We start from the raw sequence: 71,898 nt of genomic DNA, 5'->3' as shown, positions 1-71,898 counted from the left end.
TCAGGTATTCGTTTGAGTACCTCGTAGATCTGTTCGAAAGTGGAGAGTAGTGACTCCATTTATTTGTCTCTAGGCTCATATAGAGCTTTTCACGCAATTACACTTAGCATGTTCTTCCCAGATTTTCAAATCGGTGTCCCGAACTTGCACATTCATGGCTCGAAAGTCCTCTACTGAACATTTTCAGTCGACGAGAAAAACGCTCCTCGGGTTTCGAAAGCTAAACCCTATCAGTATTACAGTCAAAAGTTCTAGAATTAAACATACGTTCTCAAATAGAACACCACAAGGTATTATTCCCGCTCCGATTTAGAATCAAGGTTTAATCATAAGGAGTAGTCGGATATAGGAGTCTAGGCTGGAGGGCATTTTGGGCTGACTATTCCTTTTGAGCATTGTCATATAATTTTTTATTATGCTGTTGACAGAGAATTTACTCCATCAGGGTACAATTATTTTGATTACATGGATGCATGGTACTACTTTCTATATCTCCGACCTTTCCAACATTCATGGTTTGTATGGTTCAAAAAGGGAATTTTTTTGAGATTCTCACAATGGTTCAAATTATGGTTTCATCAGGTAGGACTAGATTTTAGCATCTTCCCTGAAGAAGTCCAACCTTTGTTCAAACACTTTGTTCATATATATATATGTGGTGGGTTTGTTATGTATGTATGGTATTATTATGCATAGCATGTTTTGGAAATCTCTTTTGAAAAAAAATTAAAAAGCCCGCATTTAGGAACTACTTATAAAAACCGCTGCATGTTTATTGTGAGTTCAACAATTGCTTTGAGGTGTGTTTGCGAGTTTCTATTTTAAAAACATAATGCACTCTCAATGTATGAAAATGTATTAAGAAGCAATGTAAGTTAGAATTAGGATTATTCTTATTTAGAATTTGGGTTTTAGCCCTGAAAATTTGATCATTGAGGGTTGTCATTGATCAAATACTGTTGTGAGATAGTGGAGAGAATATATATATATATATATATATATATATATATATATGATGAGAAAGTCTTCATTTACTTCAGGAGTAAGTTAAAAATCTTACTCCAAATTCTAACCCTTGATTTTATTATAAAGTAACGGCTGAGATTAATATTTAAAATTGGTCACGTGAGCTCTTTACCCTGTTTTTTCATCTTTTTGCAAGCTAGTTAAACATAAAACAAGAAACGGCGTAATACAGAGATGCCACCACCATGTCCTTCAAGAACGGCAGCAACGCCACCTCTTCAACTAAATCTTTTCCCCTTAAATTCAGACAAAATAGTTCAGTACTATCATCATTTTCATCTGTTCCATCCAAATGATGTATTTGATGATATAAACAAGAACAACTTGCTTAAAGGGAAAAATCAGAAAAACATAACTGGATCGGTGGATCCGGAATTGGAGACATGTCCTCTGAATTATGATCTCAAATAATTTTGTATCTTTTGATTTGTGCATTATTTGCTTGAATCTTGGGTTTACAAGGACATGGCTAAACAAAGGGGAAATTCAAACAAATTCAATACTTAACAGAATGCATCTGTACTGTTATCGGGCTTACAACTTTTGTATTATGTGGGCTTACCGAATTTGTACTATTGGGTCAGGCGACCCATGACCCGAACGGGTCAAAACACCATAATATATAAGGAGGACACCGCCCATGCGGTGGGGGGATCCAATACTTTTTACTCATTTTGTTACTTTGCCTTGTTCTACTTTTATTGCCTAATTGCTTAGCCCTAACCGGAGATTTAGACCGGAACATTGGCGCCCACCGTGGGGCCGAGGAATTCAATCCTAGGCTTCAAACTCACTAAAAATGGTGAATCGATCTGGAGCAAACGGAAGGGACAATCATGTTAACCATGAAAATGTTCCGCCCGACATTTTGCAACAGATCATGGCGGATCTAACTGATCTCCGTCAACACAATCAACAACTGCAAACTCAACTTGCTGAGATCAACCAAGATCGGGGCTTGCATGAGGGCGATCGTAGAATGGCAGAGATGGTGGTAGATTTCCAACCGTTCACAGAAGACATTGCAAACACAACCGTTCCAGATAACTTGAAGACTTTGGTTCTTGATTCTTATTACGGAGATTCTGACCCTAAGGATCATTTGGTGTATTTCAACACCAAAATGGTTATCGTGGGCGCTTCAGATGCTCTGAAGTGTAAAATGCTTCCTTCAACTCTTAAGAAGTCAGCAATGACTTGGTTTACAACGCTCCCACCGCGTTCAATTGCAGGGTTCATGGATTTATCGGCGAAATTCTTGTCCCAATTTTCAACTAGTCGCGCCCAGAAAGTGACTCCAGCAGCCTTGTTTAATTTGCAACAGAGGCATAATGAAAGCCTTCAATCCTTTATGGGGCGTTTCAATCAATTGTCAGTGCATTTGGAGGATAAAATGCCTGAAATTTGCATTGCGGCTTTTGAATTAGGTCTTCAATCAGGAAGTTTGAACAGCAGTTTGAGTCGTAAGCCCGTGGAGACAATGGCGGAGTTGCGAAGCAGGGTACAGGGTTTCATTCGGGAGGAGCAAAGTGATCGCATAAAGAGAAACCGTAAGAGTGCGGCGGTAACTGGCCAACAACAGCAGTCAGATTCGAAAAAGGCGGTGGTTAACGATCAGCGTTCGGGCGGAGCGGTTACAAAAGGAGAGAGAGGTTACAATAATTCAACTCGTTTTGATAACCGCTCTAATTTTCGAAATCGTGCTCAACCTTATGGAAATCGTGGTTATGGATCGATGACGTGGACCAGAAACCAACAAGACCAGTCGACCCCACTCGCGGTTAATTTAACTGAAGCATTGCACATGTGTTTGGAGGCGAACACAATTCGTTTTCCTAAACAACCAAAACGCCCACCAGGCAACGTGGACAGGAGTAAGTGGTGTGAGTACCACCGAATCGCGGGACACAATACAGATGATTGTTTTACCCTAAAGAAAGAGATTGAGGCATTAATAAAAGCAGGCTACATGCGTCAACTGGATGGGCGAAAGGAGTCAGAGGGAGCTGGAACCTCAACGAAGCGTGATGATACAGGGAAGGAAATTGAAGAGTCTGAACCAAAGAAGCAAGCTGGAGGTGAAACTAAAGGGCGCATTCATTCTATATTTGGAGGATTTCGAGGAGGAGGTATGACTAATTCTTCAAGGAAAAGGTATGTTCATTCCATTAATGCTGTCTATACAAACGATTGGGGAAGCTGGGGAATCAATCAGCCCGATATTACATTTACTGTTAGAGATTTTGAGGGAGTACAGCCTCATGAAGATGATCCCATTGTGGTGATGTTAAAAGTTGCTGATTACGAAATTGAGAGGGTACTGTTAGATCAAGGGAGTTCTGCAGATTTGATATATGGCGATGCATTTGAAAAGTTAGGGCTTACGGAAACTGATCTGTTACCGTATGATGGGGCGTTAGTCGGTTTTTCAGGTGAGAAGGTATTTGTTAGAGGATATGCGGAGCTAAATACTGTGTTTGGTGAAGGTAAAAATGAGAAAGCCTTTGCCATTAAGTTTCTCGTGGTACAGTGTACATCGCCGTATAATGTGCTTATTGGAAGACCATCGCTCAACAAGCTTGGGGCGATTATTTCAACAAGACATTTAACAGTTAAGTATCCATTGGATAAGGGCGGAGTTGGAACTTTGAAGGCTGATCAGGTGGTTGCTAGGAAGTGTTATTCTGACAGTTTCAAACAGTATGGTCACATGGGAAAAAGAGCAGTGAAGGAGGGACATAGAGTTTTTGGAGTTGATGTTGATCAAGATGAGGTTAGTTTGGACCCAAGAGAGGGCTTTTCAGATTTTAAGGTGACTCCAGAAGAGGAAACAAAGACAGTGAAGGTGGACGAAAGGAATTTGAAGGTTGGGGTAAACTTAACTCCAATCCAGGAAAGCAGACTGGTGCAATTGTTAGCTGAGAACATGGACTTGTTTGCTTGGAGCGCCCAAGATCTTCCAGGAATTGATCCAGAGTTCATTTGCCACAAATTGGCATTGAACCCTGGAGTGAAGCCGATCGCCCAGTTGAAGCGTAAAATGGGCGAAGAGAAAGCATTGGCGGTGAAAACAGAGACTAATAAGTTAATTGATGCAGGTTTTATAAGGGAAGTGAAGTATCCTACTTGATTGGCTAACGTTGTCATGGTCAAGAAGAGTAATGGAAAATGGCGAATGTGCACAGATTATACGGATTTAAACAAGCATTGTCCAAAGGATTCATATCCATTGCCGAACATAGATAAGTTGGTGGATCGGGCTTCGGGATTTGGAATGTTGAGTTTGATGGACGCGTACTCGGGCTATCATCAAATTCGAATGTATGCGCCAGATGAAGAGAAAACAGCATTTATGACGAACCAAGCGAATTATTGTTATCAAACCATGCCGTTTGGGCTTAAGAATGCAGGAGCAACTTATCAGCGATTGATGGACAGAGTCTTTGAAAAGCAAGTGGGGCGTAACATGGAAATTTATGTGGATGATATGGTGGTCAAGTCAGAGGAAATGGGCGGTCATTGTACGGATTTGGCTGAGGCTTTTGGAGAAGTCAGGAAGCATAACATGCGTTTGAATCCGGAAAAATGCTCTTTTGGAATTCAGAGTGGAAAATTTTTAGGCTTTATGATTACTCGGAGGGGAATTGAAGTTAATCCGGATAAATGCAAAGCAATTCTAGAAATGCAGAGCCCAACATCGGTGAAAGAAGTACAGAAGTTAACAGGAAGGATTGCGGCCTTATCACGATTTTTACCATGCTCAGGGAGTAAGGCGGCTCCATTCTTTCAGTGTTTGAGGAAGAACAAAGCTTTTCAATGGACAGATGAGTGCGAGCGGGCTTTCCAAACTCTAAAGGAGCATCTAGCTAAGCCTCCCATATTGTCAAAACCAATTCCAGGTATTCCGTTGTCAATTTTCATTTCCATATCAGATAATGCTGTGAGTTCTGTCTTATTGCAAGAATGTAAAGAGGAGTTGAGAATTATATATTTTGTGAGCCATGCTTTACAAGGGGCTGAGACAAGGTATCAAAAAATAGAAAAAGCTGCACTAGCTTTGATTATCACCGCCCGAAAGTTGAGGCCTTATTTTCAAGGTTTTCAAATCAAAGTCAAAACTGACTTTCCCTTACGCCAAGTACTTCAAAAGCCTGATTTAGCAGGGCGTATGGTTTCTTGGGCAGTCGAATTGTCAGAATTTGGTATAGTATTTGAGAAGAAGGGACAAATAAAGGCGCAGGGCTTGATAGATTTTGTGAATGAGATGTCTCCGGAAGAAAAAGTACCAGAAGAAGTGGAATGGTTCTTGTCTGTTGATGGGTCATCAAATCTGAAAGGAAGTGGAGCTGGTATAGTTTTGGAGGGACCAGGTGGAGTAATTATAGAGCAATCTCTTAAGTTTGACTTCAAGGCGAGCAACAATCAGGCAGAATATGAAGCAATAATAGCTGGGGTGAGGCTTGCTTTGGAGATGAATGTACGTTGTATTGTAATAAAAACTGATTCTCAGCTTGTGGCGAATCAGATAAAGGGAGATTATCAGGCGAAGGACGTTCAGTTGGCTAAGTATTTAATAAAGGTTCAAGAATTGTTGAAGCAGATGGACAAGTTTCAGGTAAATCATGTTCCGAGGGAGGAAAATACAAGGGCTGACATATTATCCAAACTTGCAAGCACGAAGAAACCAGGTAACAACAAGTCTGTAATTCAAGAGACTTTGAAGGGTCCAAGTGTGAAGGAGGATGATGTTATGGTGGTTACGGGCGGAGCAGCATTAGATTGGATGGATAGAATTCGAATGTGCCTGGAAGCGGATGGGTCAGATTTAGCTCTGTTTTCAAAGGATCAAATACGAGAGGCGAGTCGTTATACTATGATGGGCGGACAACTTTACAGGAGGGGCGTAGGAGTACCGTTGTTAAGGTGTGTTAGCAAAGAGGATGCAGAAAGGATTATGTTTGAGGTGCATGAGGGGGTCTGTGCCAGTCATGTAGGAGGAAGATCTTTGGCTTCGAAGGTGTTGAGGGCAGGATTTTATTGGCCAACTTTAAAGGGCGATTGTATGGAGTATGTTAAGAAATGTGAAAAGTGCCAAGTTTTTGCTGATCTTCACAGGGCACCTCCTGAAGTTTTAAGTTCAATGAGTTCTTCATGGCCATTTGCAATGTGGGGCGTAGATATTCTGGGTCCATTCACTCCAGCAGGGGCGCAAGTCAAGTTTGTTTTGGTGGCGGTGGATTATTTCACAAAGTGGATTGAAGCAGAGTCATTGGCGAAGATAACAGCTGAGAAGGTTAAAAAATTTTATTGGAGGAAGATAATCTGCAGGTTTGGAGTGCCAGCAACCATTGTTTCAGATAATGGAACACAGTTTACAAGCAAGAAGGTCAGAGATTTTTGTGCAGAGATGGGAATTGAAAACAGGTTCGCCTCAGTGGAACACCCACAATCTAATGGGCAGGTTGAAGCAGCAAACAAGGTGATTTTGAATGGCGTGAAGAAGAGATTGGGCGAAGCAAAAGGATTATGGGCTGATGAATTGATCACAGTGGTTTGGGCTTACAACACAACACCCCAATCCACTACTGGAGAAACACCTTTCAAGCTTGCTTACGGAGTTGATGCAATGATTCCAGTGGAAATACAAGACATGACTTTTCGAGTGGCTACATATGAAGAGAACCAGAATCGGGAAAATGTTTTAGTGGACTTGAACTTGGCAGATGAGGTAAAAGCAGAAGTTCGTTTAAGGGAGGTTGCAGTCAAACAAAGGTCAGAAAGGCGTTATAATACACGAGTGGTGCCTAGGAGCATGAAAGTGGGTGACTTGGTATTACGCAGAAAGGCAAAAAGTCCAACCGATTCAAAGCTGACACCTAACTGGGAAGGTCCATACAGAATTCTGCGAGATTTGGGGCAAGGGGCTTACCACTTGGAGGAGTTATCTGGGCGCAGGGTTCCAAGGGCATGGAATGCACAACACTTGCGCTATTACTACAGTTGAAGTTGTGTTCTGTTTGTTTCGTTTCAGTGTGTTGTTATTCTGTTCAAAGACTACGTCGTGTTCATTGTTTGTGGTTTCTGTATTTGCTTAAGTGTCAAGACTATGTGGTTTGTCTATTAAGACTTGGTAGCATGCACTCTTTTCTCTACCCATTAGGGAGAGTTTTTAACGAGGCATGATGTTAATTTTTAATAAAAAAACAGGTATGCACTCTTTTCTCTACCCCAAGCGGGAGAGTTTTTAACGAGGCATAACCTTTAAAAATTTCTTGAGTGCTTTGTTAGCATTTAAGTTACTTTTCAACTTAGGTCTATCAATTGGGCGATTCCAGACAATTGAGAAAGAGTAAGTCTCTTAAAACTAGAGCGTTTGACCACGAATTCATAAGCATAGCCTTAACTTGGATTAAGCTTGTCCAACTTAAGCACAAAGTCTCCAAGCGAGCAAATTTCTATATCAGAACAAATTGCGCTTCTGATCTTTTATTTTTTGATTCACTTCAAAATGCAAAGGCCTTGTGAATTCAAAGAATAGTTGTTAAAGAAAAATCAATTTTTTCTTGAAACAGAAAATTTTGAATAAGCCCAGGGCTTCAAGTTTTGTAAGAATCTGTCAAAGCCTTCTTTATAAGGTAGACAACTTGTTAAGATCAACGCCTTTGTGGATAAACGAGTCCAGAAGAGAGGTATTTTCGCAGTACATTATTTTCATATTATTATACTGTTAGAGCAGTACTTTAAGTTTAGAGAAAACAATAACTTTCGAGTTAGATTACTGAGTTATTACTTTTTAAGAAGGTATGGGAGATTTTAGAGGAAGATAAGTGATTTTAAAGCATAGTATAGGGGTGACACTTTGAACTTAAAACTTTGTTGCATTAAAATTAGAGGGGGGGGGGGCGTTACATTTAATTTAAAGCGGGGGCTGCAGGAAGTAAAAAGCAGGAAACTAAGTCAACCGTTTGGTATAAGACCAACGGGAAACAAAATACCATTTCAACTACTTTTCTCAAAAGGGGACTAATTGTTTTCTCCTTCGCCCTCTTTGTTGTTGTCGTTGTTGTCTTTGTCTTCTTCTTCTTCTTCCTCTTCTTGTTCTCCTTCTTCTTCCTCGTCAAAGTTGGGTGTGACTAATCTTCCCTCGATGATCCTAGCATAAGGATCAATACCTTCGGTCTTGATGGGAATGTCAGGGTTGAGGAGCAAAATTTGTTCTTTGGCTTTGTTAAAGCCAGCTTCAAGTTGGGAAAGGATGGAAGCCTTCAAGGAGGTGGTTTCGGCGGAAAGGGTAGCAACGGATTCCTTCAAATTCATGTTCTCAGAGACGAAAAGATCTGCCTTTTCTTTCATCTTTTTATTTTCTTCTTCTTTCGCCTTCATCAAGGCTTGATCATCTTGGAAGGCCTTCTGCAGTTTCTCAAGTTCCAAAGTCAGATCCGCGACTTTCTTCTCACTGGCTTGATTAGATTTTTCCATCAACTTCATAGCAGATTTCAGTTTGGCATTTTCCTTCTCTTGATCTTCAAGCTTTTTGGAAGCAGAAAGCCCATCAAACCCATGAGATTCAATCTCAATCATTTTGGAGATGGCTGCAATCTCTAAGCCTTTAGTCATCAAAGCTTGACACGCTTCTTGAAGGCCGATTTTCCTGATTCTCTCCCTGTCAGCCTCAAAAACCAGGTTAGTGTCCACCAAGGAGTTAAAGTTAACGCGAGAATCCCAGAGTGAAGTGACGTCATGGGAAGTCATATCCTCAAATTCTTTAAGGGTGTATTTCCACGAAGGGGGTGGGGCGCTGGAAGATCCATGTTGATTTCCTCCCTTTGTTGTGAATCCCTTCATGGACGTTTGGATGGGAGTTTTCTCAGTGGTCTTCTCAGAGGCTTGATTCTTTCTTTTCTTTTTTGGGGGCTGACTCCTGTTTGATTCTGAATGACTTCCTTCTGGCTCGGTCAGAGTTTTGGCAGGAGAAGGCTTGTTTTTCAACGCCTGTTGCTCACGACGGAAGCGAAGGATGTCATCTTCAGAAAGGCGTGCCATCTTAGCTGAAATGGATAAGAAAATATATTAAGTCAGAAGTCAGTGAAAAAGATGCAAGTTAGAAATACAAAAGGGGCGGTCCTTACCAACAAATTTTGCTAAGTTTCTTTTTTTGAATGCATCGTAAAAATCTGTGAGGTTTAGATTAATCGTTGACAAGAAGTCAACTTCCAGTTTTTCATCAATTGTCAGAGAAGTTTCGGGTACTTTGTAAATAAGTTCAGGCTTATCAGTCCAGTAAAAGGGGAATCGGGGGGTGCCATCATCAAAGTAGAAAATATCTCTAGTTTGTTCAGATTCTCTAAGTTTGAAAAATTTGGCTTTCCAATGTTTGTAATTGCTCCTAAAAAGGGTAAATAAGCCACTCCCCCTAGCGGAAGATAAAGAAATATATTCGCCTTTTACTTTCATTCCAGAGGTTTCAAAGAAGGAAAAGAACTTCTTGCAGGTAGGGACTATATTTAAGCAGACGCATAACAGTTCAAAAGCTCTAAGGTAAGCCCAACCATTAGCAGAGAGTTGAGTTGGGGCGATGTTCATTAGAGTTAGGCTAGAACAGGTGAAATCGGAAAGGGGAAGCTTGTACTCAAGATCTAGGAAGATGGTTTTGAAGAAATAGGTATGATTTCTACCGTTGGAGTCAGGTTTTCCAAAACAACAAGGTTCATCAGGGTCACAGGTAATGATGTCTAAATGGGCATCATTTCCATCAGCCCTAAAAGTGTATTGGGTTAACAAATCCAGTACTTTGGGAACGGTACGAAATTCACTAAACCTAGTTGCGATTTTGCGTGAGATCCATAATGAATCAGCGGCTGTGGATTCCTTACGGTTTTTAGGTGCTTTACGGGGATTTTTGGCAACCATTTTGGAGAACCTACCTGAAATTAAAGAAGAGGGGGGTTGTCAGGGTAGAAATGTGATGAATAAGTTGTTATAGGTATGTTAGGCAGCCAGGTTTCAAATTCTGGGTAAAATGATTTATGTGCAGAAAATTTTGGTATGATTTCTAAGTTTAGGAGAAGGAGCAGCAGTAGATGAAGTGTAAAAACTTAAGGTTGATAAATAAGTACTTGAAGGGAATGAGGATTTACCAGGAGAAAATTGTAGAACCTTGAGGGAGGTGAAAGCGTTTTGTGAGAATTCCTGAAAGTTCTCCAGGTACTTGAGACAAAGCAGCGAATATCTTTAGAAGTTATGGAGAAAATTACTAGAAAGTTGGGAAGGTAGAGGATGGTAAGAAAAAGATTTTGGGTCACGTTTTATAGTGTTAATGGGTTCCAGGCGCGTCGATTCATATGTAGGCAGAATCAATAAACTTTGAGACGTGTCTCTTAAGGGGCCTTTAATTTTTACCTTGGAAACGTTTCTGGAAAGTAAATGGGTTTGCGTGTGGATAGAGTTGAGAATAGGTAATTATTACTTTTGTGCCGTTTGATAGAGTTATGTCAGTGGAAATTAAATGCTGAGTGGAGGTGAATTTTGGGAAACGTCAGGCGTCGTTTTGCCATGGGGTTTCAAATTTCAAAATATTTGCATATCTTATCTGTGATTATGACAGGAATATGACAGTGAAGTGATGGGAAGAGATCTCGGTCATAATCTTAAAAAAGAGAGCAGGTGGAGTAACTTCAATGATCGACAAGGGCGAAGCTCCTTTCTAGGCATAGGTTCTTTTACTTGTTACAAGGGCGAAGTTGATGTTGTTTATTAAGGGCGAAGTTGATGTTGTTTATTAAGGGCGAAGTTGATGTTGTTTATTATGTATCATCTTTTGCTTGTAACAAGTTGTTTAGGCTTAGTGTTATTAACTTTATATGTTAAGGGGCTTTGAGTATTGTATTGTGGGCTTACTTAAAAGACACACTGCACCTTAAAATGGCTTTTAAGATTATGTGTCTTGTGGGCTTGTGTACTGTTATCGGGCTTACAACTTTTGTATTATGTGGGCTTACCGAATTTGTACTATTGGGCCAGGCGACCCATGACCCGAACGGGTCAAAACACCATAATATATAAGGAGGACACCGCCCATGCGGTGGGGGGATCCAATACTTTTTACTCATTTTGTTACTTTGCCTTGTTCTACTTTTATTGCCTAATTGCTTAGCCCTAACCGGAGATTTAGACCGGAACAGCATCCTAACACATAGAATTCCAATTGCAGATGATATGCTAGTGCCATCAAGTCTTTGATGTTATGTTTAGACCACCACTTTCTATCTCCCCCAATTACGTTTGTCCTTTTCACAAATAGAAGATCAGATATTTGATGAAATGTATGAGCGATTGGTAATTTTTGAGTAATCGATGAATATACACAGTAAGAGAATGAGATTAGATTAGGGATGTGCTTTTTAAAGGTCACGAGACCAACTTTAAATATTAATCTCAGCCGTTACTTTATAATAAAATCAAGGGTTAGGATTTGGAGTAGAATTTTTAACTTACTCCTAGAGTAAATGGAGCCCTCCTCATATATGATTGGTGAAATGTCAAACTCATACCATGTTCTTATTTGAAATAAATAAGTGCACTGCCCTGACTAAGTTGTAGATGTATGATCATGAAATTGACACAGTGAAAACAGAGTTAGTTAATGCTATTAAAGTACCAGAAAGAAAAAAACATTGGTCATGTTATTGTGTCTATATCTTAATCATATATGTATAGATGCAAAAATTCTAGTATGGAAATGTACCAAGCTTTACAACTATCAAATTTTTTAAATTTTCACCCCAGCAGCAAGCTTAGTGTTGATACATTTTGTGATCGCCAGTGGCAGTTAGAACTTCCAGGAATTTCTCTAGCATCTAAAGCCAGCGATTGGATGTAAACCACCACAAAAACTATTGTGGCATTTGCGAAGGTGGCGGGCATGTGCATGCGAGTGAAACCCTAAGTGGCGGTTTAAAGCCGTCAATAACTGGAAATAAAATTGCCACTACCCAATGGCGGAATTAGAAAAAATAATGAGGGGGCTAAAATAAATGTGGAGGGATATATTAATTTCAGGATTCAATTAAAAACCTCACTCCAAATCTTGACCCTCAATTTTATTAAAAACAAATGGTTGAGATTAATACCCTAAAACAATCACGTGACCCTTCCTTGCACAGTGGTTGGAACCTGCACGCCGCATCAGAGAAGATTATTCAATTCACAGTCACTCCTCTTCCTCTGCCCACGAAAATTGAAACCTAAACACAGCTTACCTTATGATTCTGCCTCCCATCCTAAGATTGGACCAAAACATTTGATCATTTTTTTGCGCCAGGAGATTAACTACTAATAATTGTTGGATCAAGTGCTACGAGATTCTTACTTCGTTTTCCATCTATTTGTATTTTATGAGCACCCTTTTGCATCCATAGCAAATATATGGTTAAATCGTTGTTTCATTGAGTGGTTGAGGCATCAATGTAACAACTTGTCAAAGGTTATAATTAAGTTAGAGAGAAGATTACAACAAACGTAATCAAGTCGGGGTAAGATCAAAATTCAAAACTACACCACAAACAGGGAAGAAGCAGAAAGAGGTCACGTGATTGTTTTAGGGTATTAATCTCAACCGTTTGTTTTTAATAAAATTGAGGGTCAAGATTTGGAGTGGGTTTTTTAATTGACTCCGAGAGTTAATATATTCCTCCTCAAAATAAAATATGAAACATAAATATAAAGTTTTTTTTTGGAATGAACTCAAATATACACAAAAATTAATGACTAAACAAAATAATGTTGGAAATTTTCTTTCTAAAGATAATGTTGGAAATTTGCTAGTTCATTTTTTACAAATGTTTCTCTTGAAAAAACATATAAATTTGTCAAAATGGAAGTATTATTAAAAGAAGAACCTTCTAAGAGAGTTTTGAACCACCAAGAAATATTTTAATTCTTGAACTGATTAATTGTATAAAAGTTAATTTTTTTTTTGTTACAAGAAAAATTAACAGAAAAGAGAAACTAGCTAATTGCGTCTAAATACAGTGACGCATAAACAAAGGAGGGGGGTCATTCCACTGCTGAAATGGCGTCCCGATCCTACATGCTTCCCGAGCTAGTGCATCCGCGAAATTATTCTTGTCCCGTGCAATGTTAACCAAATCAATCTCCTCAAAGGCTACCATCAGCTGACGAACAAGCTGGATCTCATCCCGGTTCCAGAAATTTTCTATGTCACTCCCAGCTTGCAGAAGGGTGACAAGCTCAGCAAAGTCTGACTAACAAACCAGCTTCCTTATTCCCCTCTCCGTTGCAAGCTTCAGGCCCAATTCTAGTGCCAAAACCTCTGCCAGGAAAGGACCTCCCTGATTAAAACTCTGAGAAATTCCCGTTACCCATCTGCCATGCCCATCTCGAACCACATCGGCACACCCCATCCTTCCGGCGTGAGGATTCCAACTACCATCGACGGAGACGCATGGTGCGGCCTCCGTTGCACTCGCTATCCCATGTTCAGAAGCTGTTGAGTTATTCGGCGGTAGCAGCCATGATTCCCGCCATAGAGTATCATCTCTGAGGATGCATCACAGAACCTGATTAAGACTGGGTTCCTGGGTCTCGAAAACTCTAGAGTTACGCCAATGCCACATCCACCACATAACTGCCACGCCAAGACTACTGTTGCGATGAGCCAGCAGGCTCGCGAACCATGAATTGAAGTATGTTTGTACCGCAAGAGAAGGAAGGACACAGCAGAATCTGCTCCAAAGGGATTGAGAGTCCGGGCACCAGTGGAAAAGGTGATCCAGATCCTCATGATCAGCGTCACAACGAGGGCACGCTGCACTAGTTGCGAGGTGAGAATGGAAGCGCTTTTCGTTAGTAGGGAGCGCACCATGAGCCACAAGCCACAAGAAGAACCTGATTTTCTCTGGAACTTTCATCCTCCAAACCTTCCTCCAAATCCCAAAATACTCCCCCACTGGTTCAGACAAAAACTGATAAGTTGTACTTGGCGAGTAGCGGCCATCCGGGCTATGCTGCCAGTGTAGAGAATCCCTATAAGGGCTACTATGAGGCACTGAAATAGCAGTAATTTCATCAATGATATCTGGTGGTAAAACAGTATAAAGACCCGCAAAGTTCCATGTCCCTCCATGCCATAAATTCGCCACTGTTAGTGTTGTGTCCTAAATGTGAACGAAGGGAAAACGATCACATGACTTACCTGTTCCCAGCCAGTCCTCATACCAAATTGAAGATAACCCATTACCTAGTTGAGGTTTGAAACCCGCAGCAATATGGTCTTTAGCACGGACAATGCTTTGCCATATATAAGAATTCCCTCGCTTATATTCTCCATGCAAAACTGTTTCTGAGTTCAAGTACTTCTGAGTTAGAGTTGTGACCCAGAGTTTCCCTCTATCGTGCAACAAGTTCTCTACCAAACTACCAAGCAACGCTACATTATTCAATCTTACACTACGTAGTCCCAATCCTCCATGTTCCTTTGGCTGTGTAACCTCTCTCCATGGCACCAAGCTCCATCCTCTTGTATTTGAACCCTTGGCCCAAAGACAACACCAGCTTTTCTTGTCAATAAAATCACAAACCATTTGAGGGAGCCAAAGTGACTGCATAGTGTACACAGGGATTGATGTCAAAACTGATTTAGCAAGGCACAGCTTCCCAGCTTTGTTTAACATGCGTGTCTTCCAAGATGCTAGCCGGCCGTTAACCTTCTCCATGATGGGGAGGAAAAGGTCCATGGTAACTCTACCTCTAAGCAGTGGAATGCCCAAATATTTCCCTAGATTTGATGCCCTGCGAATACCCAAAATAGTGGACAGCTCCTCTTGGACGGAGTGGGAAATCGTCTTGGAACAGCACATACGAGACTTATCCAAATTCACCCGCATACCTGAGGCTTCACATAAGTCCTTCAAAGTGTCAGCTACTACTCGCATCTGAGTCTTGTTAGCCTAACAAAAAAGTAAGACATCATCCGCAAAAAATAGGTGAGAAATATCAACACCCTCCTTAGCAATTCTGATTGGATGCCATGCTCCCTCATTCACCCTCTTTTGGATCAAAAGCGCCAGACGTTCCATACACAACACAAAGAGATAAGGAGAGAGAGGATCCCCTTGGCGGAGGCCTCTTTGCGGAGTGAAGGAGTCAAGTTTGGAGCCATTCCAAAGTATAGAAATGGAAGCCGATTGGACTCCCCACATGATCAAGTCAATAATCGAGGGAGGGAACCCAAAATCATACAAGGTAGCCCGTAGAAAATCCCAACTAACTCGATCATAAGCATTCTCCAAGTCAATTTTCAACGCCACCAACCCACCTTTCCGTTTGTAGGAATGTATAGTGTGCATGACTTCCTGTGCGAGGATTATATTATCCTTGGTACCTCTCCCCGAGATAAAACTCCCTTGAAGAGGACCAACTAGATCATGTAATAGAGGCCGAAATCTGTTCACTAGCACCTTAGTAATCACCTTATAAGCCACGTTGCACAAACTGATAGGGCGAAGATCCTTAAAGCGGAGTGGGTTATCCACTTTCGGGATCAGCACAATGAGAGTCTCCAAGAGAGATAGGTCTCCCTTCCCTACCGAAAAAACATCAGCCACCATAGCATGAAGATCATGTCCGAAGATATGCCAATATTGCTTATAGAAGAAAGCTTGGAAGTCGTCTGCTCCTGGCGCTTTGTATGATTGCATAGCCATAACTGCTCTATGAACTTCATCATAAGACACAGGTTGGATAATTAAAACGTGACCTTTGGGGGGGGCTACAGCCCTCCCCAGATCATAAAATTTTGTCTTAGCCAAATGAGGTTGTCATACATACTTTTGTAATAAAAACATTTTTCTTCAAATACATTTTTTAATTAATTTACATTTTTCTAATTTTATTTAATTTAAAAATACATCTACAATATCTAAAATAACTTTTTGATTTAATTTTCTTTGGAAAGATCACTTATGTGACTACATATGACACTCTTATTATATATTTTAACATTTTTAAACTTGATTAATGCTTCTCTTTATTTATTAAAAGGATAATTTCCATAAAACTATATCACCACCAACCTTGTTAGTTGATTAGTTTTACAGTATGAAAATAAACGTAAGAAATATCAATGATAAACTACATAAAAGATATTTTTGTCCTAAAATTACTTGTAATACATAAAACTGCCACTACCATTTTCTTGCTTTTCCAAGCCTATGTGCGAACCCCACTACCATAACAAGAGTTGCTGGACAGAATCATGGTTTCCTCTAAATGGCTTGAAAGCTGGCCGGGATGTGTCTAAGAGGTGCTTCACAAGAATATTTCCGACCATTGCCCTCTACTTCTCAGGAAGGCAATACATAATTGGGAACCTAAACCTTTTCGGGTACTTAACTGTTGGTTTGATGATCCGAGGTTTAATCGCTTTGTGGAGGATACTTGGAAAGGAATTCAAATAAGCAGAAGAGGTGCATTTGTACTAAAAGAAAAACTCAAAGTTTTGAAGGGGAAATTAAAGAGTTGGAATTATGATGTCTTTGGTGATTTACATAAAAAAAGAAAAGAGGCAGTAGAGAAACTAAATGAGATTGAGAAGGAGGCTGAAGAATCCCAACTTCAGGAGGAAGATTTACAGCTTAGAAGGGAATGTGAGGCAGAATTTTGGCGTTGTGCATCTAGGATTGAGACCTTAATGCACCAGAAATCCAGAATTAACTGGGTGAAAGTGGGCGATGAAAATTCAAAATAATTCCACGCGATGGTGAATTATAGGAGGAAAAAGAATGCTCTCTTAGGGGTTCATTTGAATGGGTAATGGGTGGAAGATTCGTTAACTGTGAAGGAAGAAGTGAAGCATTTTTTTGCCCAGAAATTCAGACATGAGCGCTGGTCTAGACCGAGGTTAGATGGGGTCCCTTTTAATTCACTCCTTGATGTTACTTCACAATCCTTGGAGGCTGAATTTTCTGTGGAAGAAATCAGGGAAGCAGTATGGAGTTGCGCGGGAGATAAAAGTCCAGGTCCGGACGGAATAAATTTCAGATTCATTAAATCTTTCTGGAGCTTGATGCAGGAGGACTTTATGAGAGTAGCTGCTGAGTTTCATGAGAACGTAGTCTGGCCTCGAGGTGCTAATGCTTCATTTATAGCACTAATTCCAAAAACAGATTCTCCACAAGGCTTACATGAATTCCGGCCAATATCTCTTGTCAATTGCATGTATAAGGTGATCTCAAAGGCTCTTGCTAACAGAAATAGAGGAGTGATTTCTGATGTTATTGATCCTTGTCAGTTTGCTTTTATGGGTGGTAGAAATATGCTTGATAGTGTTCTTGTGGCAAACGAGGTGGTGCATGAGGCTAACGGAAGAAAAAACCAACCTTCGTTCTAAAAGTCGATTATGAGAAAGCGTACGACTCTTTTGACTAGGAGTTTCTTTTTTATATGCTTAGAAGATTGAACTTTGGTGAAAAATGGGTAAACTGGATCAGAAGCTGTTTAGAGTCTTCTTTAGTGTCTGTATTGGTAAATGGTAGTCCTTCGGAGGAATTCAGAATGGAGAAAGGCCTTCGTCAAGGAGATTCGCTTGCTCCTTCCTTATTTATTATTATTTCAGAAGGTCTCAGTGGACTCATGAAGCAAGCTGTGAATTATGGGTATTTTTCTCCTTTCAAATTTGGTTTGGATGCTGGCCCTGGTCTTTCTTCTGCAGTTTGCAGATGATACTTTATTTATTGGAGAGGCGTCTATTCAGAACATTTTTGCTGTGAAAAGTGTGCTGCGTTGTTTTGAATAAGTTGCTGGCCTGAAGGTTAATTTTTTCAAAAGTAAGATTTCGGGAATCAGTTTGGAGGATAATTGGTTTAACAGCTCAGCGTCCATGCTTCATTGTCAGCAGATGCAAAAACCGTTCACTGACCTTGGTATTCCTGTGGGTGGTAACCCTAGGAGACTTTCCTTTTGGGATCCAGTGATCAGCAAACTTCGAGCAAGACTTTCTAGATGGAAGCAGAGGCATCTCTCATTTGGATGTAGAATTTGTCTAATCAAGTCTGCTTTATCTTCTCTCCCTTTATATTACATGTCTTTTTTCAAGATGCCCTCTGGGATCGTTACAAAATGTAACTATATCTTGAGAAGATTTCTATGGGGTGGAACAGATGGTGATTCCAAAATAACGTGGGTACACTGGGAGAAGGTTTGTAGGCCTGTTGAGGAAGGTGGCCTTGGTATTAGAGATTGGAAATACTTTAATTGGGCTCTGCTTGGTAAATGGAAGTGGCAGATGCTCAAAGAGAAAGACAGTCTTTGGTGCCAAATCCTAAATGCTAAATACAAAGGTATGGTTTCCCCCTCTGATTCATGTTGGTGGAAGGACTTGTTATCTGTCTGTTCGGGACCTGATCATGGTAGATGGTTTGTTGATTCAATCAGTAGGAGGATTGGGGATGGCAAAGAGATGTTATTCTCGTTAGAGGATTGGTGGGGTGAAGGTCTTCTTAAGGATAAATTCCCAAGACTTTTCCTACTCTCCTCTCAAAAAAATGCTTCAATTTTTGACATGGGAGAATGGAAGGAAGGTGTGTGGGTCTGGAATTTTTTGTGGACTAGAAGACTGCTTGATAGAGAGTCACAGAGGATGGAGGAACTTAGGAGGATGATCAGGAGTTTCTTTCCTAATACAAACCTGACTCCTGGGCTTGGATAAGGGATGATTCAGGTGTATATAGTGTAAATCTGTGTATGATCTGTTGCAGGGTGAGGTCCGTGAGGTGGAGGGAAATGTCTTCAGAAAAATCTGGAAAGTTAACGCTCCATCTACCCTCAAGGCACTTGCTTGGCGAGTCTTTCTCAATAAGGTGCAAACCAAAACTGAACTTGTCAAACGAAATGCTCTTCCTCCAAACTCAACAACAACTTGTGGACTTTATCAGTTGGGGGAAGAAACTGTAAATCATTTATTTGGCTCCTATGTTATAACATGGAAAGGTCTGTATGAGGTTGTGTAGGTGGCTTGGGGTTTGTTCTGCCCTGCAGCAAGATGCTAAGGCCTGTTTTCTTCAATTTGGAGGCATTCTTGGCGCTGGGAAATTTGAGGTTTGTGCAGCATCTCTAATATGGGTAGCTACAATTGGGGCTCTATGGTTCTTTCGTAACAAAGCCATTTTGAAAGGAGAAGAGGTCGATATTGAAAGTATTGTAGAATTAATCCAATTTAAAACTTGGTTGTGGTTGAAGGCCCTGGGAAGGAGGTTTTATGCTTCTAATTCATATTGGCTATTAAATCCTCTTTGCGGCTTAAGTGGAATACAATAGCTCTAATATTTTGTTTTTGGTTTAATGTGGGTGGGATGTTCTCTTGATATTGCTTTTTGGGTGGGAAACCTATGCTGGCTATTACTCTGTCTCTTTGCTAGGTGACTTTTGGAGGTGTTGTCTTGCTTATTTCTGGAGGCGTTTTGAGCTCAAGCTGCTGATTATTGGACGTTATCTGCATAAGGGTGATTACTAGCTTCTGTATTTGTCAAGGAAGGAAGGAGTTGATGTAGTGCTTCAATGTTATATCTGATAGAGATCTTTACTCTGCTATTTTCTACAGCAAGTGGGAGTCTAACTTCTATTGGGTTATTATTGGCTTTATAACTATTGGAATATCACCTGCTGGAGTACTAGCTACTGAAATGTTTGGCAATTGGTATTGGGGTGGTTCTTAGTTGGGTTCTTTTTTGGGTTTTTCTTGTAAACCTCCTTGGAAATTTCCTCTTGTCTTTATAAAATTGGTACTCTTTTTCGTTGCTAGGTTTTCCCAAGGGGGTTTTATCCTAGCAAGGTTTAATGAGGCCTTTTTGTAAAGTCTTTTTTCAAGGAGGTAGTGGGTGGGGTAGCCTTGGCTTTGGTAGGTTTTTTTGCTTTGAATTTGTTAATCTCTCTAGCTTTTCTCTATTTCCCTCTTATTGTATTGGGTTGAAGTACCCCTCGTACTTCTTTTCAATATATTTCTCTTTGCTATCAAAATAAAAAAAAATAGGTGGGGGCTTATGAGGAGGGAGGAAAGAGGAGATGGAGTAATGGAGTTTCCATAATCATATTCTATTGTCATAGTTTTTCAAATTTGTATATATTATAACAATGGTTTAGATAAGTAGTGGACAATATCCCATACTTTTAGTATCTTATGGTAGCTTTCACCAAAATTATATATTTCTCACATGATTTACAAAGTGTTTGGTTATTCGACTCATCTACAGTTGCCAATAGTAGAATCACTTATTGAGAGATAAAATTTATTATTCGGTGATTCTTAATCACATGATTCATTTGAGCTACTTGATTCTCTTCAACTTTCCAAACATGCACATATAGTCTCACTATTTTTTTCTTTAAGGATATTCAACGTAAAGGATAAATGGAAAAGTAAAACCAAGTATTTCATTACTTTAATGCATCCAAAGCTACATTTAAGTTAGGTAAATAACTAGTTACAATATCTTTAAGCTTGGATTTTGGTTCCACATTATTTTCCTTTATTCTGATTGACATAGCCTTGATTTCCATGTCTTCAATGTCCTCCCCGGTCTCCTTTTCCACCACCTCCTTTATGGCCATGGTGGCGATGATGGCCACTAGATACTTTGTGACTATCATTTCCCCCATAACCTCCCCCGCCACTTCCTCCTCCCCCTCCACCACTTCCACCACCTCCTCCTCCACTTCCACTGCTTCCACCACTTCCTCCTGCGCTTCCACCTCCGCTTCCACCACTTCCTCCACTTCCACCACCATAACTCCCTCCGCTACCGCTACCACTTCCACCACCGCTCCCACCACTACTTTCACCTCCACCACCACCGCTTCCTCCGCTTCCACCACCATAACCCCCTCCACCACTTCCTCCGCCTTCACTACCACCTCCACCACTTCCACTACTTCCTCCACTTTCACTACCACCTCCTCCGCTTCCACTGCCACTTCCTCCACTCCCGCTGCCATAACCACCTCCACCACCTTCGCTGCCACCTCCTCCACTTCCACCACTACAACTACTGTTAAGTTCAAACGTGTTACAACGTGTTTCAATCTTATTTTGATCCTAACAATTTTTATAAATACTTTTCTCTACTAAAATCTAATTCCAGATGTTAATGACATTTTTCAGGAAATATATATTATAAGGTCGCATGCTTCAACGAATATGTCTAAGCCTTATAAGGAAAAAGAAGTTTACACAAGATATGACCGCATCGTCCAGTAAACAAGGAAGACACTTGTTCTGTATCGTTTCATGCCACGTCATACCTCAGAATTTCAGAAGATGCCTTTGAGCGGGAAAGTCAAAATTGTATCTCAACTATTTGCCCCATGCTTTAGTCAGAAGGAAACTAATCTGGTCACGTGCAAACTGATTTACTTTTGAAGAGAGAAGTCTCAATGACCAATGAAGAGGAAAAAGGACAACACGTCAACATCACTTTTCCAAAATGTCTCTCTTCTGCAAAGTAGCCCAAAGCCATCACCACCTACTAGCTGACAAAGTACACCTTTTTGGCTAAAGGATAGCTTTGAACAGCAGCATGCATTTAATGAAGCTACCAACCGGAGATTTGAATCAATGGTTAGATGACACTCACAACGGCTACAAACAACGGCCAGATTTTGTGTCTCAACGGCTACACAACTAGCAAGATCATATATAAAGGACATATCTGAAGATTGAAGATGAAGAAGAGAAAAATTTATTGCAAGAAAAGAAAGAACTCAGAGCAGTTAATCAAAACATTCTTCAAAGCATTAAAAGCTCACAGCAGATTTCCTAAGAGTCAAATCCGATCTCATACCTCTGCTAAATCAAGAGAGAATACCAAACCTTAAAAGAGTCAAACCTCTTCTCTTACTTCTCTCTTAGATTCTGAACTCCTGTGTGTTCCAACGTCCTTTCAGAACCCAAAACACTTGAGAGTTCCAGTGCCATAAATTGTCTACACCAACTCTTTTGAGAAGAGATTTCTTGTAGAGCCAAACAATCTTGTTGATTGTAGGAGGAGTCCTGTACAATACTTGGAGAAGTCCGTGATAATACTAGGAGGAGTCCTGTACAATACTTGGAGAAGTCCGTGATAATACTTGGAGAAGTCCTGTCTAATACTTGTATTGGAGAAGTCCTTGATACTTGCTAGTGAAAATCTTGGTGGTGGCCAAGTACTGGACGTAGCCCAATCGTTTAGGGTGAATCAGTATAAATTCCTGTGTGCTGATCGTTCTGCTTTATTTACTTACTTCCGCTGCACTAAACAGTTTTTGAAAAGTCACCAGAACAATTTTCTTAAGAACTTATCTTCTTTTCATAAACTAAAGTTTTAACAAGTAATTTTTAAGAACACAATTCAAACCCCCCCTTTCTTGTGTTACTTATTTACATATAAATTGGTATCAGAGCTTAGGCTCTAGAACTAACATCTTAACAGGTGTAGAGTAAAGATCCATGGCAGAAGATCAAGCTATCGCTAGGGGCTCATCCACCAACAAGCCTCCTTTCTTTGATGGAACCGCATATCCCTACTGGAAGACGCACATGCAACTTTTCATAGAATCCTCAAGCTACAAGTTGTGGGATATCATTGAAAATGGCAACATCGTCCATAAAGATGACGCTGGTGAACCCATCAAGAAAGATCAGCTGACAGAAGCTCAACGCAAAGACTATCAACTCAATTCAAAGGCAAAACTATTTCTCTTAAGTGCCTTAAGTAAAGCTCAGTTGGACAAAGTTGATGGACTCGCAACTGCCAAAGAAGTATGGGAAGCTCTAGGGCTTGCCTATGAAGGTACAGCAAATGTACGTCAAGCCAAAGTAAGTTTACTAGTGGCTGAATATGAAACCTTCAAAATGAAGGAAAATGAAACCATTGATGAAATGTTCGCAAGATTTCAAACCATTATCAATGGTCTTCGAAATCTCGATCGCACATACGCACACATTGATCAAATCACAAAAATACTGAGGTGCCTTCCTAAAAGATGGAGACCCAAAGTTACTGCTATCCAAGAAGCAAGAGATCTTAGCACACTAAAACTTGAAGATCTCCTGGGATCTCTGAAGGTTCATGAGATTGAACTTTCTCAAGATGAAAGCCTAAAGAAGCAGAAAAGCATCGCCTTCAAAGCTAACATCTCCAAAAACAGTCAGACGAAAGAAATGTCTGATGAAGAAGATTCCTCAGAAGAACTGTCCGATGATGAGCAAGCACTGTTCAACAGAAAGTTCAAAAAGATGTGGATCAAACAACAAAGAGTAAAAGGCCTGAAGAAGGACAACAAAAGAGAATCAAGTCAGAAAAAGAAATCCTTTCCACACAAAGGTGAAAGCACCTCAACTGCAGACAAAAGCAACATTACATGTTTCGAATGCAAAAAGCCAGGTCACATCAAACCAGACTGTCCTAGACTAGCTAAAAAGCCTGTCAGGAAACCATTCTACAAGAAGAAGAAAGCTCTAGTAACTGGCTGGGATGATTCTGAGAACAACTCTGAAGATGACGAGGAAGAAGAAGATGAAGAATCTCTATTCGCTCTCATGGCTTCAGTAGATGGATCAGATGATGATGAAGATGATGAGGTAAGATCTGAAAACCTTGAAGAAGAGTTTAATGAACTGCTTGAACATTCTTACACTTTATCTGAAAAATACAAGAACCTGAAGAAACAGTTTTCCAAGTTGCAAAAAGAACATGAGAAAGTTTTAAAAGAAAAAGATTCCATTATTCTTGAAAATGAGTTTTTAAAGAAACAAGACTCCACAATGGAAGTATCTGCTTTAAAGAAAAGAATCAAAGTTTTGATTGATGATTTATCTACCTTCACAATAGGGCATGACAACTTAGTTAAACTATGTGGAAACAGTAGAGACTTATATGATAAAAGTGGTCTGGGTTTTGACAGCAGTGAACCGTCTAATGAAACCATGTCTGATATATCGTTTACTTCTTCTATTGATAGTGAATCTAAATTTGTTGTGAACTGTTCAATAGAAAGGGAAGGAAAGAAAATCTTCTATGAGAAGAAGATTCCTCCCAAGCGTGCAACTAACCCTATAGGACCCAAGAAAATCTGGGTACCTAAGAAATCAATAATTCCTGTTGCAGATTTACTTAACAGAACGAAGGAAACGCCAACAATGGTACCTGGACAGTGGATGCTCGCGTCATATGACGGGAGAAAAGTCTATGTTCCCCAAGATTCGAGTTAGATCTGATGGTGGATGTGTAACCTTTGGTGGAAATCAAAAAGGATTCATTGTTGGAGAAGGTACTGTTGGTAAGGAACCTCTTCCAGTAATTAATAATGTCTTATTAGTTGAAGGGTTAAAACATAATCTACTTAGCATAAGTCAATTATGTGATAGTGGATTCACTGTTTCCTTTAATAAAGTGAAGTGTAGTGTTACTGATTCCGATGACAAAATCATCTTTGAAGCTCAGAGACAAGGGAATCTATATAAGACGAACTTGGAAAACCTAGCAAATCAAAATGTAACTTGTCTAGTATCATCAGAGGATAATACATGGCTTTGGCATAGGAAGCTAGGGCATGCATCCTTAAGGACCATTACTAAAATCATAAGTAATGACTTAGTACGTGGTTTGCCAAAACTATCTATTAAATCTGATGCTACATGTTCTGCATGTACTCAAAGCAAACAGCATCGTACCTCCTGTCGTGCTAAAAACTTTGTCAGTACTAGCAAACCTCTGGACCTCTTACATATGGATTTGTTTGGTCCCACTAGGGTAGCTAGTGTTTATGGAAAAAGATTTTGTTTTGTCATTATCGATGACTACACAAGATTCTGTTGGGTCTACTTCCTAAGAAGCAAGGATGAAACATTCCAAGCATTCAAGATCTTCAGCAAAAGAGTTCAAAATGAAAAGGGCTACTGCATCACAGCCATTCGCAGTGACAGAGGAGGAGAGTTTGTGAATGAAGATTTTGAAAAATTCTGTGCACAAGAAGGTATCAGCCATCAGTTCTCAGCTCCAAGGACACCACAACAAAACGGTGTAGCTGAACGGAAGAACAGATCACTTCAAGAAATGGCAAGGACAATGCTCAGTGAAACTTCCCTACCAAAGTATTTCTGGGCTGAAGCTATTGAAACTGCATGCTACATTCAGAATAGAATATCTATGCGACCCATGTTGAAAAAGACTCCATATGAACTATGGAAAGATAGAAAGCCAACTGTATCGTACTTTCATCCATTTGGATGCAAGTGTTATATTCTCAACACCAAGGACAACATCGGAAAATTTGACAATAAGTCTGATCAAGGAATTCTCCTTGGATATTCTTCTCACTCCAAAGCCTATAGAGTTTACAACTCAAGAACAAAAGTTGTTGAAGAATCTATCAATGTCAAGTTCGATGATAGTTCAATCAAGGCCGTTGACCGTTTAGAAAGAGATTTTCTCAATCTAGACCTATCAGATCATGATGAAGCAGATGACGACACAACAAGAGCTCAACCATCAGAATCAGTTCATGAAGATCAATCTCCGTCACCTCTTGGTACTATTCCTGAACAGTCTGACCAAGTCATGACTTCAAGCGGAATCTCACTTCCAAAGGAGTGGAAGTACAGAAGTGATCATCCACCAGAGCAAATCATTGGAAGTGTATCAGAAAGAGTAAAGACCAGATCAGCATTCAGAGAAGAATCAAACAGCGCATTCATCTCAGAGATTGAACCAAAGAACGTTGAAGAGGCTCTACAAGATGAAGGATGGATTCTGGCTATGCAAGAAGAACTAAATCAATTTGAAAGAAGTCAGGTATGGACCCTAGTTCCAAGACCAACTGGAAAATCTATCATTGGTACTAAATGGGTCTTCAGAAACAAGATGGATGAAAATAGGAAAGTCACTAGAAACAAAGCGAGACTAGTAGCACAAGGTTACAATCAACAAGAAGGAATTGACTACACTGAAACGTTCGCACCAGTTGCAAGAATTGAAGCAATAAGGATACTCCTAGCTTTTGCATGTCAACATTCCATCAAGCTATATCAAATGGATGTCAAAAGCGCCTTTCTGAACGGAGTAATTGAAGAGGAAGTCTATGTGAAGCAACCTCCAGGCTTTGAAGAACCATCCACTCCAGACTACGTGTACAGGTTGAAGAAAGCTCTGTACGGTTTAAAACAAGCCCCAAGGGCTTGGTATGATCGTCTAAGCAACTTTCTCATGATGAATGGTTTTTCAAGAGGAAAGATTGACAACACCCTCTTCAGGAAGCAATTGAAGGACGACTACATCCTTGTACAATTGTATGTTGATGATATCATCTTCGGTGCAACTAGCGATAAACTGTGTAAAGAATTTTCTACTCTCATGCAAAGTGAATTTGAAATGAGTATGATGGGAGAACTGAAATTCTTTCTGGGACTTCAAATCAAGCAAGAGAAAGACAAGATCTTCATACATCAGTCCAAGTACATAAAGGATATGCTCAAGAAATACAACATGCACAAGTCAAATGAGATGAGTACTCCTATGTATCCCAACACTGTTCTGGACAAAAGTGATGAAAGCTCACCAGTTGACCCAACATCGTACAGAGGGATGATTGGTTCACTTCTTTATTTAACGTCCAGCAGACCAGACATAATGTTTAGTGTTTGTCTATGTGCAAGGTTTCAGGTAAACCCACAGCAATCTCATCTTAGTGCTGTTAAGCGAATCTTTAGATATTTAATTGGTACTGCTAATCTTGGTCTATTATATGAGAAAGGTGAAGATTTCAGGTTGAAAGGATTTTGTGATGCGGATTATGCTGGTGATCGAGTTGAACGGAAAAGCACTAGTGGAGGATGTCACTTTCTGGGAAACTGTTTAGTATCCTGGACAAGTAAACGTCAAAGCACTATTTCCTTATCCACTGCTGAAGCTGAATATGTGGCAGCAAGCTCTTGTTGTACACAACTCCTATGGATAAAGCATCAACTTGAGGATTACAACATTCATGAAAACAAGATACCTCTTTTATGTGATAACACAAGTGCTATCAATATTGCCAAGAACCCAGTTCAGCATTCAAGAACAAAGCACATTGAGATCAAACATCATTTCATTAGAGACCTTGTGGCAAAGGGAAACATTGATATATCTCATATACACACAGAAGATCAACTTGCTGACATACTCACGAAACCTCTTTTAGAAGGCAGATTCTCAGATCTAAGAACAAGGATAAATATGCACTCTGCTCAATAAAAGGTATGGAAACAAAGGTTTCTATTTTGCAGGTTTCGTTCTTCGAAGAACATCCGCACTGTTCTGTCTCCTCACTGTTCAACCAGTAGATCAAATCGTTCAACAACTCTCTGTTCAATGAAGTTGCTCTCAGGAAATCTATATCGTTTGGTTAACAGCTGGCAAAGACATTGTTTAGTTCAATGCATCATTACTTTTGCACGTGCTACAACAGTGAACTTTGAAAGGTCTCATCACATTAAATGCGAAGCAGTTATCTCTCTTACTTTTAACGCGCGTGGTCTCAACTGCTCAATTGTTTAATAGTTTCTCTCTCATGAAAAGAAAACCGCCATCTGCACACCATCCAAAACTGCCATTCCTTATTCCAAATCAAATATATCCAAAAGATTTCCTTCTCTCTCTTTCACCTCACTTCATTTGACACTTACTCTCTCTCTCTTCCAAGTAAAGAAACCCTAAGCCTTCTCTGAAACTTCCTCTCATTCCCAAATGGCCGGAGTTCTTGCTACCTCTTCCAAAGCCCCTTCCAAATCTAAGGCCCAATCCAAGAAAGGTGGTAAAACACCTTACTCTGCTGAAGAAATGGAGATCATCCAGAGGAGATCAGAGAGGATCAACCGCCAACGCTCTGTTCAACTCAAGGAGGTTGGAGCCGTGAAAACTGAGAAACTGGGTGACAACTCTCTTGTGTCTCCAAGGTACTTTGATCTGAAGGTGTTTGCCTTCGTGAAGATGGCTGGGCTTGCAGACTTACTTCATCAGGACTGGGAGACGGTGTACACCATGGCTCAGCGCGAAGTGTATGTGCCTTTGGTAAAGGAATTTTATGACTGTGCCATTGTGATAAATCACAGACAAGTCATTAATTCCAAAGTAAATGACAAGATCATCTCAGTGACTCTCAACGACATGGCTGAAGCACTGAATGTGAAGTTGGAAGTTGGTGAAAAATATTCCCCAAATTGGTTTGCAAAAGTTGATGACTGGAAGTGCATTTGGAAGAACCAAGAGGAACCACTGACTGTGGAAGTGGGCAATCTCATTGATGATGTAAAGTTCAACAATGCTGTGATTAGCAAGGTTATCTTACCAAAGGATGGTGCAAGAAATTATGTAAATGCGCATGCAAGGTACGCATTGTACAAGATCCTGAAAAGAGTGAAAATTAACCCTGCACACTTGATGTGGAACTACTTGATCAACTATCTGGAGAAAAGCCAAGGATACCTTCCTTTTGGCTCGCTGCTGACCGTCATTTTCGAAAAGAAAGGTATTATCAAAGAGTTTCTGGAATCAGAGGATCGCTTGAATGAAGATGTGATCTTTCCTTCACCGATCCGGCTGGGAGATGTGAGCAAAATGAACATTCCCTTTGATGCCTCTGAAGTTCCTGAAGAATTTTTGCCCAGAACAAGGAAAACCACCAAAGGAAAAGAAAAGGTATCTGCTGCACAGACTGTCCAGACAAGGAAGAAAAATCTGACAGAACTGTCCGATGTGTCAAAGAAGGAACCGTCCAAGAGAACTGTTCCTGCATCTCTCCGCATCGCACCGTTCCCTGAGGACGAGGAAGAACAGTCTGTTCGAATCAAGATTGTGAAGAGTGGTGAACCATTGCAGTCTCAATCCAACCCCATCGCTTCAAGAACCAGATCAGGAAAAGGTTCTCCGCCTGTCAAGAAGGCTGAACCCAAAAAGCTAAAGAGATTGAGGAAGAAATTTGAAGAACCTCAAGTTACTGTTGAACCACAACCTGCATATCAGAAAAGGAAGATTCTCTCTGCTGAACCTGAGGAGCCCTTCTTTGATGAGGACATTGTCCTTCACACAAGGTTAGCAAACTCTCTCTTACCTTATCAAGAAATTCCTTCTGAAATGTCCAACAAAGAATTTCTGGATTCACTGTTTGTTGACAATACTCAAACACCACACTCCTCTCCAACACATTCACAACACCACACTGAACCATTGCCAAAGCTCCCACCAAACACAAACCTCAATGAACCCTTGTCTGAAACAACAAATGAACCACTCACATCTCAACCAAACTCTACCATGAACACTGCTTTCATCACTGACCAAACTGTCGTTGCACAAGAGAATGCCTCTGCATTCCAACTTGCTCAATCTTTGCCTAAGTCATTGATTGCTGATGAGCATATGACTTCTACTCTCAAACCGTTCACGGAAGCAAGCACTAAGAAGGCAAGCAGATCCGGTACTGTTCTCTATTTTTCTCAAGCAAGAAAGAGGTGCCTTCAGACGCAAGTGTCCTCTGCTATCCAATGCAGACGCACCTTGAGGACTACCAAGGGATCGTTCAAAAGCTACCTGAACCTTCTGGCAAGAAAGATTGACAAGTCTTCAAGCAATCAGCTCACCGCCACATGGAAATTACAAGAGGGTGACAACTACTTGTTCCAACTTCACGCTTGCAAAGTTCCTGATCCAGAGTTCTGGAAATTGAGTGTCCCTGAGGGATATGTTGGTACTCTGCCATATTCTCTCATGAATCGGACCTCCGCGCTCTCACTGAAATTTGGAACTTGGGTGTTTGTACTCCTACCCACTCACATTCCTGAAGTTGTTTCTCACTCTAAGAAAGCCAACGCTGACAAAGGAAAGGAGAAGATGCTTGAAGAAGCAGAAGATACAGAGTCACAACTGAACAGTTCTGCTGATGGAAAAGAAGAAGATGAATCTGAGAGACTTCAAGCTGATTTCAAGACTGAAGGTGGAAGCTCAAGTGCTCAAGTCTTGGCGACTCAATTTGTCACCAGAGAAGACTTTGAAGACCACCGTGACCACATCAACCAGCAGTTCATGACTCTTGCCCAGAAAATCGATCAGCTGCTGACACGCTTTGGCTAATGGCCAACTCTCTATCCTGAACAATTCGCATTTACTTTTATGTTTTCAGACAATTGTTCACTGATTATGCATATTTTATCGTTCCATCATGCTTATCGTTTTATAACTAACGTTTGCCATGTTTACTATGCATATTATACCTCTCTACTACATTCTTTTCCCTTTCTTTTTAATAATGCCAAAGGGGGAGAAAATAGGAATTAGGAATTATAGAAAAGTTAAGATCAAGTTCAAGGTTGTTTCCTTAACCTAACACCAAAGTTTTATACAACTCAGGGGGAGTAATATGTTTTAAATAAGTTTTTTTTTAACATTTATCTTACCCAATTTAGGGGGAGCATAAATTCTTTTTACTCTTGATCATTATCCTTTTCAATAAAAATTGTCATTATCAAAAAGGGGGAGATTGTTAAGTTCAAACGTGTTACAACGTGTTTCAATCTTATTTTGATCCTAACAATTTTTATAAATACTTTTCTCTACTAAAATCTAATTCCAGATGTTAATGACATTTTTCAGGAAATATATATTATAAGGTCGCATGCTTCAACGAATATGTCTAAGCCTTATAAGGAAAAAGAAGTTTACACAAGATATGACCGCATCGTCCAGTAAACAAGGAAGACACTTGTTCTGTATCGTTTCATGCCACGTCATACCTCAGAATTTCAGAAGATGCCTTTGAGCGGGAAAGTCAAAATTGTATCTCAACTATTTGCCCCATGCTTTAGTCAGAAGGAAACTAATCTGGTCACGTGCAAACTGATTTACTTTTGAAGAGAGAAGTCTCAATGACCAATGAAGAGGAAAAAGGACAACACGTCAACATCACTTTTCCAAAATGTCTCTCTTCTGCAAAGTAGCCCAAAGCTATCACCACCTACTAGCTGACAAAGTACACCTTTTTGGCTAAAGGATAGCTTTGAACAGCAGCATGCATTTAATGAAGCTACCAACCGGAGATTTGAATCAATGGTTAGATGACACTCACAACGGCTACAAACAACGGCCAGATTTTGTGTCTCAACGGCTACACAACTAGCAAGATCATATATAAAGGACATATCTGAAGATTGAAGATGAAGAAGAGAAAAATTTATTGCAAGAAAAGAAAGAACTCAGAGCAGTTAATCAAAACATTCTTCAAAGCATTAAAAGCTCACAGCAGATTTCCTAAGAGTCAAATCCGATCTCATACCTCTGCTAAATCAAGAGAGAATACCAAACCTTAAAAGAGTCAAACCTCTTCTCTTACTTCTCTCTTAGATTCTGAACTCCTGTGTGTTCCAACGTCCTTTCAGAACCCAAAACACTTGAGAGTTCCAGTGCCATAAATTGTCTACACCAACTCTTTTGAGAAGAGATTTCTTGTAGAGCCAAACAATCTTGTTGATTGTAGGAGGAGTCCTGTACAATACTTGGAGAAGTCCGTGATAATACTAGGAGGAGTCCTGTACAATACTTGGAGAAGTCCGTGATAATACTTGGAGAAGTCCTGTCTAATACTTGTATTGGAGAAGTCCTTGATACTTGCTAGTGAAAATCTTGGTGGTGGCCAAGTACTGGACGTAGCCCAATCGTTTAGGGTGAACCAGTATAAATTCCTGTGTGCTGATCGTTCTGCTTTATTTACTTACTTCCGCTGCACTAAACAGTTTTTGAAAAGTCACCAGAACAATTTTCTTAAGAACTTATCTTCTTTTCATAAACTAAAGTTTTAACAAGTAATTTTTAAGAACACAATTCAAACCCCCCCTTTCTTGTGTTACTTATTTACATATCAACTACCTCCGCCTCCACCAGCACCACCACTTCCTTCGTCGCCCGAGCTACCACCACCACCATAACCCCCTCCTCCACTTCCACCACCACCACCACCACTGCCTCCGCCTCCACCAGCACCACCACTGCCACCGCTTCCACCACCGCCCGAACTACCACCACCATAACCCCCTCCTCCACTTCCACCACCACCACTACTGCCTCCGCCTCCACCAGCACCACCACTACCACCGCTTCCTCCACCGCCCGAACTACCACCACCATAACCCCCTCCTCCACTTCCACCACCACCACCGCCACCACTTCCTCCACCGCCAGAGCTACCACCACCATAACCCCCTCCTCCACTTCCACCACCACTGCTGCCTCCACCACCACCAGTGCCACCGTCACCGCTTTCTCCACTGCCTGCACTACCACTAGATCCACCACCACCATATCCTCCACTGCCTCCGGTATTTCCTTTGCAGTTTGTATGATAAGCTTCCATGTTCAACTTTTCACCATTTACAGCTGTGTAATGTTATGTAATTGGGTTAGCATAATGTCACCAAAATTAAAATAAACCATTAGAGGAGAAATGAAAAATACTTACAAATTTCTTTCTTGCGATCACATCCCAAAAGACTTGCATGAATTCCACGAGCAGCTTCATAAACGACATAACAAAAATGAGCTATAAAGGTTTACCAAATGCCAAAGTATACAATAACATGCATGAAAATAAAATATTGGGCATAAAAGTTCATTATAATATCAAGTCACTCAAAAATGTCGAACACATATAAGGAAATTAAATATTTCTTAGGTCTGTACCTTTAATCTCAGCTTTAGATAGCTTGTCAGCCAACACTACAGAGCTGAGAACCACAACAGAAAGAGAACACATGAAGATAAAGGGCTTCATATTCATATTGTAAGTGGACATAATAGTACTTACGAAAGATGAAAATATAGGTTCTACAAGACCTTTATTTATAGGGAAAAGAGAGTATAGGAGAGTTACTTATAATTAATGGGCGGGGCCTACCTCTGAACCGTCTTTTTAATGCTTTTTGGCTCCTTCTTTGCCGATTTATGACCATATTTAATTGCAGATTAAATATTTTTGGAGCTAGACGTTAAAATACTTTAACTTGTTTTCTCATTTGAGTCAATTTTATTCCGGGTAATCTGCCACTTCAAGTTTGAAATTTCTCATACATTTTTAATGTAAATATTAATGTTGAAACAATATCTTAACTATGTTTTCATGTTGTAGTGCCACCTTGAGTACGCATGTTCATGAAAGAAAGAAATATCGCCATGAACCTCCACATGTAACCTGCACACAAGAGTTTCTCTGTATTCAATGCTATCAAAGAATATAGAGAGGGGGGAAATGTAAAGAACACATAAAAGAGGGATCCAAAGTCAAGAGTGAAGATTTTGAGACTCAGGGGGAAGGCATGTCAATTTAATTCCACGTAATCCACCACTTCAAGTTTTAAATTTCTCATCCACGGTTAATGAATATAAATGTTGAAATGACATCTTATCCAGGTTTTCATGTTGGAGTGTCACCTTGAATACGCGTGTACCTGAAAGAAAAAAATATTGCCATGAACTTCCGCTCGTTGCCTGCACAAGAGTTTCCTTGTATTTAATGTTATAGAAGAATTAAAAGAGAGAGAAAATGTTGAGATGTCATCTAATCCACATAATCTGCCACTTCAAGTTTGAAAGTTCTCCTTCACTATTAATGAATATAATTGTTGAAATGGCATCTAATCCAGATTTTCATGTTACAGTGCCACCTTGAGTACGCGTGTTCATGAAAGAATGAAAGATCTCCATGAACTTCCACATTTCACCTGCACAAGAGTTTCCATTTATTCAATGTTATTCAAGAAGAGAGAGAGAGAATGGAAAGAACACATAAAGGAAGGGTCCAGAGTAAAGATGGACGGTTTTTAATTTTTAATATTGGTTTCAAATATTTATTCATTAATTTGTTAAATTAATATACATTTTTATTATATAATTAATTATATATTTTTTGAAAGTAAAAGATATAATATATTAATCAAAGTTGAGAAACAAGTCCTCTCAACGAAGGATGATACACCAAAAGTAGGAAAAATGGAAACAAACGAGAGATGACCCTAAGAAAAAACGAAAAGACGCAAAGATAAAAACTAAAGCAAATGCCACAAACCAACATCGACCAAAACACAACCTTTCAGAAGAAAACGACACCCACTCTAAAACCATACCCCGACATACACCAATAAAGGCCCTACCAACCACCATACATCTCCAGATGAGACGCCTTAAGATGGCTCACATAAGCCTCAATAGCCTCATCCATACATTACCCACTCTCGTGGCCACGAACTCAACACTACCAACATTAGGCAAACCCTCACTCTCCACACTAGCGGGTGTGGCATCTGATAATGCCGACGACTACAAATGCTAAGAAATTATATGCTCAAACACTTTCTTCTTCCATCAGCACCTAGTGAAACCAATGACCTTTTTATTCCTACCACGACCAAAAATCTTCTTTGGGCGCTCTCTTACGGCGTGTTGGAGTTTCAATGTCATCTTGAGAACCCGGAAAATTATCATTGCCATGCCCCTCGATTGACAAAGCATCAAAATGATAAAATACAACACGAAGTGTCACATGTGAAGGATCACCACACTACTCTAAGGTCCCATGACTATCATTTCGCACCATCTCTATCTCCTTACCGGCACAAGCAGACACAACAATTTTATTAGAGGCTTCCTGCTCCATCGAATGTACATTCGTTGGTTCACCCCGCACACACTCAATCATGAGTTTACTAGCAACATGGACCACAAATTTTGATCTAGCAAGAAAGTGCGATGTCGGCGTGACCCTCAATGCATTTATCTTTGTCAGAAATAATAGCATGGATAATCTCATCGCCATACGTACGCCAGTCCATCGCATCCATTTCACAAACAAACCCAGCTTTCATGCATAATTTGAAATCATCATCAACGTTAACCTTAAAATCCTCTCTAGACGAAGTGACCATCAAACTCCTCATAGCAGCTTGTGAAGGATCCTCAATGGCCAAGGTACGAACAGCTAGAGGCGTGGTTGGACCAGAAGTAGCAGATCCAGGAACAACATAAACAATAGTCCTTGAAGTAACACCTTGAAACAGCGACACGCTACACAAAAAAACATGCAAGCCTTGGCCCAAAACCTCCGGAAATAGTACCTCGTCATATGACCATGATTCTCCACTGAAATGAAAGGTGTTGCAGCCCCCTGCAGAATGGTTCCTAAGGAGACCCATTGTGTCTGAAACCATAGCCGACATGAAGCCTTGAGGACCCACCCTTCCTACTTGAAGACTTATCCTCAGACACAGCTAAGAAAGCACCGCCAATCTGAACGTCCTCCAGTTTAGATCGGTCGCAACCGCGTCGCTGACGGAAGTCATTTGCACGAAGCCAAAACGCGACCTTCTCCTTGGTCTCCTATGACTCTGCACGTACATCTTTTTGATACGACCATCCTGAGAGAATAGCTCACAAATTTGAGAAAAAGAAACAACATTAGAGATGCCATTGACAAACAGGGAACACCTCCCATCGATTTGCACTCCCCTCAACTTGAAACTGACCCTTCTCCTCGCGAAAACACTGACTCTGGTTTTCCTTTACTAAGAGAAGCTACCCCCTCCCCCCCCCCCCAATGACCACATCACAACCAACAGTAGCCATAAAGAACAACAGAAGTCGCTCTGACAATTATAGCAGCGTCACAGTCTGCAATGCTGCTAGGGTGACGAAACCCTAGCAGAGCGTTTAGATTTTTCCAACTAATATTATATTTAATTAATTATATACACATTAAGTTTGTTTTACTTCAATTCATTTATTTTTTTTATTTAAATATTAAAATTAATGAGAGTCAATCTACTCTTTTCACACTTATTAAAATCAAAAGAAAAAAAGATATTTTTTTCATACACCAAACTTATCACTGTTTATATTTTTAATTATAAATTCGAAAGATAAATAATTAAAAGTATAAGTGATTTCCACACCATTTTTGTTAGTTATTCAATAGGGCAATGATTTATTATTCCACAACTATTTATGCTTGATATATCGATGTATATATCAATAGTTATGCAAGGAGATGCAAGGAGAGTGTAAATAAGTTGTAATGGGAGATCTAAAAACATTTCACCATCTTTTTTTCTTAACTGAATATATATAGATTATAGAAATAAATAATACATGAGAACAAACCATCACATGAAATGGGGAATTTTCAATCCAAATCCAGACAAATAGACAAGACCAAACTATTTGAAACCAATTTCTAAGGAATAAACCTCATTAAAATCTTTCTAGGAAAAACTCAGTGGGAAAAACCCTAGGTAATAAAAAAGAGTGCTCAAACCAAAGAAAGAAAACCTAGACAAATAAACCAGAAAAAAACCAGCTCCTACACCTTCTTAAACATAGGACTCTTTAAGTCACATACAATGATCACTAGCATTCTAGCAACATGGTTCAGCTACAATTGAAGCTTTGATTAAATGCCTCCACGATATTCCCCTGGAAAAGCCTATCGCAACTTGATAAATATTGAAGCCTTCACCATCTTACTATGTCCAAAATGTATTAAAGTAAAAAAATATAAGGTAGTGAGACATAATCACATGTTTATACAAAAAGAACTAGTGGATACATGCTCTGATAGTTTCCTAGCCAGTATCACCTCCACAATGGCTCTAATTTTTTCGACCTTGTGTTTGGGCTCCTTCAATACACCACAAGAAAAATGTTTATTAACGTCGGTTTAAACCAACGCTACAACACTTTAGCGTCGGCATTGTAACCGATTTTAAAAGGTCGGTTGAAGGTAAATTTTATGGTTAGCTTTTTGGATGACTCTAAATTAACGTTGGTAAAAGCCAACGTTATTCACTTTTTGAGAAAGCCGACTCTAATGTATTTATTTTAGCGTCGGTTATATTGGCCGACACTAATTTATTAGCTTTAACTGTAGTCTATACAGCCGACGCTATTTACTGGAGGTCTAAAAACTGTCACGAATTGCAAGTGTGGCTATAAACATAACCCCTATGTCCAACTTTACTCTCCCAAACCCTTCATAGTGGCACATCAAATGCACAAGGAAAGTTGATAATCTTCAACCCTGTAAGCAATTTCTATTTTACTATTCACGGGACATCTGTTTTTTTTATTTTTTATCAAAGGTTAATGGTGTAACATTAAATTAAACCAACAAGAAGTGGCAAATGGAGCTTTGTGTCTCCAAAGTCCAAACTGTACATAAATACTAGCTAATACACTAACCAGGTCAACATGATTCAAGCCAACATAATAGGACCAACTAGTTGCAAGCTAAAACGCTCTGTGCCTCTAACAGGACAGGCCAGTGGCTTTGTTTTTGTACCACCTTGTCCTCTCTCACTTCTACTCATCTCATGCTGGGACATCTGTTTCTTTGTCTCACTATTTGGACATTTTGTTGTTGGGTTGGGCTTGCACAGGTAAAGGCTCTCTAGGGGAGAAGAAGCACTTGTACGACTATTCTCTTAAAAATTAATCCATTTTTATTACATTGTTTTTCATTTTTTACAATATCATTCGTGTATAATCCAAACATATTTAGTTTCTACTATCTAAGAATTGCATAAAAGGAGTGAAGAAATATCTTTTTTTACATCAGATAACTACAACCTTTAGAGTTGTCCTAGATCTCTATCTCCCCAATCTATATATCCACCGGCTCTTACCACTTAAGTTATTATATAAGTTCAGTGAAAATGATGGAATAGAAAGGAACAAAACGCTCTCTTAAATTTTATTACACTATAAAAAATGCCCCTAATTGATATTTAATATCTTTTGTATCCAAACAGTTTAAAATCAATTCTTAAAGTATAAAATACTTTATTATATTTGTAGACAAACATAATGAATTTCTGCTTTTAAAAGAATCACTTAAAATAAAATCATTTTTTTAAGCAATGACAAACGAGTCAATTAGTATGCGTTTGTTTCAGATAGCCAAGTTTGCATCATATATAGAAAGATAACACAGTGATGTCAAAAAAACCACTGAAATTAAACTGAAAGGACATGCCTGCGATGAAATAACATGCAGAAATCATACTTGAGGAGAAAATTCCAGTTTTTTTTGTGTGTTTCAAAATCATTGGGATTTTATAAAACAATAATTCCTTCAAAGTGGGGAAAGAGTAAGACAATAACTTATAAATTTCGAAAGACTTGAGGTTCAAATATCTTGAGAGCTATTCAATAGATGTGTTTGCATCCACATCGAACATAGCCTTATCTAGAATTACTATGTTGCCCATTTTTTATAAATCTTCATCAAATCGCCAAGCATTGGGCATCAAATAGTACGTTGCAACAATCAACAAATGCAATACAAGTTAAAATTCCCAACTAGCTTGTAGCTTAATTTTCTTGGCACCAAATCCACACTTCACAGCCAAAATATTGAATAATAAGGCCAGATTCCGCAAAGAAAGTACAATGCATATAAGAAAGAAATTAAATAAACACACATGGGGTAAAAAATGTACGAGAGTTACATAATTTTAATAATATATATCTTTTGTGTCAGAAAAATGAGAGCTAACATAATAGCAGCCAAACCCAAACACTGTAAAACAAACTATATATCACTACACCAAAACTAGACATTTAGCGGCGGTTGCAGTTATAAATAGCGGCGGTTTTGCCGCGAAACTTTTTCCCATCTATTGTACAACCGCCGGCGTTTTTTGCGTCGTGACACCACATAACGTCGGTTTTTATATTGATATGAAATCTCAACAATTAACCAACATACAAAAACCAAAACAAATTTGCAACCCATATTTCATACAAACATGAATTAATGAATTCATTGAACAAAATCCTAAAAATACATAAAAATGAAACAAATGAAGATTGAGGTAGAGGCTTGCCGCTGCGAAAGAGATTACGAACCAAGCCTGCCTGTGCCGCTGCTTCTGGTGGAAATGGTGGAACACTACTCCAGCTGGCTTTGGTCCGCCATGTTTGCACCGCTGAAGACACCCCAGGCCACCACGGAGCAGAACCCATCGTCTTCTTTTTTATTCTTTTTGGGTTAAGTGTTTTTACTTTTTCCCCTAAAGCTAAAATTAGAGGTGTAATTGGACCGGATTGGTTCGGATTTAGGGTGATAAAATTTCTGAACCAATCAAACATATATGTTTGGTTTGGGTTGGTTCGGATTTCATGATTTTTACTTATAAATTCGAACCGAACCAATCCGACTGAGATCGGGTTGAATTTGAAATAAAAAAAATATTATTCACAAATATGCGCCAAAATTATTCTAAAAACGTGAAAAATTATTAGAAAAATCCAACATTTTTAAATAACAGAACTGTAACGCCCCAATTTCTCAACTGAGGAATCACATTAAGTAACCTAACAAAGTGTAAGGACTATTCTGCAATCCCTAAAATCCAAGGGTATTTATTTTTTTTTTTAAATTAAAAGACTAAATACCATAGGGTTGGAAATGTTACATAACTTTATTTAAATAACCTGTTTCCCGACATAATAATATACATAACATAGAGTAGTTCACAGCACCTTAAACGGGGTTCCAAAATAAGTACGCTCACCTAGACAAGTGGCGAGATAAGGTTTAAACAACAGAGTTTTCAGAAGGAGAAAGAAACTCAGACATAGTCCACCAAAAAGGGAGAAGCAACTGCTTCATCCACCTTTACTCGACCGCCCACGGTCACGATCTCCAACTCGAACAACTAAGCTTCAGCGGAAGGCTCTCCATCGCCTAATAGCGTTAAGCGCCCAAACAACAAATAACAAACAGAAAGGGTTAACTCCATGCAATTACCACATAATAAAGAGAAAAGCATGTTATTCAAATCTAATACATGTCATGGTAAGTAAGCTACCAATTTAATTCATGATAGATGACAACTCATCCTATCGATCATGAAATCGAATCATATATTTAACAGAATTAAACAGATCAGCATATCAGCAAAATCAACGATATGGTTTTAAAACAGATACCAACAAAACTTAACCACATAAACTAACTCATGAATCAATAACTTAACAACATAGGTTAATTCAGATAAGAATAACTTCAACCATATAACATCAAATCAAATATCAACAATCCTCAACAATATAACGACAAATCAGATATCAATAATCCTCAATAATATAACATCAAATCAGATATCATCAATCCTCAACAATATAACAACAAATCAGATATCAATGATCCTCAACAATATAGCATCAAATCAGATATCGACAATCCTCAACAATATCACGACAAATCAGATATCAATAATCCTCAATAATATAACAACAAATCTGATATCAATGATCCTCAACAATATAACATCAAATCAGATATCGACAATCCTCAACAATATCAATCAAACAATAACGTCTCGCAAGACGGGACGGTCCTGTGAAAATATCCACTCCACTGTCACTAAGTAACGCCTCGAAGGACGGGATAGTCATGTGAAAATATCCACTCCACTACCACTTGATAACGTCTCGCAAGACGGGACGATCACGTTGGACAATCACCACCACACCGCCACTTAACGCCACAATGGACGGGATAGTCATGTGAAAATATCCACTCCACTACCGCTTGATAACGTCTCGCAAGACGGGACGATCACGTGGGACAATCACCCCCCACACCGCCACTTAACGCCACAATGGACCGGACAATCACGTGGGACAATCACCACCACATTGCCACTTTAGGACATCTCAAAAGATGGGACGATCACTTGGGACAATCACCACCACATCGCCACTTTATAACGCCTTGGTAGACGGTCATGTGAAAATATCCACTTCACCGCCACTTCAAGCAAACCAAAACATCTCATCCAACTCAGCAATTCACTCAAACAACAATCTCATATTCAATAATCCAAATCAGGATAACCACATGTTATTCATATTATCAGCCAACATAAATCAATTCAATTGCATACCAACTCAGTTCAATGACAGAAACCAGTAAACGGCCGAAGCCTCTCAGAAAACGGGGACACACGTCTCAATAAGTTCACTCGGCCGAAGCCTTCAAAAAACATTTGGCACAAGCCTCAAAAACAGTCAATATAAGAAAGCATACAACATTGCAAGCATAAAAATCATAATCCAATGCCAATCAATATAAACATCTTCATCTCAAACGCAGGCAGTGCGATAAAAGCATGCAAGACTCAAAGGCGCTCTAAAACTGAGTTACCCTTACTTTCGTGAGTAGAAGTTGTGCATGGAAGTTGTGAACCTAGAACAAGGAAACACAATCACCAACACAAGCCTCACTAGAAACAACACGATCTAATAATACTAATCGAAATCGTAGAGAAAGCTTTTAAAGCTTCAGAGTTCCTATTTAGGCACAAATTGACAACAGAGACTTTATTCGCTAAAACGAGCATAACTCGAACTACAGAACTCGGAATGACACGAAACCAACGCCAAAATTTCGACAATCGAAAGAGCTACGCAATGGCTCAGGTCATAGAGACTCAAAAATTATTTTTGGACACGGTACCCTAACAAATAGGTTTCGGCCACTATGGAAAATAGGGTTTCCGAACTTTTTCTTCGATCTAAATCAATTCCTAGGTATTCTTAGGCGATATCTAGGCCAGGGAAACTCTCAGAAAAATTATCGGATCGAAAACGGTCGCAGGGGTATTTTGGTCAATATTTTTAGCTCGGAAACTCAAAATCCGAATTTCAAAAAACAAATTAGATGGGGTTGACACCAACGACGATTATGACGACTAATCCTACTAACGCTAAGCTCAGTCGGAAGTTTTTGATTCAAAAAGCGGAACCTTTGCCAGAAATGAGTATTTTTAGCAGAATTGAAGTTCGGCGGCGATTCGACAAGATTCGGCGAAATGTAATCCGCTAAACATGCTCAGGGGCACGCAGGAAATAAGTTTAGACACTAAAATCAAGTTATTTGGACAGTTTTACAAAAAGCTCAAAACTTTGAGCACAGAAAGACATAGAGAAAAGCGACAAATTTACGATCAGAGGTAAGGAAAAGCATCAGTACCTCGAGGCCTACGCGCAGCAACGAACTGTGCGACGATCAGACAAGTATTGGCGAAAATCAAATCGCCTCCTTCCTCCTTGCAACCCCACGGCCGTGTGTGTGTTTGTGGTGATACTTTTGGTTTTTTTTTCATTTTCTTGCTATTTATAGGTTTTGGAAAATGCGGAAAAATGAAAATTTCGCGATTCCGATTTTTCCTGCGCATTCCTCTGTGAATTCTAAGATAGGTTCTGGCGACAGAATTCCAGAACTCAAAACAGGTTTCTTGGAATTAAATCAAACGATCCAAAGTCGGTGTAAATTGATTTTACCCGAAAAACTACTTTTTGCAGTTGATGTCGGATGAGAAAACTTCGTTCTGAAGAAAGATTGGAAACATCAAGAGAAATAGGTGTACGCGTGTGGAATCTTCATTTGAAGCTCCGAATAGAAAAAGTCTTCATCGTCGGTTGATTTTAGGTTTCTTGAACTATCAGTAATTTAGTATCGGCAGACCTCCGAGGATTAGAATCGGACGTTCGTACATTTCAGGGTTTCGTATCGAAACGCTTGTTATGGAAAGGAATAAGAGAAGTTCTAACATTTCTCTGAAGATTTTTGGAATTAGTTTCCATCGTGTCTTTAAGTGCGAATTAGTCGTTTAATGACGCTCTCGTCCTAGGTATAATCGAATACTGCTTGTGCTATAAACTATATTGACTATAATACTATTCTTAGTCATTTCCTGAACTTTCTTCTCCATAATATTACTCCAACCATCAAACGAAAGTCAAGTTCCTCTCACACTGACACAAAATCCTATGCGTGAGTTGGAAATTAATTATTTATTTAATTCTAAAATCATGGGTCTTACAGGAACATTCAATAATGACATAATCAATATAATCTAAATAAAACTAACATCTCTAATACAAATATAAATATGTAATGTAATGAGCTGAAATTGTTTGAGCTTAATGTAGAAAAATTCAATTCATTGGTTTGGTTCGGATTGATCGATTTTTCAAACCCTAAATCTGATACCCGAACCGATGGTGATCAGATTCAGTAAAAAGAATCTGAACCGAACCGATGATCCAATCCAACCCACCATAATGTGTTCGGTTCAAATCGGTTTAATCGGATTCGCGGATCGGACCATACCCGCTTACGCCCCTAGCTAAAATAGTGTATCATTGAGTTTGGTTTGGTCCCTCTAAAATAATGAATATTGATTTCGATGCTTTCATATATTTTTGTGGCAGTTTAAATCGCTAATAACACATTTTATAGCATACCTCCGCTAACACTTTTTTGTGGCGGTTTAAAAACCGTCACTTAGTGGTTGTTTAAACGGACACAAATACGAATGAAGAACTAAAATCAATAATGTGCTAATTTTAGAGATGAAAATCAATGAAAAATTAAAGAGGGACTAAAACTAATAATTCATTGTCTTAGGGGGACAAAAACAAATTTATCCCTTTTATTTATTAGTTCATATTATTTTATCTTTAAAATAAATATTAACAACTAAAATTTGTGTAGTTTCTTTTTGAAATGCAGAGGATCGTAATTCTTCTCTAGTGCAGCTACGCTGCTTGCTTAAGAGCATCTCCAACCTATATTCTTAGGTTTGAGTTCTTAAGATAGGAACCTACCAACTCTTAGGTTCTTAACATATTAAGAACCATGTCCTTTTATTAAGTTCTTAAAAACTTTTTTTTCCTCTCATTCAAAGGCTCAATAGCAGTTGAAACAAGAGGGAAAGAAACAGATTTGTTGAACATACCAACTATTTATTACAAGAGGTAAAGATTATAACTGAAGAAGAAAATATTGCAAAAATTACAACTTGAGATTATTGAAGATGAAAATACAATTACAACTGAAGATTGTTGGTATCTGAACTTCACATATTCGTCTTGCATGTGACTCAATCTGGTGGACGAAGGATATTTGGAAGAGGAGACGAGAGGAAGAAGGGAAGGGAGTGAGAGAATAAGGTTCGAGTTTAAGAAGGGAGAGAGTTGTGACAGTTGTGCCGGTGTTGAAATGGAGTGACTAAATGACGAGAGGAGAGGAAAGGACAGGTTTTGTTGTAAAGAGAATGAAGAGATGAGAGGTTAGGGTTTGTTGTTGAGAGAATAAGGAGAGGCGAGGCTAGGGTTTGTTGTTGAGAGAATGGGTTATGACCTACTGAATTTGTGTTTGCATGATTTGTAAATGGCTCTGTTTGGAATCCAAATAATGCTTTGTTAATCAGCATGAGTAAATTCTTTCCACATCTACTTCGATAGACTTAAATATAACATCATTTCTTGTACGCCCATATAACATCAAACTTATTTTTATTGTTTTGTTTGTTTTTTATTTATTAAGTCATAACTTTAACACAAAAAATAAAAAAATATATTCACTTAGTTTTAACTATCTAAAATAAATAAAAATTAATTAATTTTTTAAGATTAATCTCTAAAAAATAATGAATTAATTAAAAAACACAAAATATCAAAATTTTATTGGTATTGCGTAAGTTCGATGTTTCTCCACAGAAAATACTTAGATCGGGAATCAATTCCCATCAGCTCCCCCAAAATAACGACATTCTTAAGGATTATCTATAGAAAATCAAGTTTTTCAAATCATAAAGTATAGGTGTACATCGGTTTAGATTGACCATCAATTAAAGTATTAATCAATTGCTTCACATGATTTTAAATGGATGAAGTTTCATTTACGAGCTTTTTAAGTGGAAATGAGGGGTTAAAATAGCATGATTTAAATCTGTTGGTACTTTTTATTCAGGTAACTGATAATAGGTACAGTACAAAGATACATGTCATGCGTGTTTCTCAACCTATTACAAACATTGCATGGAATATAGAATCCACGCACTTTATTCCATATATACTAGTTGGTTCTACATGGTTTTGATTAATTACCAGCCACCACCACGTCCCCTGCCTCCGCCGCCCCGTCCCCAGCCGCCGCCACGTCCCCAGCTTCCGCCACCATGCCCATAGCCACCACCACGTCCATAACCATATCCTCCGCCGCGGTGCCCATAGCGGCCTCCACCACGTCCATAATCGTATCCTCCCCCTCCGCGTCCCCAGCCATCTAATCCAATGTCCTCATTTGATTCCTCTGCTGCCACAACTGCACATAGACAACCACTTTTAAAAAATAACAGGAGAATGTTTCATGGAACAATACTCATTTAAAAATAAAAGAGAAATGTGATGGATAAATATAATATGATGTAACATGGAGAAAATAAAAAAGAACTAAAAATGGGGTGTAATATTTAGGGTGTCAATTAAATTATGCCATGTAGTAACGTTAGTACAATAATTATATTTTTTTAGTATATCGAGAAAAGATAAATTACAGTACCCTTCATTGATACTTGAATTTTCCTCTTTTCAACCCACATATCACATAGTTTTTAATAGTACGATAATTATAACTTTACATGTGTGATTTTTAAATGTCGTGACGAAATAGGAGAAGAATAAATCACTAAAAAGAAGAGATGAAAGCAATTGTATTTGTACGTGCATGCATGGTAACAACAGATGCAGCTATTTACGTATATATACCTTCTGCTTCATCTTTCGATGGCTCAGTTGCTGCCACAGCAGAGATTAGAAGCAGTGCGGAGAGGAAGCACAAGAAGAAAAAGAGCTTGGTGTTCATCTTTGCTAGTGAGGTTGATTTAAGACTTGTTATGTATGAACTATGAACTATGAAGGAAGCATTTGATCTACACTAGTATTTATAGTGATCATGGGAGAAGATAAATGATAGAATATACAAGATGACTTAGGTAAATGCCATAATTCATTTAATTCACTTCCTTAATTTACGGTTTGTCTCTTGCTTACATATACTGATATACATGTGTAATGTTTGGCTGATTGTGAGGATTTGGGGAAGGGGTGATTGTGAATTATCCTTATCAACACCTATTGAAGCATCATAGATTAAGATAAGGACACGTGAATAAAATTGAGGTAAGCAAGTTTACATGATGATGACAACTGGCAAGCCAAATAGGGAATATGCAAATGATTGCTAGTGCGAACGTACAAATGTAATTTTATCACATCAAGCTAAAAATAAATTAGGAAAAATAGAAATAAACAAAATTCTATATAAATTAGGGGAAAAGATCATAGGTAATAGTTGTTGGGTTTGTGTGTGGAGGGCCCAAAACTATGCTGCTGCCCAAGGAGAGTGGGCTTGAAGTATGTGTGTGTAGTTGCAGCTCATAAACCTTAAAGAATTTGAACGTGGAACACCCAAACATATATGTACACATTTAGTTGGTGAACTAAGCAATGTGAGACACTGCTCTTTTTTTCTTTTGACAAGAAAAAAAGACACTACTATTTCACTCCCGACCCCTCAAATTTAAGTAAAGTGCTTGAGTTAGACTTGTTTTGTATGGACTTGTGTCTAAACAGAAACTCAAAGACCATTGTTGTGGGCTTGTGCTTTTTCTTCGTGAAACCAAGTTTCAAAGGCCCATGACATATTTTTAGTTGATAAGTTTTTTATCCGAGTCTAATTATTTTTTTTTGCAAGAGTTGCATATATAAAAATATATATGTATAGAAAAGGAAAAGAAATAAGGCATTAGGACTTAAAAGAATATTCAATAAATACATAGAATAAATTAATGGAAAGATATCACCTAATTAAAATAACTTGGGAGTGATCGTTGAGAGATAATTCAGCCATTTAAATATCACTTTGTTGAGCGATAATTTGGTCATTTAAAGATCACTTCTAGATATCAAAAGATTTTAATCATTTGCAACTCAATTTCTTCGTCAAAAGTCTCTTTATTGAGCTTGGTAGAAAAAGACACTTGCGAAGTAACCTGACTTTGAACAACAACTTCTTCAGGGAAGAGGGAGACGATGCATAGCAGCATGCAGAGTATAGTCCAAACATCAATGTCTCTCCTTTCTCAGGACTTCAGAGCTTCTTTGAATGTGATCATGGACTTCACTATGAGCTCATATGGTTTCTTCATTGAATGCTTCATCATTCAAATCTTCATTAAGCACCATCACTTTTATATGATTTCCAATGGAGGTATAAACTTTGTTATATTGGATTTTTGTCAATCGTGTGGATCTTCTCTACATTGATTAAGATAACAACCAAGAGCCTAGCTCTGATACGACTTGAAGGTTAGATCACATGGACACAACAAAGGGGGTTGGATTGTGTCTATGGAATTTGATCACGATTGACTAGATTCAGCTGACATTGTAATGATATCTTCATATGAGCGTAGTCTAGAGACGTGTAGTGCATACGATAAAGTAAAGAGATAGGCAGCGGGCAGAGCACATACATCTTTTATCCTGTTTCACCCAATATAGGGGGCTACGTCCAGTCTTTGGCAACTTCCATGACTTCCACTATCAAGTATCAAGGAGAGCTTGTCCTTGCAAGCAGAGACTGATCTAAGTAGAAGAGTGTGAGGGCAAGTGCCCTCACTTGAATTTGCAAAAACACATTAGAAAAAAATTTGAGTAGTAAAAGTATGTGATTTTTTATGACTTCTTTGATAAAAAATTTCCTTCACTTATGTTCCACATTGCTATATGCCCTCACTTGTGTTTCTAGATTGCTAAATGTCCTCACTTGAGTAGTAAGAGTATGAGGTTTTTTTATGACCACTTTGGTAAAAAATGTATTCACTTGTGTCCCCTTTAGTAAAAAATGTCCTAACTTCTAATAGTATATATTAATTATTTTTAATACGAATTTATATGTATATATTGCTCCACTACATAAAATTTCTGGATTCGTCCCTGCTTGCAAGTATTATTGTAGATGTCTCTTCAGGCATAATGAGTATTCTTTTTAAACTTGTCTCTTCGGACTTTGTTGAGTATTCTTGTACGTGTCTCTCTAGGCACAACGAGTATTCTTTACCAACTACGTCCTCTCAAGTCATTGTTGAGTATTCTTTGAAACTGCCTCTTAGGGTATTATTGAGTATCATTTGTCCCTTCCTCTTCAGGCAGAAGAAATATTATTGTATGAGTCTCTCCAGGCATAACAAGTATTCTTTCGCCATGTCTCTTGAGCATAAATGGTTGTTCACCATAAACTTGAGCATAAATTGTTGTTCTTCTTCAAAACCCTCATGTGGGTCTTACACCAAGTGCAAAAGGGTTATGATCTGAATTGATCCATTCGCTACCTGATATTTTGATCACATAATGCTATGGAAAATATATGTAGTTTCTATTATGATATCTTAGATTTATATTCAAGCAAGTTAGATATTGGAGCTTGTTCTGTATCTCTTCATTTTGGTATTACTAGCTTCGTAACTAATTAACGACTTCTTTGTGGTGATTTGGTTCAGTTGGTACAGTTAATTGTTTGGAAGACTAAAGAGTGAGTTTTGATGATTTCTAGGATCTGGTTTAAGTATTTCTGGGTTATGGATGGCATTTTAATGATTTTTTTTTCCGGGACTAAGTTTGATTCCTCTTACAAAGTTCCTTAAACATATTTATGCTAAAAATATTATACATGTCAAAAGCAAAACTTGCAAGAGATTGTTGCACCGCGTCTCATTTCATAGAACCTTAACAAAACGAGTTTCCGTACTATTTAACATTTTCAACATGAAAAACATGTAATTTTTCATATTCCTTGAGAGAGGGTGTCACACAAGAAATCAATTTAATCTATCCACACATAGCAAAACAAAGAAAATAAAAAAATCTACATCAACTCAGGTTTCATATCCATCCCCTCTCCTTCTCCTTCTGAGCATTCTTTTGCTCTTTAGCTCCACCTCTTCTACCACTTCCGGGTTGCACCCTTTGCCCCAGTTTCCCTCTACTTCCAATGGAAACTCTAACTTTCTCCACTCCTACACCAACCTTTCTCAAGTGTTGCAGTGGAGACTTTACCTGCATTTTCTTATTCAGGCTTCTTCTTTGTGTGCCACTCATCTTCTTAACACCAATTCTTACTTCTTTGGGACTCTCACAGTGAGTCTGTGCAGGCAAACAGCTGGATTCTGATTCCCCATTGACATCTTTTTGATCAGCTTGTTTTGTTAACTTGGGTAACAATGGTGTTGGAAACTGTGTTAAGCTAGGGAGAGGAATCAGGGAGTTGCGCCTTAAAGCAGTGGCTGAAGGAACGCGCGGTGTCATTGTGCAGATAGAGGCTCTTCCGGTCCTTTTCGGAAGTAGCCCTTTTTCGGCCATGTCAGGATTGTTTTCTTTCTCAGTGTGATCAATGTACTTGGTGGAGCTCTCCATTGTAGAAAAGGGTATAATAGGTTTTAAGATGTTGTTCTCCATGAGTGGTCTAGCTGGATCATTGAAACTCTTGAGATTTCCTACAGGTCGGTTTGCAAGTACTGGTCTCATAAGTGCGTTGTTCTGCTCTTCTTGATGTTTCATTTGATGCTGCTCAGCTATCTTTGAGTCTACATGTTGACGCGCTAGCTTTCTTTCAATCAGAAGCTGTGATTCCAGTTCCCTGACCTTCAAAAGTAGACACAGATGTTGATGAGAGATTCAAAAGTAAAGGAAGTGTACAAGGTTAATTAAAAAAAAATCGAATTTGCTATCTTATATGATTACCTTGTCTTGCAGGTTTTTGTTTTTAGTATCTCTTTCTTTCATCTTGGACTCTAATCCATGGATTGCTTCTTCCATCTTCTTGATTTGGAAATCCTTCAGCTTCACCTCTTGTTTGGTTTTCTCAGCCTAGGAAAGGAAAGTATGCAAATTGAACATGAGTCTAATATCGCGCAGTTAAGCAATGAAATGCTGGTAAATCAACAGCATTACAACGATCGTACCATCTCTTGTTTGTGCTTTTTTGCAGGGCCTAACTCTATTCCCCTTACTCGACTAGCAAAGTTCAGAGAGCAAATTGTCTCACTCAAATCATTTTCATTAGGACTAATCTGGACAAACATGAGTGCCTTTGAATCTCCTCCTAGGAATACAAAATTATTCATCAATTTTATAGTCAAATTTGCATACATGCAGAGGATAAAACTCAAGCACATAAAGTTTCTTTAAGTAACAACGAGCAATAAGTACCTAATGAGTCTTGCAGCAAATGAGTAAGCTTGGAGTTCCTGCATCATGAAAAACAATAAAAACTTTTAAAGGTGGTGTTCCATTTCAGCATTCACAATTAAAAACAAGAGCTAATATTTAAATTACAATAACCTGAAAGGGATGTGTGAACTTTTAGTTGCAAGAGCTGATATGACATCACCAAGTGCAGACAGAGACCGATTAATATTCTGCGTCTCCTTCAGTCTATCGCCGAGCACTTCTGTCTTTGCAACTCGCTCACTGCCCGCTAGGTCCACCAGCCACATCTTGCTCCTTGTGTGTTCCCCATTCAACAAATTCTCCCCCTTAACCATAACACAGTGAATGCTGTATAGAGTAAGAACAACCAAAATCATTAATAAGCAGTGATTCTCCAACCATCATATTCAAATATGGTTTGTTCCAATTAAAAAAAAGTTGAAGCTAACCAGTGGGATCGGCTGCTGTGCTCGTTGGCATTGGTTGAACTTACAGCCCTTGCATTGCTACCAGTTTGTAGGACTTCCCAGACTTCAGTCATATTGTTCACTTGTGCCTCAACCAGCCCCGGAATGTGATGCATTCCTTCACCAGCTTGTCTTATTTCCAATCTACAATTACCCATATTTACTAAACTATCAGTTACAATTCTGAAAAACTACAAGAATAAGTAAATTTGACTTAAATTTCCTTGTCTATGTTTAACTGCAAAATTTGTAGTCTACCTTCTTGCAGCCATTCCTGGCTGATTTCCTGAAACCAGTAAATCTCTTATCTGCTCATTGTACACCTCTAAGACACTTACAGAGATATCATAACGGTAAAGTGTCTTTCTCTCGTGGATTATGTCAAACATTTTCTCAAGAGTCCTAAAATTAACTCCACGAGCCTCTTCTGTGCCCTCCATTGTGAAAGTTTTTCCTGTCCCCGTCTGTCCATATGCAAAAATGCATACATTGTACCCATCTAAAACTGAGGTTGCAAATGGTGCAGTGTCTTCAAAAATATCGGCTGTAAAGAAAACAATGAAAAATTGTCAAAATGAGCATTTGTCTTCAATACAGAACTGTCTTAACGAATCCATGACATTTATACATAATTACCTTGTTCAGCTTGAGGACCAAAGACAGCATCAAACTTAAAATTCTTTCTGGGAGCTCCATTTGACATTACAGTAAGCTCACCATCTTTGGCAGAATCAAAATCTAAGGCCATTGAGGCTCCTGCTTTTATCTCTTCTGCATTGAGCGGCCTACACCGGCAGAAGACCCTTATGTTTCCTGTGAGGAAGAATAGTTGGAGAATCATCCTGGATAACATATCCCATTTGAGTCTAAGAAAATAGGATCCAATGCACAGGCTTACCTCTCAACTCCAAAACCTTATTGTAGAGCTCTTTCCGCTCCTTAGCCCCTTCAATATATTTTGACTTGAGATCTTCATGTGACTCCAATTGTTCATTAACTATGAAAAGAGAATGAAATATAGGGATAAAACTTGTGGACAAGTGCAGAATGGGAAACTTTATTAACTTTATACAAGATTAAGAGTTACATTGCAACAATGTCTACTTACTTTGGTTCTTGATGAATAGCCCCATTTGATTTATATCTGCTTCAAATTTCTTGTATGCCTCTGCTTCCTCTAATAGCTTTATGTGTTCCATTTTCATAATCTATCCAGTGAAATTGACTAACACGTTATAAGTAAATCTTTGCTTTCATTGTCATTAAACTTTGTCAGGATATCATTACCTTCAATTTCCTCACCAAGTCTCTCATTGATGAAAACCACCTGCTTTTCTCTTTCACTTGCCCCTCAATGGCAAATGCTGCAGAGCCGAAGATATCAGGGGATTAGATAAACACAATCTCAATTCTCAAATGCTTAGTTAAATGATAACTTCAGAAAGGTATATGCATACCCAAAGATCCTACATGCATTGACTTGCGCATTAGCTCATTCTGAAGCTCTTTCAAGGAGTTCCAAGCTTCTTGGCATTCTTTACTCTTATGTTCATTCTCCCTCTTGACCTCCCTCAACTCTCTTCTAGTTTCTGCCAGCTCCTTTCTCTGACACTCAAACCCTCTTTTCAGCTTCTGAAATTTCTCTTCCACCCCAATATCCGTGGCATCCTACAAAAATATCATTGAGGGAATAAAAACAACTCTAATTTTCCAGCTCAAAGTGAAAAAATGAAAATCACATTGTTCATATAGCAACATACTTCTAAGGGCTCCAATTCTTCCTCCTGAGACAGCTCAGCATCTTCTAGCACTTCACTATCTCCTGAATTCAGTGCAAAATTTTGTTGGTAAATAACAATTAGTACTATAACCAGCAACATCACATAATGTTGACTAAAAGAACCTTCATTAACAATTAGAGATACCAAGAGTTGAACTCACTAGAAGGGTAGGCTTGGGGAGACTCATCCTTGGTCACAGGCGGCGGAAGAAGCTCAAAGGAGGCTTGAGGGGGTAGAAGCTCTTCCTCTGGTTCAAAAGTTTGACACAAATTAGAGAATTTAACAGTTGGGGTCTTATGGCCATTATAAACTTCAACTTCAGCCCCATTGATGCCATTCTCTAGAGAAAGCTCCATAGATGACTCCAATTTCTTATAATTTTCTCTCTTCAACAACTCAGGAGATTCAACATAGCTGATTCCACCAATATCAGGTGAGCCACCACAGATTACCATATCTGGGGAAGCCAGAGAAAACCCTAATGTAGATCCTCCTGAAACAATTTATCACATAAAATTCAATCAAATCCTCCCCAAAAAAGGGGAAAAATCCTGAAAATTGTGCAAACAAACCCTAAAATTATTACCATGAACCGCATTTTTCACAACTTGGTCATCAAATCGCACACTGTTCCTAGCAAAGCCTCCAATTTTCGGAGATAATCCTAAAGCCCCATGTCAAAACATGATCAATCATCAAAATCAAGAAAATGGGGTTCATCCAAAACAAGAAAAGATTCAAATTTTAAATTGTTTCCCCCCCCCCCCCTTTGTTCAGTGACCAAACTAACCGTAACATGGGCTGCCACCATGAGATTGAGGATCAACCGCCATAGCCGAATTCTGCGAGCTCAGTGGAGTTTCTGAAAACTCTGTCACATCAAAAGGGAAACAAATTCAGAGATTTGAAGTCAATTTTCATGCCTAGAAAAGAGAAAGAAAATGGAAAAATGGTGGAAGATTCTCACGATTGGGAGAAGTTTCTTGTTGAAAAGAAGCGTCTGTGAGAAGAAGAAGAGGGTCATCATGATCATAGTAACGCCATTTATCATTATTATTATTATCTTCCATCAATTCAAATGACAAGAATGTTTGAACTTTTTTGAATACAGAAACAATGAATGATAATAACAAGAACAATGATAGAATAAAGCATAAATAAAATGGTGATGATGGTGGGAGTGATGATTGTGATGAAAAAAGGTTATAGGGTTTTTGTGAAATGGATTTGATTTTGATTTGGTTAGTGAGTTTGTATGTAGATTGAACTTGCCTTATTGGAAAAATTGGACCGTTGAGGTTTTGAAATTTGAAACGTGGTAAGCGGGTGAAGGGAGAGAGCAATATTTGCTTGTTGTGGCTTGTTGGTGGAGTTTCTGCTTTCTTGCTTTGGGTTCTGTTTGACTTTGGATTAACTCAATGTTGTTGGAACAAAGACACGTGCTTTTTTTAACTTTTTCTTATGTATTCTTTTACTTTGGATTAAAAGGTGAGAGGGGGCAACACATAAATTTGATACACTCAAAATCACAAGTGTCCTGGGTGAATACAAATTTATTACCTATAGAAAAGTGTGACAAGATTTAGAAGGATAGTAAGAAAATTGGGCATAATATGATTACAAGAATTACTCTCTATCTTAAAAGATATTCAATGACAGTGTTATATTTAAATGTTAGTCAATAAAGAGTGGAAATATTTTTAAGCAGTTATGTTTTTTTTATAAGACAAATACAATGGTTTGTTGAGAGGGGGTTGAATTTTGTTGAGGGTGTGTAGTGGTTGGTTGAGGTTTGTTGAAGATGAGGTGGAGGAGAGAAGTGTTGAGAGGAGTCAACAATGTTGAGAGGGGAGCCGGCTGCCACGTGGCGGCTTTAGATTGGGGAAGGTCAGGCGCGTGCTCTCCACGCGCAGACAAGGCGCGTGGGAGCCTACTGGAGGAGAGAGAAAACTGACGGGAATCTTTGAGTGTGACACGTGGCTGGCTTTGATTGGGTCGCTGTATTTTTATCATTTTATCTTTTGAACTCAATTATTTCATCGAAAAAAATTTTAATGGAATTTTTTTTTTAACCAAAATTCATGATTTTTTTCCTCTATAAATAGATACTTGGTTCGTTTGATTTGGACACAGAAAAAAAAAACCAAGTTTTTCATCATCTTATTATCTTTCTATTAGCCTTTGTTTTGAAATGGATTCCAACAATTACCATTTTAACACCCAGAATTCTTTTAACTACTCATTTAACTACCAAAATCCCAACAATTATCAAGATCCAAATCAATTTCCCAACCAACGTCTTCAAAATCCCAACAATTATCAAGATCCAAATCAATTTTCCAACCAACGTCCTCAAAACATACATAATTTTGGTTTTGCACCAAATTTCAACCAGTCATCCTTTCATCCATCTTATGGATCTATGAGATATCCATCTCAAACACCCCGTTTAGTGGTTATATGCCAATGGTGAATGAAAATTTTCCGAGTGTTGATGCACCTGAATTTCCCGAATTTTCAACACAAATAACTCTTGGTGGTATGACAGCTGCTAATGAAGTCACTCCAAATCAAGAGGATTCAACTCCTAAGAGCAAGAAAACCCTGTCACCAGCATGGAACACTGCACAAAATTTGGTGCTAATTAGTGGGTGGATTAAATATGGAACAAGCAGTGTTGTCGGGAAAAACCATAAAGGAGAAACATTTTGGAGAGATATTGCTGAGTATTGTAATGAACATTGCTCATTCGATCCTCCGCGCGATGGAGTTGCATGCCGAAACCGTTGGAATTATATGAACAAAATACTGGGCAAATGGATTGGCGCTTATGATGGCGCTAAGCGTGAGAAAGGAAGCGGTTGGTCGGAGAATGATGTTTTGACAAAAGCGCAGGAATTATTCGCAAGTGGGAAGAATGTTCAATTTACTTTGATGGAAGAATGGCACGCTCTCCGTGATCAACCACGTTTTTGTAGTCAAGTAGGAGGAAATGGTGGCTCAAGAAGTAGTGGATCTAAGAGATCTCACGAGAGTGATGCATGTGGCTCAAACTCTATAGGATCAATTCCTCGTCCAATGGGTAGGGAGGCAGCTAAAAAAAAGAGTAAAAAAAAAGTAGAGAAACTGCCTTGGAGGAGGTAGACAAAGATTGGGCTGAATTCAAACAGTTCAAGGAGAAAGAGCTTGAACGATTGGAGAAGATAGCATCAGTGCAACAAGAGACTAACCAATTGATGAAAGACAAGACTCATACTAAGAAAATCAATTTGTATCTAAAGCTAAGTTCCGAAGAGCATCTCGATGACCGTAAGAAAGAGCTGTTCAAGCAGTTGTCCCAAGAGCTATTTGGAAATTAATTTCAATCGAGTATTTGTCTGTATTCGGTCAAACTTGTCAGTGATGTCAAGTCTGTAGTGTTTGCTTTAATAATTTGTCAGCGGTGTTAAGTCTGTAGTGTTTGCTTTAATAATTTGTCAGTGGTGTCATGTCAGTAGTGTTTGGCTTTAATGTATGGGTAACTGTGTTTGAATATGTACCACTCAATTCGAATCTAGTCATTTTTCGATAATTAACTATAGTTGATAACTTATTTCGAATCCTCCAATGGTGTCAAGTCTGTAGTGTTTGCTTTAATAATTGGTCAGTGGTGTCAAGTCAGTAGTGTTTGACTTTAATGTATGGGTAACTGTGTTTGAATATGTACCACTCAATTCGAATCTAGTCCTTTTCCGATAATTAACTCTGGTTGATAACTTATTTCGAATCCGCCAGTGTCCACCATTCAATGTACTTATATATATGGACTCATAGATCCATTGATGTACCAATATCCCAAATCTCTTCCAATCTACTTCAAATTTCACAACAAATGGATCCATCAAAAAATCTTTTTGATCTCGCAACATACGTTCAAAATTGTGAAATTGAAGAAACTTATATAGTCAACAGATTTAGAGAGCATAGAAACAAAATATTGGAAGATAGTGCACCTCGTAGTAGAAAATATCTCAGTAGAGATCATGCAGCGGCAAACTAAAGGCTAATTGACGACTACTTTGCCAATGAGCCTACATATGACGATGCAATGTTTCGTCGTCGGTACCGGATGCAAAAACATGTTTTTCTTCGAATCATTGGGGACCTTTCAAGTAGTGATAACTACTTCACCCAGCGAGTTGATGCAACCAATAAAGAAGGTATATCACCCTTAGAAAAATGTACCACATCAATGCGAATGTTAGCATATGGTGTGGCAGCAGATGCGGTCGATGAGTACGTCAAAATAGGAGGTACTACAGTATTGGAGTGTTTACGTAGATTCTGTAAAGGAATCATACGATTGTATGAGCAAGAGTACCTGAGAGCACCAACCCAAGATGACCTGCAAAGAATACTACATGTTAGTGAAATGCGGGGGTTCCCAGGCATGATCGGGAGTATTGACTGCATGCACTGGGAGTGGAAAAATTGTCCTAAAGCATGGGAAGGTCAATTTACTAGAGGGGATAAGGGAACCACAACAGTTATTCTTGAAGCAGTTGCATCTCATAATCTATGGATCTGGCATGCCTTTTTTGGATGTCCGGGAACGTTGAACGACATAAACGTTCTAGATCGGTCATCAGTGTTTGATGACGTGGAACAGGGAAATGCTCCAACTGTGAATTTCTTTGTGAATCAACGTCCCTATAATATGACATACTATCTAGCTGATGGTATCTATCCTTCTTATCCAACTTTCGTCAAATCGATTAGACTTCCTCAAAGTGAACCCGATAAGTTATTTGCAAAATATCAGGAGGGATGTCGGAAGGACATCGAACGTGCATTTTGAGTGCTTCAAGCTCGTTTTAAAATCATTCGTGAACCAACTCGCTTGTGGGACATAGCTGATTTAGGTATCATTATGAGGTCATGCATCATATTACATAATATGATTGTTGAGGATGAACGAGATACATATTCTCAACGTTGGACCGATTTTGAGCAATCTGGGGAAAGTGGATCTAATACACTGCAACCACACTCGACCGAGGTGTTACCCGCTTTTGCAAATCATGTGCGTCCTAGATCCGAGTTGCGTGATCCAAATGTTCATCACGAACTGCAAGCAGATCTAGTGAAGCACATCTGGGCAAAGTTTGGAATGTGTTCCTCATTGACGATGATTTGTATCGTACTAATTACGTTATTTGTGTGTTGTGTGCTTTTAGTTTGTTGTCTTGCATTTTAAGTTAAGAAAATAAAATAAATTATAGTCTATATTTTTTTAAAAAAATTAAATTGTTAAGTGTTTATTATTTTAATTTAATTTAAATCGATAATTGTAATTTTATGTAATCATAAAAACAAAAATATAAAATTAAATAAAAATATGAAATAAAAAAGTGGTGGGGTAGGGTGAGTGGTGGGGTAGGGTGTTGAATGAAAAACCATTGGAGTGGGTAAAAGTTGAATGAGTGTTGAATTGGAGAGAGAAGATGATGTGGAGTGTTGGGAAGAGAAAAAGTGGTGTTGGGAGTAAGTAAATTCAACAAACCATTGTATTTGGTCTAAGCAAATGTTAGTTTTTAGTAAATTAGTATAAATTATCCTCCTTAGGGTTCGAACCCTGATCCTTCATCTACAATTACCCTTAGCTCAACCATGTGAGCTACCCATCTCACCCAAGCAGTTATATAATATGTGATTACTTTAGAGGTCATTCATTAAGTAGTGGAATTAGTGTTTGAGTGGGTAAAGCGCAGATCATGGCAGTGGATCAAGGCGGCTTATGCTGGGCAGGGTTTCCTTACTCTTTTGCTGCATGGTCTTTGTCTCCTCTCAATTGCATCCTTGCACTTTGATTATTATGTTGGGAGTAGGTTCTTGCTGGATTTTTTTTTTTTTTTGTGGGGGTCTGCTGATTTCTTGAGCTGTACTATTAGGCTTTTCTATGTCTGTTAGTTTTTGGCTTTTAGTCCTGTACTATTTCTTTTGATCTTGTTTTGCTTAAACTTCTTGTATTAGGGTTGGAATACCCCTTGTACTTCCTTTAATACACTTTGGCTTATCTAAAAAAAATTAAGTAGTGAAAACCTGCATTAAGCCCAATACATTAGTTTAAAGCAATGGAAGAGCCCCATCGGGTATGGATTTAGACAAAAAAAAACTGCTACACAGTTACCGAATCTACAAATAAAAGAGAAATTCAAAATATCAAAATTCGAAACTAAATCACAATAGTCACTAACTACTAGACTAAATAGGATTTACAACCATGGGTCGTTTCCAAGCCTCAAAGAGAGTGAGAAAGTTAGTCTAAAAGCAAACTCGGTGGGATCCAAAATCAGAAGCCAAAGCCAAGGACCATCTGAAGGATAGAGCTCCAACAATCACTAGGGAAAGGATTTCAATAACATAGCATCTGGTGTCGCTGCTGCCAAGACCTCACCATTGTAATCAAGAACCACACATCCAAAACCTGCATAACTCGCATTAGAAACATATGCATCAAAGTTGAGCTTGAATACACCTTTGCAAGGGTGGCTCCAGTGCGTTTGGTATCTGGCTGAGGGGGGAACATGTGTCTGCAATGCCACTAAGGAAGGATGCATGAATGTTGCGCGTTGTAACACCGAGTTCAGTATGATACAGTCCTGACGGAACCTCATTTTGTTCCTAGTCTGCCACCACCAAGTCTCCTACACTCAATCATGCTAGTGGTTCAAATCCTGCTATTGGCTCGGATTATATTGCAAAACCTGAAATTCATGCCATGAATTTAGACAATGATCACGAGCATGACCTCCATGGTGAGGACCTCAAGCTCAAAAGATCATTACGAAGTTGAAATCTTATTTTAGTGTTGAAATTTTTCCTATTGATAGTATTTGCTTAGTTTCGTCAAGATGAACAGAGAATGATATGTTCCTATATCAATAATCATTTCTTTTAGAAGAATGAAGAATCTTACTCAAGATCATTCATTTATTGTTGTTGCAGCGAATGAGTCTTCACTACTTGTAATCAGTGGTGATGGGAGAAATGTTAAGTGGCTCAATACACTATATTTTAGTAAAATCAGAGATCATAAGTTATATACTGGTTTGGTAGAGAATTTGCATAAAGCGGAAATATAAATAGGATAACAATTCATGATCCGTCTTCTAATGCCGATTGAAGACAAAATCAAGAATATTAAAGTTAAGAGAAGATTTGTTGAGAATATGCCTATGGTTACCATTAATTTTATTAGAAATTAACGGCTAATACATCACGTGATCCTCTCCCCATTCCTTCTTTCTTCTTTGCAACACAAAAACCCATATAATCAGCATAGTGATCTTTCTCCTCTCTTTTCCTCTTTCTTTACCTCCACAGCTACTGGGCAGCAGCAACCCACCTCTTGAGTATGTTATATACACTATTCATAAGATCTCTCAGTAAATTAAAACAAAAATTGTTGGCCACCGCATGACTGTCGCAATACACTGATTTTTTTTCCTGCATCATCACTTCATCGTTTTTGGAGGATTTTGCTACTGATTTTGAGATCGGTGAATTGATGAAGGTTCAAATGGAAGCGGTGTTTGCAATTGAATGGAGTGGGTGAGAATTAGGAAGAGGCTTGAAGAGGGTCACGTGATTTATTAGAATCAATAATCTCACCCTTTAATTTCTTATAAAATCAATGGTGAAAGATTTGGAGTCAATTTTTTAATTTACTACTAGAGTTAATATATCCCTTCTCATTAAAAAATCATTTTTCCAAAATTTAACATGTTTGTTTCATAAAATAATTATTTTTAAAAAACCTGAAAACAAATTATTTAAAATAGTTTTTTTTAAAGTAACTATTTAAAATAGCTACTTTAGACTGTGTTTGTTTTAACTTATTTTTAGAAAAAATCTAAATTTTAAGATGTCTCTTTCAGTTTTTTTTTTTGAAAGGCTGTTTCAACTTCTTAAAAAAAAGGTGAAAACAATTTATTTGGAAAAACTATTAAGTTAAATGAGAGAGGATAAAAAAGTGATTTAAATCAGTATAGTCAAACACGAATCAACTTATGTTTTTTCTCAAATTCTGTAAAAATTAATCTCTTTTGTTTGGAGAGTTAAAAATCATTATTTTAAATTTGAAATAAACACACTCTTAGTTAAAACTTAGTTTTTTTTAAAGATATTATGTAGATTTGATTTCGAATTAAGGTAATAATAGTTATTTTTAAAATTAAAATTATACTTAAATTTAAATGTTTTTTTATCGTAAAGGTAAATTTAAATGTATTTGATAGACTATATCACTTAATTTTAGAATCAAATTTTATCTTATATTACTTTATAAGTAGATTTATTTATTTTATATATATATACATATATTTGCCGTATATATAAAGTAACAATAATTAAAAAATTATTTCTAACAAATTAATTCATATCCTAAAAAACCCTGTAACCAAAAAATTATGGCACCCAAACGCTTACCCAAACGCAAAGCCACTCCTGAAGCTCCAACCTTCTTGAAACCTGCCGCTAAGGTGGAAATCTGTTCCAGCTCCGGCAAGCTCCCCCTGCCAGAGACCCTCCATGACGTCAAGTCCAGCGACCATAATGACCCACCAATCAAACAACCAAAACAGGAGGAGGAGGTATGCTTCTGTTTGGATTCTCGAATTTTGTTATGGAATTTGTCGTTGCATGCCTTAATTTCGATGTTTGTTTGTGAAGTTTGATGAAACTATGAATACTGATGAAGAAGCTGGCATCATGCAAAAGAAGGATGAGGAGTTGTTCAGCGTGCATGCACTTGTTGAGATTAGATTCGACGAACCAAGCTTCCGAGAAGCTTGGTATGTTGCCACCATTGTTGAGGCAAGAGGACAGGGGAAGTTCATTGTTGAGTGCCACGACCTGTTTGTTGATGGCGGTGTAACTTTCCAGCCTCATAGAGTGGAGGTTGATGCCCAAAACATAAGGCTTCCTCCGCCAGAAACTCGTTTTGCTGCTAAATTTGATCTTACTGATACAGTTGATGTTTTTCACAATGACGCCTGGTGGGTTGGTTCGATTGTTGCGGTTCCTCGCAAGTCTAAGCCCAAGTATGGAGTTAACATGTGGAGCAACCATGAAATGTTGGAGTTTGATCGCTCCCAGTTGAGGCCGCATCACAGCTAGATTAATGGCAAATGTGTCATAGCTTCTAAGGTATGATTGCATCGTTCTTTAGTGTTCGAGTATGCACATTGGAATTTCCATTTAATACTAGTCTTGATTCACATATAGCAGTGTGTATAGTCACATTAGTTTCCTATTCTGGATTAGCTTTACTCTGTTTTAGTCTACTTTTCATATTAGATTTTTGCTTCAAAGAATTGAATTAGAGTCTCTAATATTTGATTCCTGTCCAATAGGGTATGAGTGTAAGTCATCCGAATGCAAGTGAAGGAAAAAAAAAACACCTGCACCTTCCTGTGAAAAAAACTCTCCTTCATTGAGTCTAGATGACTTAAATAGGGTGTTGCCATTGATTTGGATCCCACAAGATTGTGCTGGATTGTGCTTTGTTGAGTAGAAATCTGTGTTACATACACTGGTTTCCAAGCTATGTGTTACATACACTGCTCCTCTTAAGTTCAAACTTACATATCTTAAATAGGATGTTTGTTTATACTGCCCTTTACATGAGTTCAAGATATGACAGCTCTTAAGTTCGAGTACATGATACCGTCCTTGACTTTTCATTATATTCGCTTCATATGGAGTGATCTTTCAACAATTTAATTACATGGATCTACCATATGTACAATAAAAAATTATGTTAAAGTGAAAACTGTGTTATATATGCTGGTTTGCAAGCTATATGACCTGTGTTTCCCCATTTTTATTTTTATTTTATTTTTCTTTTTTGGTTGGAGGTATATAATTAAAGTAAAAACTGGTTGAAATGGGAAAATTATGTTCAGGATATACTGCCTTTGATATGAGTTCAATTTGTCCAGCTCTTAGTTCAGGAGAAGTTTGAGTTAATTAGTTTATAAAGCCCTTGACTATCCATTATAGTGACTTCAGATAGAGTGCCTTTTCCATATATTTTATCCATATCATGTTTAACTTTAACAGAGGTTTACTTTTTAATTTATCACATACCATTTTTTAATTGAAACTGATTCTGGGTTCTTTTCATAAATTCCTTTTTTATCTTTTACATTCTGGGTTCTTGTACATATGTTTAAAATTCATAGTATTAGACTTTTTAATTACACAGATATGTTGTTTTCTTAGGCAATGGAGAATTCTTCATCTTCTTATGTTTTAATCTTGTGCCCCTAACCTGTCTCTGATTGTAGTGGTACCTACTATTTTGTATTTAGACCTACTATTTCAACTGTTACTGTGCTAAGAACCCTTTTTTTGTTCAACTGATGTATTCTTAATTTGTTGCTGAATCAATCATTCATGATACTGAAAATAAAATTTTCACTGGTATTTCTGTAGTACTTAGGCAGGCAATTGATTGATTAGTTTATTTAACAAGTGGTTCAGTTCACTTTAGTTTATTTCATCAGCAGGCAGGCAAGTCATATTATCTGTTAGGATTGGTAACTCACATAACTTGTTTCATGTTAAGAAGTTGTTCTCTTTTTCCTTACTAATTTCCTTTAAATTTCATCCCTGATTCTTTTTTTTTTGTAATTCTTGTTCTGCAAATGTTAAAAGATTCTAAATGTTAGAATTTTCTAAAATGCAGTTTTTGTTCAGGGAACTAATCGAACTATAACTCCAACTCAAATTCTCAAGCTGCTAGCTTGCGAATGACGCTCCATCTTGTGTCTTAAAACAAACCCCAAATGTTGCTTACGCTGCAACCAATGTTTTGGTGGCTTCCCCTCCGCAAAAAGATCCACTGGACCCTCACCACAGAGGCACAAGAAGAATAGTAGATGTGTTTTAATTAGTTAGGGGTATTAACAGTTTGTGTTTGTGTTTTTGTTGTGTTGTAAACAAGTTGTTCATAGTTGGCTCCAATATTTGAGCAAGAGAATGAGAGATATGCTTTTCTATGGGAGAGTATATACCACCATTAATTTGTTTGCTATTTAATTAATTTATTTGTCATCATTGCTAGTTATTTTACATTTATTGTTTTATGTGTTTGTTTAATCACCAACTCTATAGGTATATATACAGGAAGGACGCCTGTGAGGGGTGTGTGAATTTGTTTCTCATTCTGGGTGAACTTAGATTCAGTATTTGTTTAGCTCTTTGTCAATGTAAGATTGTTGAACTTGTAGGTTTTCTCTACTCGACAAGAGTCTTCGTTCTCTTAGAAATCATCTTTCTCTGCCGTCACATGTGTACCCAAGTGGTTGCCTTTCCCAGGGGTTAAGGTTGAGATCTGGGTTTTTGTGTTTTTGTCCAGACGGAGGCAGACTCTTGGGTTTGTCTTTTTTGAATGGTTTGTTTAGTTTGGTTTTTGTCTCTGTAACCGAATGTACATAATGTTATTCATATTTAGTGAGTTAGAAATCACTTTTCTATACAATCGGCATTTGTCTTTAGTCTTTCATCGCGGGGCCTCGAGCCCTCGACCATCTATGATATAAATTGGTAAGAAAAGAAAGAAGTTGCAAAGGAGTGTCATATTACTTTTTCAAAAAAAAAAAAATGCCCATGGGTGCTTCTTAATTTTTCCCCCTTCTCTTGTCCTTATACTAGTAGCTGCAGTCATACTTTATTTTACATATCATCTTATCTTAATAATATATAAGGCTCATCCACCAAAGTGGGTCATATTACTTCTTAAATTCCACATGTTTTTCTCCTATTGGTTGTTACAGTGAATTTTCAAATGTCTTCATTTGATTGGTCCATATTAATGCATTTTCATTGGTCCATTTTGATGACTTAATAAATAAAGAAATTAAATTATGTTTAATTATGCATTCATTCACCATAAATGTTGACATTCAAAGTATTTTCAAGTGGAAACGTTTAATAACATTATTAAGATACGAGCTGTTTTTACTTTTTTATTTTTCCACATGTTTTCATTTATTACTTGAATTTTATTAGTTACACGTTTTTTTCACCCTGGATTGCTCCTGAAATTAACTAATGTTTTACTTACACGTTTTTTCCAACGCAAAGCAGTCTGATCAATATGACTTTATCGACATGCTCCTCATGAATGCTAAAGTTTGTTTGAGAAAATTCATATTTATTTTGAAAATCAATATTTTTGTAATTAGATGTGAATTTTAAACAATATCGGGAATAAAAAATTTATTTACTAAATAGATAAAAAAAATTATTTCAATCTTTGAATTTTTTGAAATTTATATAAATTAAAAATATTTTTATTTTAGACCCAAACCCTAACTAATTTTTTTACCATTTATAATTGAAATTGATAACGAGTATGTTATTTACTACAGTTGTAAGAATGTTAATGATGAATTCAATCTCAAAACCTAATGATGTTTGGGACGCATGTTGACTTCTTTTATTAGAAGGCATTCTACACCATAAAAGAAAAATATTTCATGATCCATGTATGTAGGTTTTCAAGTTATATTATTACGATTTGAAATGTTGCTATAATAATATAATTATTTCTTGAGATTTAATTTAAATGAAATTTCAAATTTTAGAAAATCACGTTGCGCATGATAATTATGAAAAATGTGTGAACATCATTAATTAGTTATATTCGATACACTTAAACAACATTAGTTAATCTTCCTTCTCGACTGTTGGACTACGAATCGCAGATGCTAATTTGAAAAATTTATGTAACATTGAAATTGAGAAGTTGCTCCAAAGAAATGGTAGATCATTAAATGATTACCCATCTTTGTCATTTCTAGAATATGATGAAGTCCTGCAATTGGATAATAGATTTATTGTCGATGAACTAAACTATGACAAAGATGCATTAAAGGTACAATATGAAGAGTTGCTTAGTATGCTTACACGTAAGCAAAAGTCTGTATATTATAAGGTTGTCACATCTGTGTTGTCAAACTTAGGAGGCTTCTACTTTTTATATGGCTATGGTGAAACCGAAAAGACTTTTGTTTGGAACACTTTATCTTCGTCACTTAGATCTGGAGGACTGATTGTTTTTTATGTTGCTTCCAGCGGCATAACATCATTACTCTTGCCAGCAAGCAGAACAACTCATTCTAAATTTTGCATTCGATTAGATGCTACAGAGACCTCAATATGTAATATAAAGCAGGGAAGTCTACGAGCAAAGCTTCTGCTTGAAATAAGCCTTATTATATGGGATGAAGCTCCAATGTTGAAATTTTTTTGTTTTGAAGCTCTTTGACGTTACACTCTGAGATTTAATGAGGTTGAAAAATGAAGACAACGTACATAAACCTTTTGGAGAAAAAAAAGTAATACTTGGATGTGATTTTAGACAAATACTACCTGTAATAACTAGAGGAAGCAAACAAGAAGTTGTGGAAGTTATTGTAAACTCTTCATCATGATGGAAGCATTTTAAAGTTATGAAATTGTCTAAGAACATGTGTCTAACCGCAGCTGAGATGGCTGATGAAGCAAAAGAAATCAAAGAGTTTGCAGATTGGACTTTTAAAATTGGAAATGACGATCATCCTGATTCCAGAGTATGAAAGTATGATGTTCAAATCTCGCCAGATCTGCTCATCCCAATTAGTCCCGGCCCATTAATGGAATTGATTAGATATACATATCTTGACCTTCCACAAAATGAAAGACTTGCAATTCTTTCTAGATAGAGCAATATTGACCCCTACACTAGAGACAGTTGAAATGATAAACACTTACATGCTTGGCATGGTAGCTGCACCATAACATGGATATCTGAGCTCCGACTCTGCCTTGCGATCAGATGAGGATTCTGAAATCTAAGGTGAGTGGTTTACCATAGAATTTTTGAACGACACCAAAAGTTCAGGAATCCCTAACCACAAACTATTATTGAAAGTAGGTTATCCAATCATGCTTTTGAGAAATATAGACCAAGAAGCGGGTTTACGCAATGGAATCGGGTTAATTGTGGATGAACATGGTGAACATGCTATTGGTGCAACTATTATCACATAAACAAATGTTAATGACAAAGTACACATTTCAAGAAGGAACCAAGTCCATTCTAATTCCAAATTTCCAATCAAATTCAGAAGAAGACAGTTTCCAATTGCAGTATGCTTCGCGATGACAAAAAACAAAAGCAAGGACAAACACTATCTCAGGTTAGACTCTTCCTTCTGAGGCCCGTCTTCACTCATGTTCAACTATATGTACCTCTCTACTATACGCTCAAGAAAGGGTCTTAAACTTTGTATACTGGATGCAAGGATGACACCCGCTCGGGGTGGTGACGGGGAGTGCCTCTCCACTCCCCATCCCGGTATCCCTTCTCTGTCCCCATCCCCACTCCCTATCCCCGTGGCGGGGTGAACCCCACCTCCCCATAGGTCCCACGGATCCTCATAGGGATCACTAATACATCATTAAAAGTAAAATAAAAAATACATAAATTTATACCTGGACCACAAATGTTTAAATATAGAAACCACATTTATTTTTACCTCAATAACATTTTTATCTTCATAAAAAAATATGTTGTTCAAACTGAAATTTTGAAGTACCTAATCAGCTACGTTTATGATCCTTTATATTTTTTTATTAGCTACTTGACTTTATTATTAAGGGTATTATTGAAGTTTTACCTATGCACATAGGGCGGGGAGGGTGATTCACAGCCTCATCCCCAAATTTGTTTGGGTGGGGGGGGATTTCGTCCCCACCCCCACCCTCACGGGAAAAAATTCCCCAAGATTGAGTCCCCAAATGAGACCATCCCCACATGCAGGTGAAAATTGACATCCCTAACTAGATGAGTCGGGCAAACAACATACAGGTACTGTAAAGGTAGAGTGTAAGGAAGTTTTTGAAATTGTTTGATATATAAAACACAATTTCATTTATTTATTTCATTTTTCTCTTCAGATTAAATACGGTTGACTTATACACGATTGACTTATTTATAATTTAAATTATATATATGTAAACTAATTTATTAATTAAAAAATCTAACATAAAATTCCGTGCAACGCACGGGTTATTGCACTAGTAGGATACAAGTGTCATTTGATTAAAAAATAACTTTCTAACTTCATTCCACACTATTCTTTCTTACCTCTCCTCCTCTATATTTTTATTATACCAAACAACCTACAAACTCTACTCTTTTTTCTCATATATTTCTCTCTACTTATCTTCCTTATTCTCTCATTCTCTCTTCTCATTTTCTCTCCTGAACCAAGTAGAGTGCTAGGCTTGGTTTGGTACAGGGCGGAATGGTAAGAGATAAATAGGGAAGAGAGGAGTGTTGTGGCTTGACAACTTCAATGGTGCATCTCCTTCTAACAAAAGTTACTTCTTGTTGTTGGACATCGGGTCTTTCCCAACATGGTTACAATGTGAGTGTTGTAAACCATCAAACTACTACCCTCAAAAGGAAGAGTCTCTTTCTAACCGCCACTCTATAACTTTCACTCATTTATCATGTCATAAAAAAATCCTTCCGCCTGAGAAAAAAAGTGTTGCGGAAGTAATTGATTCATTCCTTGAAGTACTTGGACAGTAGCAGCTCAATGACATTCTTGAAAGACTCATTGGCAAGAATGCCAATGGAACCGCTATTGTCAATGATTCCATGAATGAGCGTTGCTTTTCACAACACTTTCCTTTCTCTCAAAGATGGCTTTTGTCATCACATGGTAGGAGGATGAAACTTTTGTAGTGGCCGTTAGGAAAAGACTCTTCTTCTTTTTAAAGAAGATAGAATGATTTACTTACGGTCCTCACATTATAACCATGTTAGGGAAGACCCGGTATTTTACCCTAAAAAGTAACTTTTGTAGGATGGAGATGTATTAAGCTCGACTTCCACAATACTCAAGCTTAAATATTGTTTTATTAGTGGGGTTACTGAATCTAAGTGAAGGAAAATGTTGTAGTGGTCCGTGAAGAAAAGTGATACCGGTGAGTATGCTTGGATTAGTGTTAGACCACCATTAGAACTATTCATCTTCTGGTCTTGAGTTAGAAGAATATGATCAAGAAAAAGATGACGATGAAATTTATTGTTGTAAGTGAAAAGATAGACTAATTTAATTGGGAGGATGTATTGAGTCTCAACGCTTAATTTATGCTACTTTTCATGTTACACTACCAGTTGTTGATGTACAAAACTGATTTAGAAATGATGTGTACTAGTGATAAACTCGTGTATAGCACAGAGACTATCATTAATTTTGTTTTGATAAAAAATTTGTATAAAATGTATGACATAATATAATTAAGATTATTTATATAGTCAAATTATTTATGTAGTCATTGATTATTCATTGAAGTATCCAATACTACAATTTTCACTCATCTAATTTTCTACCTTGGCCTCACATCACATTATAACCTATCACTTTTTTCCATGTATTTCGACAAACAATAAGCTCCTATTGTTGTTGTTTTTGAACTATTCCATAGGTAACACCCCGATTTCTCGAGGGTTAGAATAGTAAGTATCAAATAAAACATAAGATAATAAAAACAGTGGAAATTTGAATGAAGTTTGCTGATAAAAAAGGGATAATCCTCAAATTGGTCCCTATGTTTGTGTTGTCGTCTGAGGTAGGTCCCTCCCTGGAATTTTTTTAGCAAAAGGTCCTCACGTGAGTCACGTTTGCACAACATTTGTAGTAAGTCCTCACTTGAGGTCGGAGGTTCGGTTAGTGATGAGATGTCATGTTGACTGTATTAATGAAGCCTACGTGGGATTTAAAAAAAAACTTTTTCACATAAGGAAAATAAATTAATTAAAAAACCCAATTTCCCGAATTCTCTAAATCCCTAAATCAAAAACACTAAATCTCAATTCCTAAACCTAAATCAAACACAATTCCTAATCTTATCTTGTTCTTCCATCGTCATTGCAAAGAGTCATCTTCTCGGATGCTCGTCATTCCTCTTCTGCTCGTGGTTTTGGCTGAATGATTTCTCCAATGGAAGTAAGAAACCACCAGAAATCAATTTTCTAGTTGCCTCTAGGCAAAAAGTATTTTTTAATGCAAAAAAACAACTTTCTATCTTTCCTTTCTCTATTTAACCAAACAAAGGAAAAGAAATTCATATCACTCTTCCTCTTCTATCTTTAATTCTTTATTATATCAAACAATCTATAAAGTCCATTCTATTTCTCTCTTCTCTCTTACTCTCCTAAACCAAACAGAGCATTTGCTATCTGAATCGAAACCCTAATCCGGTGAGACTTGAAGACCAAGACTGATTTCCTGGTTTGTTACCCTTTTGCGTTCACGAACATTGCTCATTCTGTTGAATTCAGCTTGCTTCGTTGCTCCTTTGATTCATTTTAAAGGTTTGTTTTGTTTATTCTTTTCTGATTTGTGTATTTTGCCATTGATTTTTTTGTTTGTGAACTATAAGATACAGAGATTTACATTCAAGTTTTAAAGCATTTTTCAAACAAATCAATCCTCAAGATTACTTTTGAAGTAATTAATGAGTTAGTTAGGTTGCAGAGCTGAAAGTAAAGTGAATTATAGCTTGTAGGTAGAAGATGAAGCGAGCCGAAGTTCCGATTATCATGGTTCAATTGGTTTATGGGGGGTTTAACCAGATGGAATGGAAAAGAAACAACTAATGCAGGATGAAATTAACATCATATTCTTCCCTCAAGTGATTCGAACCAAGTTTATCACGCGATTCCTTGTTTCTTTTGTGATGAATTTCACCCAGCATGTGGCTTGCAATTAGTGTGTAGTGTACTTATTTAAAATGCATTGCTGGCTGCAGAATGCATGTATGTGACATCTTACAGAAAGGGGTGATTAATATGTGCATTGTTAAAGTTATGTTAAATTTCTGTAGTTATTGTATTCTGTATCTATTCATTCTAAATCTGTGCAGGCCTTTATGAATATTTAAGTTTACCATTTTTTATGCTATTTTAATTTCTTATTCTGCTATCTACCTCTGTTTAGGTGTTTTATGCTTTTTAAATTGCGCTGTCCTTGCTGTGATTTTTTGATATATTAAGTTTTGTATTTGGTATGATTTCCCTATTTCATTTCATAATGTGAAGGTCACTGGAAGCCTGCCTTACTCAATTTCTCTTTCCTGGAAAGGATCTGGTTCAGATGCACAGGATAATGGACCAAATAATCAGCTAAACTTCCTTGTTTTTCCCAACAGTGATCATGTACCACAGGTCAGGAATATTTCCCTTTGATGTACAATGTGGTGATGTGAGTTTGTGGGTTGCAAACACTCGCTTGGTTAAGCACGTGCGCCTTATGTCGGTTTCAAAAAAATTCTTTATTACATTTTTTTGATGCGGTGGCAGTCCTCTGACTCTTTTGAGTGTATGCAGGTTGGTCCTTTCCAAACTACACAAACTGTTTAAAGTGTAAGTTCATTTGAATCTGCTTGGAATTGTGTATCTTGAGTAGGCTACTGTGAGTCTTGAGTGATTGCTTTTATTTATTTATTCCATTTTGTCTATTCTCAGATTATGCTAAGTCCCAAATAATGTCTCCTCTGAGTGCCTTGCTAGTTACAATTAATTCTCTTTTGCGGAAGTTCTCCAAATGCGAGATTGCGGATTCTATCAAAGGCCTTGGCACATTAAGGGCTATTTGCACTGCTACTGCTGAAAGGTGTGATTTTCAGCTTTCTGGTGGCGATCAACCACATGATTCTTTGGGTTACCGGGAAAGTTGTGCTGGGTTTCATCACCAAAATGCAGGTCAGTCTTATGGGAACAGTCATGCTAGTCCAGAGAATTTTTCTAACCAAAATGTAGTTCAAAATAATTTAGCTGGGCACAGAGGAAGTCTTAATGGGTACTATGGCCAAAGCGGCATGAAAGTGCCCCAGGAAGTTGGGGTAGTTGTTGATAATTCTAGGGGATTTGGGATGGATCCAAATGCTTTTGTTGAGAAACATAATGGGATACAAGAACCTGGACAAAGGGTGCAGCATCACAATGCATTTTGTTCACCTAGGCATTTAGCGTATCAGGGAAATATTAAAGGGAACCACTCAGAACAATAGTCCATTTTGGCAATCACCGAAAGATTTTTACAAAGGGAGTAATGAAGTGAGTCACCAGCACTCGGGTTATGGACAATTTCAGCAGAGTCTAGTAGATGGTCGGTCTCCTCCAAACTTGAATGGTGCACAGAGATCAATGGCTGGCTCTCATCTATCAAGTAATGCAAAGCCTGATGGTGAATCAGTGGAGGCATCTTCTGATAGTCCATATAGAGGTACACTTGAGGAACTAGATGGTTTCTGCATGGAGGGTAAAGTGAAGGAAGCAGTTGAAGTTTTGGAATTGTTGGTAAAGCTTCATATTTCTGTGGATTTGCC

General features: G+C 38.1%; 5 protein-coding genes across 6 annotated transcripts in view; 2 read left to right on the top strand and 3 right to left on the bottom strand.

The window, feature by feature from the left end:
- Positions 1 to 31,962: 31,962 nt before the first annotated feature.
- On the bottom strand, positions 31,963 to 32,905 carry LOC130743722 (uncharacterized). Its single transcript, XM_057595950.1, has 3 exons — positions 32,781 to 32,905; positions 32,560 to 32,613; positions 31,963 to 32,477 (listed from the first exon to the last, which is right to left on the bottom strand). Exons 1-3 carry the CDS (start codon positions 32,890 to 32,892, stop codon positions 31,963 to 31,965), a joined length of 681 nt encoding a protein of 226 aa, XP_057451933.1. The 5' UTR covers positions 32,893 to 32,905.
- Positions 32,906 to 44,903: 11,998 nt separating this feature from the next.
- Positions 44,904 to 45,834, bottom strand: LOC130743214 (abscisic acid and environmental stress-inducible protein-like). The gene is made up of 2 exons (XM_057595354.1): positions 45,711 to 45,834; positions 44,904 to 45,267 (listed from the first exon to the last, which is right to left on the bottom strand). Exons 1-2 carry the CDS (start codon positions 45,805 to 45,807, stop codon positions 45,047 to 45,049), a joined length of 318 nt encoding a protein of 105 aa, XP_057451337.1. The 5' UTR covers positions 45,808 to 45,834; the 3' UTR covers positions 44,904 to 45,046.
- A 2,864-nt stretch (positions 45,835 to 48,698) lies between these two features.
- Positions 48,699 to 53,814, bottom strand: LOC130743213 (kinesin-like protein KIN-14Q). The gene is made up of 17 exons (XM_057595353.1): positions 53,429 to 53,814; positions 53,252 to 53,332; positions 53,048 to 53,125; positions 52,622 to 52,954; positions 52,441 to 52,502; positions 52,138 to 52,348; positions 51,968 to 52,044; positions 51,789 to 51,888; positions 51,579 to 51,677; positions 51,317 to 51,493; positions 50,939 to 51,224; positions 50,663 to 50,824; positions 50,346 to 50,561; positions 50,214 to 50,251; positions 49,967 to 50,106; positions 49,746 to 49,871; positions 48,699 to 49,646 (listed from the first exon to the last, which is right to left on the bottom strand). The coding sequence occupies exons 1-17, from the start codon at positions 53,529 to 53,531 to the stop codon at positions 48,888 to 48,890; spliced, it is 3,048 nt and encodes a 1,015-aa protein (XP_057451336.1). The 5' UTR covers positions 53,532 to 53,814; the 3' UTR covers positions 48,699 to 48,887.
- Positions 53,815 to 60,911: 7,097 nt separating this feature from the next.
- LOC130743721 (protein AGENET DOMAIN (AGD)-CONTAINING P1-like) lies at positions 60,912 to 61,620 on the top strand. Its single transcript, XM_057595949.1, has 2 exons — positions 60,912 to 61,094; positions 61,174 to 61,620. Exons 1-2 carry the CDS (start codon positions 60,912 to 60,914, stop codon positions 61,618 to 61,620), a joined length of 630 nt encoding a protein of 209 aa, XP_057451932.1.
- Positions 61,621 to 69,667: 8,047 nt separating this feature from the next.
- The window catches only part of LOC130749147 (pentatricopeptide repeat-containing protein At2g25580-like), a 4,319-nt gene continuing 2,088 nt past the window's right edge, over positions 69,668 to 71,898 (top strand). Inside the window, exons 1-5 of one of the 2 annotated variants that reach the window (XM_057602443.1) lie at positions 69,668 to 69,883; positions 70,610 to 70,735; positions 70,898 to 70,933; positions 71,036 to 71,290; positions 71,766 to 71,898. The exon at positions 71,766 to 71,898 is cut by the window's right edge and continues 1,221 nt beyond it. In XM_057602443.1, the coding sequence (XP_057458426.1) occupies positions 71,056 to 71,290; positions 71,766 to 71,898 (368 nt within the window). In that variant the 5' untranslated portion in view covers positions 69,668 to 69,883; positions 70,610 to 70,735; positions 70,898 to 70,933; positions 71,036 to 71,055. Of the gene's footprint in view, positions 69,884 to 70,609; positions 70,736 to 70,897; positions 70,934 to 71,035 lie in introns of both variants that reach the window. The other variant, XM_057602442.1, reaches the window with a different exon arrangement.

Source organism: Lotus japonicus, chromosome 3 (genome assembly GCF_012489685.1).
Source record: "Lotus japonicus ecotype B-129 chromosome 3, LjGifu_v1.2".
Classification (NCBI taxonomy): Eukaryota; Viridiplantae; Streptophyta; class Magnoliopsida; order Fabales; family Fabaceae; genus Lotus; species Lotus japonicus.
Note: the sequence above shows the minus strand (reverse complement) of the source record. Positions and strands in the feature narration are given on the sequence as shown.

Coding starts and splice junctions, on each gene's coding strand:
- LOC130743721 (XM_057595949.1), top strand. CDS start 60,912: ATGGCACCCAAACGCTTACCCAAACGCAAAGCCACTCCTGAAGCTCCA. Junction 61,095..61,173: donor AACCAAAACAGGAGGAGGAG/GTATGCTTCTGT, acceptor TTGTTTGTGAAG/TTTGATGAAACTATGAATAC.
- LOC130743722 (XM_057595950.1), bottom strand. CDS start 32,892: ATGTCCACTTACAATATGAATATGAAGCCCTTTATCTTCATGTGTTCT. Junction 32,614..32,780: donor ATCTAAAGCTGAGATTAAAG/GTACAGACCTAA, acceptor TCGTTTATGAAG/CTGCTCGTGGAATTCATGCA. Junction 32,478..32,559: donor TGATCGCAAGAAAGAAATTT/GTAAGTATTTTT, acceptor AACATTACACAG/CTGTAAATGGTGAAAAGTTG.
- LOC130743214 (XM_057595354.1), bottom strand. CDS start 45,807: ATGAACACCAAGCTCTTTTTCTTCTTGTGCTTCCTCTCCGCACTGCTT. Junction 45,268..45,710: donor ATCGAAAGATGAAGCAGAAG/GTATATATACGT, acceptor GTCTATGTGCAG/TTGTGGCAGCAGAGGAATCA.
- LOC130743213 (XM_057595353.1), bottom strand. CDS start 53,531: ATGGAAGATAATAATAATAATGATAAATGGCGTTACTATGATCATGAT. Junction 51,678..51,788: donor GCTATTCATCAAGAACCAAA/GTAAGTAGACAT, acceptor CTCTTTTCATAG/TTAATGAACAATTGGAGTCA. Junction 49,647..49,745: donor ACAAAAACCTGCAAGACAAG/GTAATCATATAA, acceptor CTACTTTTGAAG/GTCAGGGAACTGGAATCACA.